Raw genomic sequence first — 54,170 nt, 5'->3', positions numbered from 1 at the left:
GCTTAATGAAAGCATCTGGTGAGAACAGCAAAAAGAAAAGCACTCTGTATTATCTGATAGAACCTGGAGCTTCTGATATGTCCTTTATTATCTCCTTTATTAAGTCAGTGTCGTCTTTGAAAGGGTTTTTGGTCTGTGGTTAACACAAGCTTAAGAGATTTTCACATTTTGTTCTACGACATAAAATACGTCAGTAAATTTAAGCTTTTTTGTGTCTTAAAAAAGTTGCTAACAAGTGGTTAAAAGGCCAAAAAGCTGCTCATATGCCTAAAGGAAGTGCAGTCTGGTTTCATTCAACTGAGACATATTTATTATCTATCTCATTTGCAAAGAAGAAGGTCAATCATCCATGCTTTCATCTCCTCCAGGCTTTACTGTTAAACGCTCTTTATTTTGTTCTCAACAGGCAAAACATCCACAAAATCAGTTTCCATCCAATTACAGTTGTATTTGTTTTAAGTGTCATCTTCTTTATCTCTTACAGTTTAGATTTCATTGAGTTGTGGCCACGACAGCGGCATCTCTCTCGGGTCGGTCTTTCAGTCCGACACTTTGGTTTTATACTGAATACATATACATAAAGTGAACATTGAAATTAGTTTTTAATCATGTTTTATCAACCACTAACTTCCCACAATCTTACGCCTCATGTATCAGTGTCACATTTGAGAGATTTGTGTGTGTTTCTGCAACGTTACCTCACTCTCATGTCTGAACTGGCCATTTCAACCCTCAAGAAACCTGCGAAGCCACTCTTTGACTCATTGTATGCAGGTAAAATGTCTTGCAAGGACACTTTAACAAGACATATGACTCATGAATGCGCTGGCTCTAACCAGGACAGCTTGTTTGCGTCATATTTTATAAGAGTTCTTTCTGATTTCCTGTGTGTTAAATGAGCTGTAAAGATCAACATGATTCAAGATTTGTTCAAATCCACTAAAAACAAGACGTCATGCACATGAATCAATTGGCCATGCTGTTGTAAACTACACTTTGTGTCAAGATTTCCCCACAAAGGAAAGAGAAAGAAAGACTACAAGGGATTTAGTTGAAATAAGAGTCGAAAGTCTCATTCTGACTTTGTGGTTCATTCTGGAAAAGCCAACCTGCCAGTTTTTGGGATGCTTCTCTTAGCAAACCTAACAAACACGTTGGGTATTTGTTTATTGTCTTGCCTCACACAGAACTTGTGAGTGGCATTAAAATTACCAAGATACTCATGACAACAAATGCACTCGTTGTTCTTAGTGGCTGCTGGCAAAGTGGAGGCAAATGGTGTCAGTACAGTATGATCCAGCTTCCAGTCAGCTCACAATAGGAAAGATGAATTTGACCTTTACGTAATCCTGCGTTGAGCGCACAAAACCACTGTGGACATCATCAAAGCAACCCATGTTACTACATACTGAGCATCTACCTTTTAACTTGTACCGACATCATAACCAAAAATGGATCTACAACCACATACACGCAGAGCACACCAGACTTCATGCAAGTTTTTTCTCATTTTCAGGAAAAAGTATAATTGACTTTAGCATGCTCATATGCTCAAAATGACAATGTTAACATGCTGATGTTTAGCAGGTACAATGCTTACTCGTTAACCATCATAGTTTAGAGTGTTAGCATGCTAACACTTCACTAAACAAAGTACAGCTGAGGCTGATGGGAATGTTGTTAGTTTTAGGATCGCCAAAGTCATTGTAATTCATCCTGATGGGAACATGAATGTCTGCACCAATTTCTATGGCAATCCATCCAATAGTTGTTGAGATATTTCAGTTTGGACCAAAATGGTGGACCAACCAATAGACATCCCTAGAGCATGGCTAGAAATCAACTTTGGATGTCAAGCAAGCACACCAGGGTTTGTGCATCTTGTAGCTAATTTTACAAATGCTGCTGTAATAAGTTTGAATTGTTATTCCAACATTCAAGGCTGTGGCTGGCATTAGAAAAGCAGACATGACCTTCACTTTGATTAATTATCTAACTCAAATTTCAAGTTTCTGATAAACCTTCAGTGAGTTAAATGCTCCTTTAGTGGGAAATTCCTCCTACAATTTAGACTAAAAAACCCTCTAAACATTCATGATCTGCACATTCACACAGAAAAATCCAACAAGGGTTAAGAAAGTCACACAGGAAACTGGGGTGTATATGTATTTGTGTGGGAAAACACGCAGACAATATTGTTTTACTTTCATTCACACTCATGATGTTTCACTAAAATGTGAAGTGATGCAGCACAAAACAGTATTTTGTCTGTTGATGTGCAAGTTGGCAAACGCACAAGAAGAATTAGTGAAGCCAGTCAGAGCGTGAGATGCCTGGGTGCTACATGATTTTATGGGAAATAAAAACATAGAAATTGTTTCTTCAGAACAATTATTTTCATTGATTTCTTAGAAAATGATGCTCCAGGAAATTAAATTTAAGAGTACAAACAGATAACCCTGTCGAGACAAGTCGGCCTCCTGACTGTGATTATATCACTGTCCCAAAAACACATATTCTCAATTGCAGCACTAGAAAGCCAAAATGTTTTTGGCATTTAAAATAAAGTTTTGCTTTAAAATCAACTGGAAAATTCACAATCTACACTTCAAACAGAGTGATGTCCTCCTCTGTGAACTGCATTGTAACACAAAAGTGATTTCGTACCAAATTATATGAACATTCCTGCCCAAAACTTATGTGTGTATAGTTTTTAAACACAATATCTCCTTGTATGTTGATACTAAAGTGATAAGAACGATACATAACTCGCATACCCTCCACAACTGTTTGTGCTCCGAACAGGATGTGGCTGCGATGAATTGTGCGTTTTATAACATATAATTCGTAAGAAATAAAAACGGTTTCTTGTTTTAAAAGTTATGACATCTCACTTAAAAGATTCACTGTTTTCCAAGAAGTAATAATGTTCTTGGAAGTGACTCCTTATGTAACCGCAGCCGTCCCCAGTCTTATCCTCGCTGACCATTTTCCATTTTATATCAAAATCTAACCCACTCAAAGCAAAACAATCCTCTTCTCATGTCAGTGATCAAGTGACACCAGTAACTAGTTATCCAGGAGAAGTCAGTTTAATGGCGTGAAGCTTGATGGGACTCACACATTGCACCTTTTTGAGAAGAACCTGTGACTGTCAGTATCAAGTGAGCCAAACACTCTCATCTCTTACATTTCACACCAGAAACTGTAGCAACACCAAATTGTAATTGGTCCCATATTATGCTCATTTCAGCTCTATATTTTCACTCTGGGACTCCACAAGAGTAGCTTTGCATGATTCATAAAAAAAGCTAAATTAAATGTGGCTAGTATGGACTCCTCTGCTATATATGTTGTATTGGATTGTATTCTCTGGATAAGCCTGGCATTATTAGAAATAACCCTCGGCCAGTCTGGTGGTGCAGTCGTGGGCCAAAGCTGGGTGTTCTGGCAAAAACCCGGCGAAACTATGGCTGCAGTGCGACGTCACTTTCCTTATAGATTACTTTGTAACGTGAACGTTGTATTTCTACTGTTAAACCTCACAATTGTTGTGTAATCCGTCAGTGAGGATCACAACAAGGATAAGCCTTTAAAGGGGACCTATTATGCTCATTTCCAGCTCTATATTTTCATTTTGAGATTCCACTCGAGGAGCTTTGCATGATTCACAGTTCAGAAAACTCCTTGTTCGTCTTATTCTGGCCCTTCATGCAGACCCTCTGTCTGAAACAAGCCGTTTGAGTTACTGTCTCTTTAAAACCCCACTTTCTTCTGAGCTTTTGTCTCGCAGGGATTACATTTACATACGTTTACCTCATTATCTGGCAACTTTGGCAACGTTTAGTGTGAATATCCGACATTGTAACATTATTATATATATATGACAGAAAATAAGGAAAAGCACAATAGGTCCTCTTGAAATGCATCACTCAGACACCCAAAAATGTATTTATCTATTTATGTTTTTTTACAGTTTTTCTTCGTGTTCTTGTTTGTCACTATAAAGTTATATTTCTATTCATTTTGATCATATTTTGCAATCTTTGTCCATCCACTATCCACCATATCGTGTTTATATCCAGATGTGTGTGTAAGCACATTATGTATGTAGGTATATACACAGTATGTTCACATGTATGTGCGTTATTTTGAGAGGGAAAAGGTAGCTCATAGTGTAATGTAAGTGCAATAATGATAATAATGCTAATGAATAAAATCTTCCTTGTATTCCAACAGAGAGAAGTGCACAATGAACTCATGAAACACAGTTTTACTTTATTCTCAATCGTCATATACTTTTTATACCTGAAACACGAAGATCAAAAGTGATTTACAAAGGGGAATTCAGAAAAAGCTAAACATCTGACAGTTTTCCAGGTCAGTTTCTTTCTCATTAAGCGTAAAGCATTTCTTTTCTTTTAGCGTACATGGAGCTGAGAGAAAACACAGCGTCGGTGAGGACGGTGGGGAGAAAGGGGAAGAGCTGGAAGAAAAACATATCCATCGTCGAGGCCAGCAGGTATCTGTATTTAGGCTGAGGCGACATGATGGCGTGCAGCATCGCGTCGATGACCAGGTCGGCGCTCTTGAATCCCGACTTGCATGTTGACATGAAGTACTGGTTGGCCAGCTCAATGTACTGTCGGTTGAAAGTTTGCTTTTGTCCGTTGTCTAGTTTCTCCCAAATGTCCAGACCGGTTTTCATCTTCACGATGTTGGTGGCTTGGCCGAAATTACCCGGCTGGATGATGCTGACCTGAAAGAGGAAGTTACAGAAAAAATAAACCTGCTTTTAATGCTGCGATACAAACTTGTAGTTTGTAGGAATAGTTGAAAGTCATATCTGTACGCTAAAAATGCCGGTTAGCTTAGCATCACAAAATTATGAGCTATAGTCGATTAATCTTCTCTTCTTACTCTCTCGGCGAGAAAGCGAGTAAGTGTTCAAATGTTGAACTATTACTTTAATGTGGTCTAACAGAGGTCAAAATCAACCGTTTCCTAGCTAACAAGCATACTGTGGGTGTCAACTCAGTGGTATGAGAAAGCTATTGCTTCATGGTTTTATGCTGATTGAATGCCATCAAATAAAAAAAATAAGCCTGCAAATTCATAAGACCTGCCCTCAGGCATCATGTTAACCACAGACTCACAATGCCACGCCTCGTGTTTCAGCGTCACGGGATTTGTGTGTGTTTTTGCAGCGTTAGCGTACCTTCACACCAAAGCTGGCCATTTCGACCCTCAAGCAATCTGCAAACGCCTCCAGTCCCCTCTTCGACACACTGTACGCCCCCATGTTCAGGCAGTTGAAGAAGGAAAAGACGCTCGACATGTAAACCATCCGACCTGCGGCAGACAGGAAACAGAAAACATTTGTTTTTACCCTTAATGTCACTTCAATAAAGAATGTGAGGCTACAGGGAAATGTGGCTAAGTTTCAAGCTAACCTTTGGCGGCGCGAACCAAAGGCAGAAATGCGATAGTGGTCCTGATGCAGCCGAACAGGTTGACGTCGACCATGTTCTGGAAGTCTCCGACAGCGCTCCATTCGATCTCGGCCCAGTCTGTGATGCCGGCGTTGTTCACGACCGCCCACAGGCCTGACAACGTGAGAAAGTCATGAGTTGGTGAGTTATTCAACAGAAAGAGACGATAGACTTCAAATTACAGTCAACAGGATGTGATACGTTCTGATTTTGAACTATAAAGACAAAATTTAGACTCCTTAAGTCATAGATTTGAGACACAAAGTTAGGAGTTAGTATATTAGAACTTTTACATTTTATTTATTATTTACGGAAGCCCATTTACACCAGGAGAAGAAAAAGATGAAACCCTTATCTCATATATTCAATATTTCATCATGTCGACCTAAAGGAAAAGAAAGGCTTTTTAAGTCAGAATTATGAGATATTAAGTCACAGAGGAGTCACACAACTACGTTCAGATACACAAAGCTAAATCAAGACTTAGTATCTCAAAGTCAATACAACAAGTCATAATTTGAACTTGGTAACATTTTGGATTTGTATCTCATACGTTGTTTTATATTTTATTTCAAACATTTCACCCCCCCCCTTTTTTTGTTGTTGGCAGAAATGAACTTCCACACACATTAAAGCTAAACAAGAGAAACTGGGTCATTTTTTTCCCAGCATGCTGAACTCTCACCTTTCTCTGGCAGGTTCTCCTCCACTGTCTTCTTCGCCTGCTGCACGTCTTCATCGTTGGTGACGTCCAGCTTGAGGATTTTCAGATTACTGGAGCTGTGTCTGTTCAGGTTCTGGGCACCGGCTCCTTCTGGAGACAAGCACCCAGCAAAGACCACAAACCCTTTGTGGTCCAAACACTGAGCCAGCTGGTGTCCGAAGCCGCTGTCGCAGCCTGTTATCAGCACAGCGTAGCCGTGACCGTCCTCCACGTGGCTGCGGCGGTGGCGGGAAACCAGCTTAGCAATGGCTAAGAGCAGGGCCACAGAGATGGGGACGACGCCGATGATTTGGCCGATGAAGAAGATGGCGTTCATGTTGGTGAAGCGTCTGTGAACCGCTGAGTCTGAGGACTGTCTGCTGGTGCTGCACATTATATGCCTGTTCAGGACGCAGTTCATTGTGAGCGCTGTTTGTTTTTCCTTCAGACATTTTGGGCTGAATTTCACACAATTTGTTCAGGTTTTCATGTGACTTTAAAGAAACTTCTGTTGTTGTCTGAATGAACAGTGAACTGTGTCTTTTCTTACTGGAAAAATTGGGTCACACTGTTTGCAGGATATGTTTATATAATTTTGTTGGTAAAGTGAATAAAACTTTTAGCAATTTTCTTTCTAGGAAAGATTTATACAGAACCGGATGATAAGAATGATTACTTAATAGGATAAAAGTTAAATAATCTACCCGAGAGCACACGTCGTCAAGTGACAACAGTTTGACTCATGTGGATTACCAAGGCCCACTAATTATCCAGTACCAGTAAATGAGAAAATGTGAGGAACTAGAGTTTCATTGCATCATGAAACGGCAACATTTTCAAAACTCTCGTATCCGTTTGGACGAAACATGAAACACACGACAAACAGTAAAGATTGCTTTGGGAAGTTCAGGCGTCCACGTACTTTTGTCATTTAGTGTATCTTGAAAATAATAAGTCTGAAGTTCTTTTTCTATCTTTCAGATGTTATCGTGCACTTTTTGTTGAATTAATGTGGCGCCCTCCAGTGATTACAAAGTGTTACTGCATCCTCTCTTGAATCTTTCTAGTTGCTTATTCGATGCTAATCAATTTTTATTTGAATGATTCAAAACATGAAAGTGGAGCAGCTAAGTAACATATTTGTTATCTTTTTCTGCCAATATAAATAGATTTTTTCCCTTTATTTTCATGTTACAGATTTATCTATGAATCAAAGATGATTTTCTATTAATTAATTTCAAAACAACAAACACAAACCCGTTTTGTATTGTTTTTCAGCATCGTTATAATATACAGCAACATTAAAACCTTCACAGATGTTCTCAGATTGACAAAGTACTGCAATCTCAAATAAAATGCCAAATATACTACACAGCATGTTGTCAGAACACAAAGTACTTCTTTGATTGATGAATAAAACATGTAAATAACGCAGTAAATTTATTTCTAAGTCGTCTGCAGTGAGTCGGACAGTGTGGTTCATGTTACAGTAAGATGCATTTCACTTCAACACAAGTCACATGGTGCTGAAGAGCAGCGGCGCCCCCCTGTGGTACAGATATGTCATTGCAGACAGACGTGGCAGTTTTATACACAGTCAAGTGTCAGAATAACAAATCAGTGATAAAACGCAAACAAATCTTTCTAAATTAGCTGCTTCAGATTTGATTTATGCTGTAGACCTTTTAAACTGTATGTGTACAACTCGTCGCCTCTTTCAAATTAAAAATGTGGTGAAAACAAATTGCATAGAAACAAAACGTGAGGTGCTTTAGTTTATTTTATCCTTTATTTTCAAATTTGGCATCTTGCCTACTTTTAAAGATTTTGACATACTTCTGAACTGAAGTCTTCACTTCATACTCGTCTGAGTTACAGTTTACAGCCATCTGTAAACAAGCTGTAAGGTTTCATTGATCCCCATCGACAGAGTGACTTCACTACAAGGAGGTCAGTGGTTGGCGGTCCTGCTCTTTTCTGATGGTAAAGCTGCGACATGTTTCTGGTCCGTGTGTTTTCAAGCTACATAAAAAGGGAAATGTCAGGATGAGTAACGAGCAGAAATCTTTCTATCTCCATGGACAGAAAGGACAAGGCCCTCAATATTTCATATTTTTGTTGAAAAACTAAAACAAACGAGTTGCGTGTGTGTCAAAGCCTGATATATCTTCTTCCTCTGGGCCACAGAGCTCCATCGACGTCCAAAAACGATTTAAAACAATAATGAGCCACACAGTCCCTTTGAATTTCACCCACGATATAAATATCACAGCCTAAATATTGAAGGGAAGGCTTCTGTAGAAGACACCCCACCTATTAAATTAAATTTTAATTGAATTTAAACGTGATTTTAATGGTTTCGCCTCTAAAAACACAAATATAAATGTTTGCGTGGTTGATATTGATTATATCAGTGCTTGATCAGGGGTGATCAATGTACATTTTTATAATAAAGAATGAAAACACTTCTTCGTGTTCAGCGCGTTCTGCCTAATATGACATAAGCAACTAAAACAGAACCTAAAAACAGTTGTTAGACTACTGTGGCAGAAATCTGCGAGTTGTTTATTAGTGTGACACTGAATCACCTCCCAAACAATCTGATCTGAAACCTCTGAAGCAGGTGACATGACGGTCAAATTAAACTGAACACAGTGTCTTGATTGTCCCCAGTCCCTTCCCAAAACACAGCAGCCAAACTGTCCAATGATATTCCAGACGCAGAGCTGTCTGCGGGCCAATCAGGTTTCCACTTTCCCGTAGGTGCCGTCAGGTGGTCGGTAGTGTTTGGGGAAGGCTTTGAGCTGCAGAGAGTTAAACGCGTACTTTCGGCATCCGACGTTCTTCACGGTGTTTTCACGTCTGCAGCCCTCGCTGAGGAGACAGGAGGGAGGAGGAGGGGGGAGGAGGGGGGGTGTTCACAGACAGAATGAGAGCAAAAAAAAATTAAATAATGGTGTGAATGACGTTAAAATTGTGGTCAGGACCCAAGAAGTAATAAACTGTTCACTGCTGTGCCTTAAAAACGGTTATGTTAGTTGTTAGTGAACAGTCCTGTGTGATAAAACAAAATATGTCTGACAGAGAGGCGACAAATAAATGTTTTTCACCATCCATGTGTCAATTAATTGCTTAGTCTAGATCCTGAAAGGATGTTTTCAAATTCTTTGATTTGTCTGACAAACAGTCCAAAACTTTAAGATATTCAAATAATAAATAAAACTGAGAAAAGCTCAAATTGTGACTTATTTAATTATACACTGAGTATTTCCCTGTGAACAAATTAATGATCATATTTGACTAATTTAGCAAGTGCGACTGATGTTGTTGCAGTTCCCACTTGTTGCCACTAGAGGTCAGTAAAGTCTAGAGACATTGCAAAGAAATAAAAAAACATGCAACACCATTCACACAAACACACACAAACACACACACACACACACACACACACACACACACAGACAAACATGGAAGAAAAGCTGAGAGCTGAAAAACAAAGCAAATCGACCTTAAAGACCACAAAATGTCACCGGAGTCTGGTTATATTCTGCAGGTGGAGGCAGAAAACATTTATTACAGCAGGAGTGTGGCTTTCAGGGACACGCCGACTGGAGGTTTTCTTGGGTTTGTGGTACATTTAGAGCAGCAAGGCTAAAGCTTTTGGTCGTTAAACTGCGCATATTGGCAAATGTGGAAAAGAAACACAAATACAGACAATTCAACATCACAGGTTTCCTGTTGTGTGCTGACCTGGGATCTGTCTGAGGAGTATAACTTTTAACACCAATCTTAGAATCGAAATACCTTTAAAAAAAACAACCTTTCCTCTACACTTTCTGTACAAATCAACATCGACAGACTAAAAACATGAAGTTACAATTAATTTGATTTAAATTAAAATGAATTTGGACTATCAATGCAACTTCATTTTAACATAATAACACTTCACAGTAGGTAATTATGATCCTAATAACAGAAATATAACGACCTGTTCACGTTATATAATTTATATTGTTAACAGGAGGGCCCAGAGGTTTAAAAGTACCTGCAAATTGTTATTATGTCAACAATTTAGTATGAGAAATAAATAAATTAAGACTTAACATTTGTGATAAACAAAAACATATAAGTCTGCATTTTACAACGAGATCACACGGACGTATTGAGCTGTGATATAAAGTGACGACAGCGTGACAGTTATGGCACAAGCATAATAATAACATTGTATAGATTAGTAATATATATATATATTTATATTATATATATATACTCTGCTTTGGAATAACTTAAGACAATATATAGCAAACGTTTAGGCAATACAAGCATTTAAATACAATTTATGTACAGCCATACAAATATATTCTCTGATACATCTGGATTCCTAATAATAAAAACAACAAAGAAAATAAATAAATTGGCAAAATTGAGAGGTGTCTCTTTAAGGTCAATGATATATTGATTTTTAATTAATATTTTTAGGAAGCACTTTAGTGTTATTACACGTGATAGTATGGGGTATTCATGATAAGTGTATCAGAAAATTAAAATAGTACTTCACTGGAACAAATTTTCATCATTTTACATAAAATAATTCTCACTTCCTCACATCCCTGCTGCTCAGTGATTACGTAATTATATTTATTTGTATATATTAGATGTATTTATATATTACCTCCTTTTAAATAAACTCTGAATTCAACGTATAACTTCTGTCTCACAGAGGTAGTTCTACACTGGAGCGTCAACAAATGATGAGACAATATTCCTAAAAGAAATAGTAAAAAAAAACATAATAAGTAATGAATAATCACTTAAAGGAGAAGTTATTTTGGGGGGGGGGGATTAACTTTTTTGCTGAGATTTAGATGAGAGTATTGATACAGCTCTCGTGTCTGTGTGTTAGCCGGTTAGCTAACATAAGCTAATGTTAAGATTGTAAAACCACAAACCGTCTTTTCTACACTTTGGTTTTTCACACAGTTTAAACAGCTAATTATTGAGCTTTAGAGATATTAGTAGGTGGATTTTGGACAGAGTCATGCTAGCTGTTTCCCCTCCGTTTCAAGTGTTATGGAAACATTTGAAGCTACAACTAGCTAGCAGCTGATTAGCTTGTTAGCTTAACTTAAAGACCTAAATAAACAGCTAACTTTTCTCTATCCGAAGACAATAAAATCAGCCTACCAGCACATCTAAAGCTCTCTAATTAACACACTATATCTCGTTTGTTTAATCTGTAGGGTTAAAACAACAATTCAGTGTTTTTGTGGCGGACTACTTCTTGGCTAAGCTAACTGGCTGCTAGCTCCAGCTACACAATTACATTTCTTTTCATCCAACTCTCGACAAGAAAACGAGTAATTCCCAAAATGTCAAACTATTCCTTTAAATAGAAAGCACAACACAGTTAGATGCATTTCTAACCAAGTTATTATTATAATTATTATTACGCCTCCTCCTCCTTTCCATTTGAAGACATTACTGTATGTGGGACGATATGGATCATTATACTGTTGAATGTGTGTTTGAGTGTTTAGGGGTCATGAGAGCACGTTTAACTCCCAAAGGAGGCTATTTTGGTCTGATCCATTTCCTTACTGGGTCGGTCTAAATGAGACGGAGCCTGGAAACTCCGGGGAGGTTAAAATATTGATTTTTTACAATGCAGGTTGCCAGTAAAGCAAAACCTGAAGACTCTTGGGGTCTTTTCTTAAGGTGTGTTGAGGCGTGCTTAACACATTTTTATTTCTCCAGACCATTAGGACCAGCCTCCAGAGGATTAATTAAACTCTAAATAAGATAAAGTGACTTGAAAATTCTCGAAACAAGACAAACAACACATTTTCTGTGAGTGGACTGGACTCAGACAAAGACGTTGCATCTTTTCTGGCTTAATCTCTTTACAAACACAGATCCCACAAACCTGAATTCACCTGATAAAAACCTGACTAAAGCATTTGGCACGTGCATGGATACATTCCTCATTCATTCATCTCAATTACAAACAAATTAAATAAAATCACAACTCGACTCTGTAAAGCTAATATTAAGTGTTATAGCTGCAGTCTGTACCAGTTTGTTACGACGACAAAGTTGACATCTGAATAAATGTAACTTGGTGCACATAAATGCTCTAAAGGGTGTAGGACCCGCAGTACTACACTGCATAATCAAAACACCTTTCCCCTGAATATCCTACAATCATACATTCCAACATCAGCCAATTAGAAACTGCATCCTTAAAAACACAAAGATTCAACTTTGTCAATTGGCGAGACAGAGTGAATCTTCACTGCATCGGCATGAACGAGCAGATGTGGGTTGAATCTCTGACCTACTGTATCTGCTGCGGCACACTGGGACCAATTTAAGAGTCCATGGCTGGCCGTTCCTGCCCGCAAGGCAGGTGAAAACAAAACACTCGAAAAGTATAAAAGCATCAAACATATCGCTGCTTTTGCAAATGAACTGAACCCATAAACACCAACAGCTCAAGGGCATCAGAGCTAAAAAAATAATGTGTTCTCAGGACTAAAACTTGAGAAGGTCACGTGAACTTCTTCTCCTCTAACACAGAACTGGCACTGAAAAAGTACAAATTAACAGGAATCATAGACTTTCATTTAATATCTTCTTCTTTTGGATGTAATGAACACACTGACGCTAAAAGCTGAATAAAAGCACGATAATTAAAAGTCGGAGCTATGATAGGCCGGCCACTTGGCCACTTAAATGCTCATAACTCAATGTAAACATACATGTCTCCAGGCTGTCTGTCTACGAGAGCTGAATATCTGCTTTCATAGTTTTTATTGTTCCTTTGACACTTTGGTGTTTTCACTTCTGGTTGATTAGACCTGTTCACGCTCACACAGTCCTGAGTTAAAGGTGTAATCAGCCAAAATAAGTGAAGTGACGAGATCAAATATTCGGATTTCTTACAAAATATCCTTCTGCATACAAGATCTATGGATAATGTCAAGAGATCCCGTCTTGGCTGACGCACAGAAAGGGTGTGTTTTTTCTGCACAGTGCTGTTTTCAACTTCCCGTTTCTGCTACAACTTGCTACACAGGAAAATGCACACACTGCCCTTCGGTCACACAGCTCCTTATGTTTAGGAAATGGGTCATGCATGTTGTCACGGGGCCTGATCCCTGGTCAGTCGAGGTATGCAAGGTATTTAAGATGAGTGGGGGGTGTACAGGGCAAAGGGATTACTTTCAATATGTTTATGCACACAAAAGCTCATTAAATTGGAACCAGTATAAACAATAGTAGTCTGGTTGATGTGTTATATGAGTTCAGTTCATTTGCTTGTGGGTAATCAGGGCTATAAATACAGTTTAGTCGTCAATTTATCTGAGCTATGGGTAAACAGGCAATTAATTTAATCGAGTGGTTCATTTTTAAATTATTCTGCCATTCTTAAACCCAATACTGTTGGTTAAAATATCCAAATAAAAAGGTTAAAGTTTGGATAATTTAATTCAAATGGATATATTCGAGTCAGTGACAAGTCATGACTAACCCAGATCTGCTGGAAAGTGCACAAACTGAAGTAGAAGCAAACGACCTTCTACTGTCTGGAGAAGCAGGAAGACCTAAAGAAATAAAACAAGCAAAGGCTGCCTGAAGAAAAAAAAAAAAATATATATATCTATATATAAGCCAAAGTTAGCTTACTGAATTTTGGCATCAAATAAAAGCTTTTGTTCCCTCCACTTTAGCTTGTGAGTGCAAAAGCACATGGAAGACAATGATAAATGAAACAAGCTAGCTGTTTATGCAGCGCTTAAATCATAACTCAATTTCCTTTATCATGGCTACTATCAACAATAACTCTTTCCTGAAAGCAATATTTATATATAATCTGCTTATTTTTATACATATTCACAACTCGGTTGTAGCTTCTGGCCTGTGTTTCACAAATACACAAACTGTCACTAGGTGTCGTGTTATAACTCATGAAGACATCTGTCCATTAGAGGGCGCTATGCACTAAAAATGTGAATATTCCTTCAAGGTCTGATATGATTAATCATATTCATCACCATAAAGCACATGTGCAGAGAGGGATCCTATAATCATCCAGACCTCTTTCAGTGTCTTGGTCTGTGTTCAACAGATGTATGCTAATAGCAGATGTGCTGCTAATAGCTAATGTTTTATATCTGAGGATCACGGACATGAAATGTTCACACTAAGCCGGCTTCATTAAAAAAAACACATCTTCTTCTCCCTGTTTTGGTCTTTCTTCCACACAAACCCTGTGTTTAGGGGTTGTGTGGAAGTAATGACGCCTTTAACTCTCCCTGTGATCGGTCATTTTAAACATCAATACAGAAAATTACAGCACAGCAGTTGTCATGTGAGTTATAATTAAGATTTTCATGAAACCAAACCCCATTTGTGATGAAAGATTCATGTTAATCACCTCTCTATATAGTAGTTTTCAATGTTGGTAGCGAAATGGGGTGGCTTTTATTGTGAAGCAGCAGCAGGATGTATTGTATATGTTAAAAGATAGCATTTATGACCTGAAAACATGGCACACACATGTAAACTGTGTTTTTAGATGTAGCCAGCTTAGTGTGGACGTCAAATCTGGGGGGGGGGCAATGGACAAAAGAAAAATGTTTTTCAAAGCTGGAAACCAAAACTGCCCATAAACAAAAAAACAAAAATAAAGGGGGGCGGGGCTTGGCCTTTGATAAACGGGGCATCGGATGTGTAAAGCCCTTAGTCCGGGTGGGACAGTGTGTACATGCTGTACAGTATCTCTGTGCATGAATTTCATACACACTCACAGGACAGTGGCACAGTTTCAGAAACACTCTCGGGAGTCAGAGTGGAGTTTTTTCCCACCCCTCCTCATAAACGTCGGAGGTGCGTTATGTTTTCAGTCTCGCGGCCGCTCAGCTGCAGCGGAGTTTGGCCAGGAAATAGGCCACGCTGAGGAAGATCCACACCACCAGGAGGTTCGGGCTGAGGGCCAGCAGGGGCAGCGAGTACAGGAGGCTGGGGTCCAGCCGGAAGTCACGCACCGGCAGCAAGCCGCTCAGGTTCTTCTGGATCACCCCCTCCCTCGTCCCAATGCTGCCGAGTCACGAGGAGGTGGGAGGAAGAGGAGGAGGAGGAGGTGTGGAGCAGCAAAAAAAAAGGTTGGAGCAAGGGAAAGGTGGTGGAGAAGAGAGGAGGGAAGTTGAAAAGACAAATGGGAAGAGGAGAAACAGATGAAGAAAAAGTATAAAGGCAATTAGGGGAAAAGGAGATGGAGGAAAGAAAGAAAATAAAAGATTGAGGACGGGAAGGAGAGGAAGGACGCGGGCAGCGTGTCGCAACAAAGCCAAAATAAACAGATGGCAGGTCCATTTACATGCACACAGGTGAGATGGGAAATGAACACCGGCCACAGTGATGGACAGCAGTTTCCATGGAGCGACGTAAAAACAATAATATTCCAAATACGATGAGAATAATAAAAAAAAAATCAATGGAGGTCACAACAAATGGAAATGAATCACGAACCAACCAGAATAAAAACAATCCCGCAAAAATGAGCCAATTGTACAAAACAAAACAAAAATCATGACAAAGTCAGACACGCAGGAAACAGAGGAGGAGGAAAAAGAGAAAGAGAACAAAGAGAAAATTAAGAAAGATGTTCTGCGTCTTTCAAGAAAAGGAAAGAAGATACAGCAATGGCTCTCCATGTTTATATACTCTAAGACATGGAGTGAAGGAGGAGGAAGGAACGGAGGGAAAACCAACATGAGACACCCTTAAATTTAAGGAACTGACATTTTGAAGTCATTTGCACTCAGCAAGCTAAAGCTAGCACGCTGTTGAAAGCCTTTTTTATTGAGAAATGCTAACAAACGCTAACATGCAGGAATTGCCTGGTGCAGAAACGTTACTTAACTTCAAAATGTATTTTAAGGGTACTTCATTCATTTCTAACTACTTAGTATGGCTAACAGGGACGATGGGTAATGAAATGGAGATTTGAAGGGAGGGGGTACAATATCTCTGAGCCAACATGCATCGCAGCTCAAAGTCAATCCAACCAATCAAAAAGCTATTTTCATGCTCGTCGGCTGAAGAGGCAGAGAGGAGGAAAAAGGGGGAGATGTGAGGAGAAGAAGAAAAGGGGGGGAGGGAAAGGATGAAGAGATGTCGTATCATGCGAGTGAGGGTGCAACTTTATTGAGCACAAGTACAACGAGACAGGTGTGATTACATCTTTTTACAACAAAGTATTTACAACATAAAGTCACAGGAAACTCCACTTTGAAGACACAAAAAGGTACAAACACTTGAGTACAAACTTGTATTCTTTCATGTTGTTTCAGACTTTTAAAGAGAAGCCGGATGGTTTCTGTCACATTTGCAGGAGGCTGAAACACTGCGGATCGATATAAATAAAGATGTTTGGGGATATAAATTCCCTGTTTGCTTCCTTACCTTAGTTTATTTAAAACTTTTATATATTTGAACATTAAGTAGTTACCAAAAAGTGTTTTTACCTGTTTTAATTCCTACTTTATTCTGTTTATTCTTGCTATTGGGCGTTACTCTTTTTAATCTGTGATATTTCTTTTAAAAATGAAGTCTGTTTTACTGATTGATGAGTCTGTTTTGGTATGGATGTCTTTGCCATGCTGCAAGCCAAGTCTCCCATGCGTAAAAACAAAGACTGAATTGAAAAAAATGATACTGAAAGAGGTGAGAATGTGAGAGAATACGACCTTTTAAAATACACAAGCACTGTAACTTTTCTTTATAAGAGCGGCATTTCATGTAAAGGAAAACTAAATCTTTCTTTATACCCTGTTAACAGACGGGGTCAGACGTCATTTGAAAATGAATGAAGGAAAAACAAAGGAGGGATGAAGAGAAAGAAAAGGTGACGACGACGGCAGGCCAAGTGCTCCGAATAAATACTCTGCCAGCCTGTTAGCAACTCAGACTCTGAAACAGCGTTCAGCTTTACAGACAGGAAACACAAGACAAGACAGATGTACGGACAGAACAGACGCACAGACAACAAGCACCCGACACACTGTCGAAGGAGGATCCTCTCACTTGAATATCAGTTCGGTACTTCTCTTCTACAGACCCGGTCTCCAAAACTTGACCTTTTTTGACAAGAGTCTGGCGAAGCAAGTAACCAACTGAATTTCAAAATATTCAAGTATCCCCTTTGAGACGAACCAGCAACTCTAGATCACTTTGTTTTTAAAGAGGAAGCAGGCAATGGTGTCAGTTTTCAAATCCCACATGGGCAAAACATGCTACACATATCTGAATTAAATTTTCTATACATTTGTGCATTGCTGCATTTTGCAAGATGTAAAGAATCAGTGGGTTTTTATAGTAGCCAAAGTTGGCATTTGTTTTTGTTTTTTTTGCCCAGGTTTGATTTTCAGCCGTGTTTTGTTTCCATTCAGGCACTGTGAGGGCATCCTACCTGCGCATGCAGTCGAGGGCCTGCGTGAAGACCTGCGGCGCCATGCCGTGCTCGTGCTGCAGGATCAGGCACTGCTCCAGGGTGACCGACATGGCCGTGCGGTCTTTGGCGCTTTTGCAGCTGGTGAAACGAACCCCGTTCAGCCGGCGACAGATCTGAGACAGAGAGGGAAGAAAGGAAAAAGTCAGGAGAGCTTTAACAAATAAGATTCTTAGATTCAACGTTGGATTAAATGCCATCTTGTAACACAGAAGCTTCACCTCGGCCGCCTGCCACAGGATGTCCACGTTCTTGTTCTTCCTGGCGTGGACGTTCTGCCCCAGAAACCTCAGCAGCTCGGGAAGACAAGTCTGAGAGCGAGACCTCGGGAGGCCTGAACAAAGGGCACAGAAACCAATGAGACTTTGGACTGAATAAAGCAGCATGAAATGGAAATACATATTTTATTATAAAGCTACAGCATGAACTGGAAGAAGAAGGTAGTTCCCAGCCCTGTTGTTGTTACTGCTGAATAACTACTTACAGTCCTCAGGCAGGACTTCTTTGAACTGTTCGTAGTATGAATTTAGCCTCGAAAGACTCTCCAAGTTAATGACCTCCTGCAGGGAAGTGTCTCCAAACCTGAACATCAGAGAAAGTTTTTCTTACATTAAATTGTAGAACACAAAAACTTCTGTGAAATTGTAACTCAGACATCACGAACTTCTTCTCCTACTCGCTCACTTCTCAGCCAGCGTCTGCTGCTCATTGATGCCGACATTGAAGTGGACCGGCTGGACCCGCAGCAGCATGCCGCTCTGGATCTCCCGCGGCAACGCGTCAAACATGGTTCCCGGCAGCGGGATGCGGACGTTGAAGCCGTCCCGGTTCCCCGTGATGATCGGCAACATGTCGGGGGCGGAGCTGCCGGTGGCCTGGGTCACCTTAAAGTGATGTAAAGTGTATGAACATGCAGGCATAGAAATTTAGAGACTTCATTCTTAATAATTCTGCTACACAAACAGCAGCTGGCTCTGTATCTTTTTTTCCTTTATCATTTCACATATTAGCTGTTCGTCTGTTATTTAGTGGGCAAGCAGGAATAATTGGACTATACTGAAAACCAGACACTTAAATATGAACAGATGTGTTTGACCATAGGACACAAGCACCGAAAGGTTTCTTCTTCTTGAATACAGAGTACATAACTCCTTCACCACTAACATATAATAAAAAATAGGGCTGCAATGGTTATTTTTATTCTTTAAAATGTCAAACAATCATGAAAAGATCCAAAGAGATGTATTCAAATGGCTTCCTTCATTAAACTAACAGTCCAAAACTCAAATATATTCAGTTTTCCATCATATGTGGCAAAGAAAAGCATCAAATATTCACATCTGATGAGCTGGAACCAGCGATTGTTTGCCATTTTTGCTTAAAAAAAAAAAGAATTGATTATCAAAGTAGTTGCAAAACCGAAAAGGGGTAACAAAGTTTATAAATGTTAGTGATTTTTAAAGCTTTGTTTTCTTCCTACCTTAAAGGTGACGTTGCGAAGATCCATGATGCCGACACTCATGTCCTCCAACATGGCCAGCTCCTCTCCTGGGAACACACACACACACACACACACACACAGGTAACAGTGATAATCTGTAGCTGTTCGGGGGTGTAATACGTGTGTCCATGTGTGTGTGTTTATACCGTAGGTGCTGAGCAGGGACTCAAACTGAGCCAGCAGGCCGATGGTGTAGAGCTGTCGGAGGAATCCGTTGTCACGGAGACAGTTCCTCAGTTTGATAATGAAGCCGCAGATGAGAGCGGTGAGCTGCAACACACACACCAACATCAGTTCATAACTGGGGGGGGGTTTATCAAGTTAAATCAGATGTTGCTTTTAACTATTTAATCCTCCTTTCATGTCCAAGATTAAAATTATCTGAAACTCAACAACTTTGTCATCTAAACTGCATCCACTTTCTTTTATCTGCACCGTGTTCTGTTAATCAAATCAACATATGGTTTTATATTTAGACGCCGTAAAGCTTCGCTGCTCATGAGATAATGTCAGTGAGGGCATGTTGATGGTTTCTGTGCATCCGTGTGTGAAGGAAATCCTGTGCAGCTCAGTGTGTGTGACGTTATATAACTGTCTGTGGGTATACATGACAATACTTCTGTTGATTTAGTGACTGAATACAGATCAGAGGGAGTGTGAGATGATCATGTTGTTCTCTGAGCCAAATACTTCAATTTACCAATACCTTATAACGGGAATTTCAAAAAAAGAAATGTTTGCCAGACTATATCTCTCTGAATTGTCTAAAAGAATTGTGTAAAATGTTCAGTTTATTATCACATTAGACAAAGAAAATCAGGAAAACCTCACACTTGATGAGCTGGAACTGTTAAATGCCAATATTAGGCATTTATGCTTGAAAAATAACTACTTTGATTACATTTAAATGTTTAAATGTTTGTACTACCTGCACTTTGCTCTCTTGTCCTTTTGGTGGAGTGCAATGTTTTAATCACTGCACGCCTTACATGTAAAAACATGGATTAAACGCCAAAGTTTTACCTCGATTTGATTAAACTTGTCTGATCCTCCTTGACCACACTCACTGCTGTTATACAACTGAGGCTGCAGACAATATCTACAGGGAACCTGCTGAGTAAATATAACTGTTATTGTAACTGAGCCAAAACTACAAAAATAACAAGTTGTAAAACAGAAACCTCGACTCTGAGCACACATCCTCTTTTTAACTGAAACGTCTCAGGTTTGTGTCGACAACACGGGAGAGTAGGAGTGAAGGAATCCCTTTCTTTGCTCTCTCTTTATACCAGTGTTTAATGGTCATATAAATATTGTAAAGCCACGAAGCGCTGAACCTCTGCACCCTCCAGTTTTATAATATTTACAGCTTTATGAACTGTGAGTCACTCTAGGAGGAGCACATGAGCTAAACGCCTGCATGTATGTGGGCGAGTAAATGTCAGGTCACTTTGTGCTGACCGTCTGGCAGAAGACGACGTCGCGGCGGTACTGCAGCGACAGGTCCATGGCTATCGTCGGGGCGCTGTCCTGCATCAGCAGGAAGACCATGGACTTCTTGGCCGTGTCGCTCATCATGGCGACGCACTCTGTGAGCGTGGTGAGGAGAGGATACAGCGCCTCGCTCCACTCGCCTGGGAAACACATATACAGACATATCAAGTGTAAGACATATATAGTCTGCATCACTCATCCCCACACAGTCTAACGCTAGCTCAGTTAAAGTGATATTTAGTACGGATAATTACAAATAAAGTGAATTTATCGGTTAAATTAGATCTTTTCAGACAGGAACAGAAAACAGATGGAACAGAGAGACAACGGGGAAAGCAAAAGCGCTGAGAGAGATCACCCGGTTGTTTCATATTTAGTTTGTATTTTGGTTGAGCTTATCTTATATTTCCAACGAATACAACAACACTTCTAGCAAACCAAATTTAAAAGAAGAAATGAAACCTTACACACTCCCTTTTCTGGAAATCACAGCAGAATCAAAACCAAAAATCTGTAGACCCCTCCCAACAAAATCTATGACACTTCATGGGACCGCAGCTACACATGTAAATCTCAAGGGTGTTATTTGAATATGCGGTGGGGGTGTGTTCAAGCTAAAAGCTCTTTAATAAAGAAAAATAGCATAACAATAATACAAAGCATAGTAGTATCTACAAAGACCAATTCAGGGGGCAAGTTGAAGTTATGCTCTGCCCAAACCTCACATGATAATCATATATTTCCTGATGAACCAGAGTCCTGGAGAGTTGGGGACAGAGGCAGAGAAGCATGGGTGGGACAGCAGCTCTTACCTGGGTACGCCTCCTCAGCACTCGGGCTTCCATCTGGAAGAGGGGATGGAGGTGCAACATGCATGATTAGCGGGCGCTGTAAGCCACAGAAGGCAGCAGAGACACACATAGAAAACACTCCAGACCAGGGTCAAAGATCCATCCAAAAACCATTCAACTTGATAGAAATAAAGGCGGTGGCCTCTTTTTACATTTGCCTCAGCTGCACCAGCACCATTTTTAAAGTAAAAGCTTGGATAGACATGAGACCCTGGTCCAGTACAACATGTAGAGTAAGCACAAAATCTCAGATACAACCGCTGGTTGAAGGGCTGGCTGTTATTAGCCACGAAGCAGCAACAGCAGCTCTTACACCGGCAAAGCTGTGAATAGTAAATAAAAGTAATTTCTGCGACATTGTGGACATAAAGGCAACAACAAAGACTGCACACAAAACAAAATGCTTCACGTTTCTCACATTACGGAAGTTTATAAAGTAAAGATGTCGGTAACGATGGCTTCCTCCATCGGTCACTTAACATTTGTCGTGACTCGAGTATCCAAACTTAATAAAATGATGCAATGCAAAGAAGAAGAAGAAGCAAGAACAAAAAGAAGACATGAAATAAACCTACGGGACTCTTGTTCAGGGCTGGGAGGACGTGCAGAGGAGAGGGCGGGCGGAGAGGAAGAGGATGGTGGAGGTGATGATGATGATGATGATGATGGTAATAATGGAGATTCCTGTGATATACTTCCTGGGTTGATCCAGAAAGCTCTTTTTCCATCACCTTTTCACAGCCATACACAGTGGTGTTAATTTATACTTCTAAATGTCATCAATGTCAATTATTAATAAAGAATTAATTACATTTAATTCACTATTTTATTGGTATATTTTATTAATCACATACCTGTGAAAAACGATTGTAAAAGTTGAATTTTTAGTTTAGGGGGTCGACAAAACGGACAAAATAATTAAAACAAATTCAAACTACAAAAGGAGCAAGCAAAATGAAAAAGAAAAGATTCATGTTTGTTTGCATGTATGTTGTAAACTGCCAATAATACCCACTTCAGAAGAATATCTTTGTCAACATAAAACCTATTTTTTCCAGCCAATAACAACATACTGCCATCCAGAAAAAATAAATAAATGTGTTTTGTCACATTAATGACCAAAGAAAAAGAGATTTCATCTCTGAACAAAAGAAGCATGAAATCCATACCTAAATATTAATTATTTATCCCATTTCTACCCTAAAAAGTAGTAAAATCCACATTACACAACAAAGAAGAGAAACAAAAAGGTATATTTTGTGTGTGTTTTTACCTTTCTTACTGGCGCCGCCCTGCAGGTCAGTCAGGGTACTGTCCTGACTGCTGACGCTGGGTCTCCTCTCCTTCTGAAGCAGCTTGTCAACACGCTGGATGATGCACTCCAGAGACTTATCCACATTCAGCCAAACCTTCTCCTGAAACGACAAAGACACATGGCACATTTATCACAGCTATGTGAGAAAGGCTAAAGGGCTAATAGAGAAATTACAGCAGGGAAAAGAATCAAGCTGAAGGGGAGAGAAGATGCAGAAGAGGTGACTCACATCAGTATGCAAATAAGGCAGCACGCCACAATTTTGCTTAACAAAGATTCATGTGAATGCAAATGTAGAGCTTCATTACATAACTACAAACTCTGCCTGAGGACAGAGAGGAAAAACACTGACAGTTCGGTCTAATTCTGTCATATTTACAGCCATGTCAACACCTCAGGACAGGAAGAGATATACATGAAACCTATTGCAGCATTGTGATATTCATGATGTTCATTCATTCGTGTATTAAGATAATATTCGTTAACGTTTTCTTCAGGTGCATTTGTTTATAATAAACCTTTTAGTGGGGAATCTGGGGAATTAATCATGTTCAGTATTATACTACAGAGCAGAGTCTCAATATGAAACGTTCAAAATGGACGCCATAAAACTAAGCAGTTCACGTCTAAATGGGATCCAACGTGAGCGTTTATATAAAACCATTTATAAGTAAGTAACTATAAGTAACTATTGAACATACCCACTCCTCTTCATGCCAGTCTACATGCAGCGAGGATCGGCTGTTTCGACCGCTCCACTTGGCGAGCAGCGTGTCCTGGTCGTTACGGAGGACTACTTGTTCTGAATCGGCGGAGGGAGACGCTTTGGAGGCGATGTACTCGGGCCGTGCTGCGTTCAGGGCCTGAATGGCTGAAGCCAGCAGCTTACAGTCGCATACTGTCACCAACTGACGAGTCTGAGAGGGAGAGAAGGTATCCTTTGTTAGTCATAAATATGAAATAATTTCCAAATAATGAATAATAAATGGTGTTAAAGCAAAACCTTATCAGCCAGAATAGCGAGAGTCCTCTCCAGTCCGCTGGCAGATCGGTCCTTGGCGGCTCGGGAAAGCCTCTCAGCGTAGTAGCTGACCTGAGTCTTCAGCGTGTTGATGTGGGCGATGATCTCTTTGGCTCGGACGATGTCCTGGGGTATGTAGACGATGGACTGCGAGCTGGACAGGGCGCTGCTGCAGAAAGCAAAGACATGGTTTTAGCAGCATGTCAGTATCCGACTGTATGCTGATGACATACTCTTATATCCTCAAGTGACTCCATCTCGGGTCTAATCCAATATTTTTTATATCCACTGAGGGGTTTTTATATCTTACAAATACTATTGATGTTGCAGACACGAACAGACATAGACATAGCATCTGCATGCACATGCCTGTTCTTAACGATAGTCCTAATCGTCACAAAAACAACATGAAACCGATTTCAATAAACAGGGCTGGAGGTGATACCGTTCACTTTACAAACCCAGAAAGATCTTTATGACAATGTAAGACGTTCTTGTAAATTCTTCAATGTCAGCATTATGTGTTTTCCAAGGGTTGATATGTTTTTTTAGGAGACAACAGCAATGACTGAATTTACAAAATGAGCGGTATTTCAACAGACGTGGTGTACTGTGTTACTAAATAAGTGTGCTTTGTTTAGGACAACATACATTTTAGTTACTTTCAAACAAAACACTGTTAATACCAAATGCATCATGTGTCATTATGTTTCAAGTGTTTGCAAATCACATTGATTCACCATAAACCTACTCACCAGCTCATCCACAATGCCGGAAAATGACTAAACTTTGTTGTAAGTTGACAACTCAAAGAAACAGTGAAAGTGTTTTTTTTGTTGTGGTACAAGGCAGAAACAGTGTACGAACAAATGAAAACAAGCAAAGCAGTGCAGCAACTCACCATCCCTCCTCATATTCGCTGATCAAGAAAGTAACAAAAACAAAATTAAGAGGAAGCCAAAGAACTAAACTGCAGAATTAATGCAATAGTTGAAGAAACATGACTACAGGGCAGCCAAATCATAGTTAAATATTTCATATGGATCAAATCTGTTTTAACTATTTGAAACAACATATGTAAAATAATGAATAAAACAACCAAAAAATCCAAAACAAAAGAAAGGAAAAAAAACATGCAAATGCAGTTTTCATTTACATTTCTGGTCAGTTTTCCAAGCTTGTCCCCTCTGAACTTACTGTTTCTTTGCCTCCTCAAACTTCTGGATGAGTTTCCTCAAACCGTTGTTTTTAAAGCCTTGGCAGTGAGCCGCCGGAGCTCCGATTGTTATCACATCATACGTGTGTTCTGGAGAGAGAGAGTTCAGACAGAAAGCAGAAGAGTTTTGAATGAGCAAAATCATGTGTGTGAATAGAAATTTCCGGAGGCATGAGCGTTGTTATGTCTCACCGAAGCCCAGCTCATCCTGCACCCTCATCCTCTGAACGTGTAGGTTGGTTGGCATGAACTCAAGCTTCCTCTCTGCCTTCAGGTTACTGGCTTTGAACGATGGACCTGACGTGGAGTGGGTAGAAAGCGAGAGAAGAAGAAAACGTTACGTGACAAACAGAGCAGGTAACTTTGTTGTAGCTTGTTTTAAAACTTATATGATGTTTTTGCTATTTTATCTGACAACAAGAGGCCTCTGATGAACCTCTAACCTCTGTAGTCGTTGAGGTCCGACAGCGTTTCCTGGTATGCGAGTATTATGGTCTGGTACTGAGAGACAATCTGTCGCCGCAGATTCTCCCAGCAGGGAGATAACTCTCCCAGCTCCTCCAGCTCACACACCCTGGAGACAAAGAGTTGTTATGGAAAAATTGGATTATTTTATTATTGCAACCTTGTCTGTCGGTGCTTTTGAAATTACTTAGGGTTAGGGCTGCAACAATTAGTCAAAGAACTAAAATTCATTATCAAAAATGAATCAGATGTTTTCATTTTTCAAGCAAAAATGCCAAAAACATTCTCTTGTTCCAGCTGTTGCTTTTTTTTAATCTTATGTGATTGTAAAGTTTTAGGAAAATGTGATTTGTTATTGAAAAGAATTGTTCGTTAGTTTCTGAATCTACAGAACAAACTGCTGAGATGGTTGAATATTAGTAAATTTGTCAACCATTTTTCAGATGAAGTCTGGTGTAACTCACTATAAAAAAATAATAACATTTAGTACGTTTATGAGTGAGTAATATACATCCATGCTAATATTGCTGCAACAAGAGCCGAAGTTAAATGTTATGAGTGTGTTTGTACCTGGCTGCGTCCTCCTCCAGCAGCAGTTTGACAAACTGTCTGGGAATGTTTAATGAGAGGACGCTCTCGGCCATTTGCTCCAGCACCCGAAGGTGGTTCCCATCAGTCGTGGGGAAGCGGTACATCCGGGACATCGTACCCCCAAACACTGAAGACACAGAAAATTCAATTAGCCTGGATTAGAACCTAAAATAAACAATAATAAACATTTTAGCCCACTAAGATGCCTATAATGCACATTATTAATGTTATTGTACCCTCTCAAATATTACATTTGTGTTATTTCTGGATCAGCAATGCATCCCTGAGGTAAACAGATCCGTCCCACTCACTGGTGACAATCGATATGATTCAACTTGATAATAAAATTCACATCTGATGGATTAGTAAATATGGAGCCATGCAGGAGTGGAGCAGAGGAGCACAGGTGGAGCGCTGAAGTATAACGATCTGAAGCGTTCAAGAGTTGAAATAATGTTTTCTATTTATGACGAATATCTTCGTACAGATTCTTTAAACAAACACGCCATTTTGACCACATTACCTGGTTCCTTCGAGGTGTTTCATCGACCAGTTGACCTTATTTTTGTGAGCATATGACAGAATCATCCATTTAGCATCCACATATTTAACGAAAGGAACTGTTGTGATGCTTCTTACAGGATGAACGTTGCTTAAACTTTCATTTTAGTGAATCTAACAATAAAAACTCTGCAACTTGCTGAGCAGCAGCCTCCGTAATGAATTCATTTAGTTTATCACTAGTTGTGGTTGTCGGATTTTCATAATAAATTGAATTGATCCTCTTTTTTGCAGTCAAATGGATGTTCAAGAGGTCAGAAATGCAGAATAAAAGCTGTGGATCCAAATCTTTACTGAGACCTAATTAACTCTGTCCACAAAATGTACTGTTTTTGTCCTGTTTCTGGTAGTTTGCAAACAGACAAAAGGTAACAAAAGGACAATGCACATGCATGAAGGTGGGATGTATTGGACCGGTCATACCTGAGCGCAGCAGGGTGTCTTTGCATAGCGAGGCGTACTTGATTCGGACTCCCATCGACTCTGCGAGGCTCTCGTCGACGGGCAGCATCGTCTGCAGGACACACACATGTACCGATGTTAACAACCACCTCCACCTGCCCGTCCACTCTCCAACCTCCGCTCACCTACACCGCACTCTAACCACGCTGCTCCTACACAACCCAGATCCACTGAGATAATCCAGTTTACTGCCACGTGAGGCTGTGCGACATGTTTATTACGACATAAAACACAGAAATTAAATCTTAAACCACGAGCTCCCAGAGGGCCGCGTCCCTCCCTCTTACCCGGCCGTTGATGCTGTCTGGCAGGCGGCCGACCGACATCCTCTGATCTGCTCTCTCCTCCATCTGCCAGGCTGCTATGGTGACGTTCCCCACCCGCTCGTTCTCTGCTGATCTGTCCATTGAAAAACATTTACTGGATTAATTTCATATGAATGCATTAGTGCTGCGACTAACAATTATTTATACTATCCATTCATCTGTAAATTATCTGTTGGATTCATTGTTTAGTCTCTATCATATCAAAAGAAACTGTGAAACACGGCTCAATATGATGTCTTCAAATTGCTTGTTTTGTCCTTTAAACAGTCAACAAAACAAATACATTCAATTTTCAGTGAGATTTACATTCACATGTGCTGTCACTAGAACCAAAAATCTTACATTACATCCTATTATTCACGGCGTTTCTCTTTACAGGAAATATATTTACAGAAAAGGAAGGAAGGCAGAACTGTATTCATGAATATATTTCTTTACATATATGCTGTACAGTCTTTGGGTCTTTAGCACCTGTGCTTGACAGTTTAATGGACTTGGGTTTAACGTGGAGGATCACAAATGTAAACTACCTTTTCTTATAGACACGTTATGAAGATGCAGAAGTGTCAAGACGGATAGAGAACAGAATGATCCACCAAGCAAAACATTACCACCCCGATAAATAAATGCATCTCAGAGCAACTAAAACACATGTAACGATATCTAACAATAATAAAAAGGACTTCACTTTATTTAAAAACAGCAGGAAGAAGCTAGAAGAGTGTGTGTGTTACCTCAGTTCGAGCTGTAGTCTGTGGCTCCTCTCTTGCAGCAACTCCTTGACAGGAAATAGTGCTGAGCCCAACATGTACATCTGGAGAGACAATATGAACGACTGTTTACACTCATGTTCACATTCAGCTACTTCTTCATCTCTCCTTAACTGGAATGGACTCCGGAGGACAGAGAGAGAAAGACGCTCTGCGCTCTAAAAGAGTCTAAAAGCTTAATGGAACAACACACAAAGAGCTCCTGGAGGTCAGCGCTCTGCATCGTACCGTGCCTTGCGAGCGGTCCTTCACGTCGTAGACGGCCAGTTTCACCTGCGTCTGCTGGTTGATGTTGGACTCCTGGAAGAAGGCGATGCTGCTGAGGAAGATGGGGTTACTGGTGCCCTGTGGACGGAGGCAGTGACGCGGTGAATGAGCTTTACTTCATACAGAATAGTAAAGATAGATAAACTAGATAGATCAATAATAACAATAACAATTCTGTCAAATAAAACCTTCGGCTGCCTTCTTTGAATGATACAATGATACAGACACAGTAAAATAAAGAATATCCTTCGTCTCTGTCACATCACAATCCATCTCTTCTCTCCCTGTGAAATGTTTTTGATGACTCATTCTGCCCTTGTATACAAAAATGTTTTCAATTAAATGTGATTTGAAGCGACCAGCTAATCCCCAAATTACCCTCTACCTCATCAGGTTGTGGATAATGGAAGTTAGTTTCCAAAAGTGTGTGGTGGCAGTTCACTTTATTAATTTCTCCCCCGTCCTCTGCCTCCTGATCTGACAACGTAGATGAGGGAGGTGTAGGTGGAGGCACACAGTCCTCTACAGGTCCACCAGAGACTCCCACGTTTGAGCAATAATAATCTCACCCAGAAATATGTCACATTATGGAGGCTGAGGATTCTCAGGTTTCACTGTGACTTTAAGACAGAAGACGGAGTCTAAAGAGTCTAAAGAGTCTTAAGAGTCTGACCTCTATGACTTCAGTCTGGGCGTGTTTGGTCCAGAAGGCCTGCGGCGGTGTCGTGCAGCTCACTGCTACAAAGCTGTTGGGTTTCCGATCCAGAGCGGGAGTCAGTAGGTCGTTGCAGGCTGGGCGACAAACACACAGGTCGACACTAAATGAGCCGAGAGGCATCCAAACTATCTGAAACCATCTTCACAGTAACGTTAACGCACCTCGTTTCACCTTCTCTACAGCGACAAACTGTATAATATATAACATAATGTTGATGAGTCCACGTTGCTCTGGATGGACTGTGTTACTCACCCACGCTGAACTCAAGCACAGGCTCATCGGGGTCCTGACTATTTCCTGGAAACAACCAACAAGGAACAAAAACATTAGACGTCATAAGAAAACAACTGCAGCACAAAGTGGAGATATTCGTTCATATGAAGCCAGCTGCTCAGAAGTCTTCACCTCTACGCCTCTAACACCAAGAACATAAACAGAAACAACTCCCATTTCCAAATTGCATGAGGCAGTTTTATCAGAACTGTATTCAAAAAACTAGTAATTACATTAAAACTGAGAAGAGCCGGCATGTTTATTCAGGGTAGAGACATGTTATTCTGGTGTTTCTGCAGAGTTAAATTTGAGACTTTTTAAGACCTTTTAAATACAACAAAGAATACAATTTAATGTACGTTTCATTTTTCAGTACTTCCCAGCAGTACATAACAATAATTCCCAACTATACATTTAATTAAATTAACGCTACCTGGATACACTAAACCATTAATCGACTAAAAACGGTTAATTTAATTCAAGTTTTTGCAAAAATGTCCCATTGTAAGACAATGCTGTTGGAGCTGCTGTAGCTGCAGAGGTGACAGTGTTTGACTGAAACTTTTTTGGAGTTTTCCTCTGAGGTACAAACACTTACACCAACTGTAATCTTTAATGTTAGTCAGAGTGATATGCTGACAGATGACGAGCAGCCCTCAGGCCTCATTATGGTCTGCTTCAGGGTGACTGTGGTTGAAGAGGCTGTTGGCGCCCACACGAGTTTAACGTGGTGCCAGCAGAGTGTGTGTGAGTGTGTAATTTTAGCTTTAGTGGTGCTGCAAGTGGCTAACATTAATGGCAGGCTGTGTTTATACTGGGCATCTCTTCTATGTGTTATGTGCCATTTTTCTTTAGTTTTTACCCAATTTATTTAATTATTTTGTATCACAGCTGATTATATAACACGCAGATTAAAAACCCATCACAAGATCTCCAAATAATTAAGTCAACGCTGTCACAGTGACACAATAAACAGATTAGTTCAGGTCAGTAATCACTTCTGACATGCAGACGCACAAAAACATGTTAGAAATGATGCAAAATGTGATTAAAACACCGTCAACAATATATTGAAAATAATGAGACAGAAGGAGGGAGGGAAACGAACAAGCAATGACGGAAAAGGGAAGAGAAATCTAGAAATGAATCTTTTGATATTTGATTTAGTTTCATCTCAGTTTCATGATAAAGTTAGACAGATGAAACCTCCGTGAAGAATAAACGTTCCCGTCACCTGCGAGAGCCAAGCCGATCATCTCGTTGGACAGCTCGAAGGTGTTGGCCCGGTACACCGACCACGGCCTCTGCGCCCGGGAGCCGCGCTCTCTGCCCCCCGCCATGCCGGTCCGGGAAGAGCGGGCGACGGCAGGAGGCCTGAACACACACCCTCGCACACACGGTCACACACTCCCATGTGATGTGCTCCTCTTCCTGCGTAGATCCACGGCTGCTCCAGAAAGCGGTTCACCTCTCTGAAGAAGAAGAAGAAGAAGAAGAAGAAGAAGAAGAAGAAGAAGAGAGGGAGGTTTGATGAAAGAATTAAGTAAAACCTTCTTAAACGAGCCTCAACAAGAGAGTCAATACACTGGCAGGGAAACATTATTGTCCAATATCAGATATTACTTAATTTCAGTTTAACATATTTCTATGTTTTTATATTTAAAGTTATTTACTGGTGAAGTTCATATGTTTACTCTTTGTTTGATTTGATATTTGTACATGGACAAAGAAAGCCTGAGAGGTTTCTGACATTTAATCTGAAAGGACAAAACATATACATAAGTTTAATATGGTATTATTGTTATTTTTAATTAGGTATTCACATGCCAGTGAGAGCCAAAGAAGTGAAAGGCCTTCTGGATCATGTTTATCAAGTGGTTTAGTGGCTTGAACATGTTGCAGAGAATCACTATTACAAGTCCTCACGATTACAGTTCTGCTGGGAAATATTCCTGTTTAAAAGGAGACAACAAAACAAAGACAAAACTAAATGCATATATGAATTCCAATGAATTCACGTGGTCGACGATGCTTATGTTCCACAACAGAAGCAGCAGGGAACAAGTGAGGAGAACAGAAATAAGGAACAAGGTACAGAAAGTAAGACCGAGTACGAAACTGGCAATGAGACGAAAACGACACCAAGCAGACGAGAGAGAGAGAAGAGACTTGTAATATCATTAAGTATCAGCGGCAACTTCCGAGGTCACGTAATGCAATCTTTATTCACACCTACACAGTCAGCAGCATATGCTCTGCTTCTGATTTTACATCTTATTCTGATTCTGAGATCCTTTTCCACTCAAACCTTACTGTCGGACTCTCAGTAACTTTCTACTGAAAGACGTCAGATTAGTGTAAAAGGTAAAACCTGCACGAGTCCACCTTCTAACATCACTGTGATGCATTTAATATCTCAAACTTCAACTTTTACACACAAAAAAATGAGTAAAACCAGTTTAAGAAACTATGAGACACTGTGAGAGAGCGGTGTGATCAGAGGGAATGAGGTTAAAAAGCCTCGTACAACCACAATATCTTCTGTATGGATGAATAAATAAATATCCAGCAAATGTATATATTTGCACAAACAGTGAATATGGAAAAGACTACAGTCGCTTGCTTCAGCAGTGTGTTTACTTGCATCTGTGTGTGTCAACCCACTTAAAAACTTTGCATTTTATGTGCCTGTTTATGCTCGCGAGTATCACCATATGTTGATGTTGCTAAGAGACTGCAGGTCTTTCCTTTTTCTTCTTCTCTTCCCCCTCATTTCCTTTGCCCTTCTCTTCCTTTCCATCTGTTTCCTCTCAAATGTCTCTTCTACATCCTCCTCTCTTTCTAGTTTTGGGAGTCCCCCCCCCCCAAAAAAAAATTGGGGTTTTTTGTCCATTTCCTCCTAATTTTCTCTCTCCATCACCTAAATCTTTAGGGATTTATTTCCCTGAAGGCTTTAGCCTGTGGATGAGCAACTGTCCCACTCTCTGTCTCCGTCTCCCCTGCTTTCGTTCTCTCTGTCCCATTTTGTTAAAGAGCAATTAGCCTATTTGCAGCACAGCAGCCAACGCAAGGGACAGTAGCTGGCTAAAATGGAGAGGCAGCGTGGTCTACTTAAGACAATACACAGATGGAGACCTCTGAGGTCTATTTTGGTTGAATTGTGCTCCATTTATTGTAGAAAAATGTGTTTCAATAATTCAGATTTAGGTCAAAGTTACAGTAAACACTTAATGTCAGAGCTGTTGTGGAAAAATGTAACGTAATTAAAACTCTCAACGATGCATCTTTTACAAACAGGCCCACAGAGTGATCTCATTGTAATTGTGGTTCTGGGTTAATAGTTGGTGGCCTACTTCCTGATATGTGGTCCATCGCAGATCTCCTGGCAGCGCCTGATACGCCCCACTTCGGTCAGATACATGTGCCCTACATCTGTCTGGAGCTCTACCTGAAGTCCTTTACGGAGGGAGGAGAATCTACCAGAGTTACATGACAATTCTGATGTTTTAAAGGCAAGGTTTGCTTCTTGCCTTTATGTCGAACTTGGAGTTGTTCTTCTATTGAAAGTATTTTGGGGGCTTTTCTTGTCTTTGGATGGTAGAGAGCAAAGAAACACCCAAACATCTCATTCCTGTCACAACTGCAAACAAACAAGAAAGATTCACACTGGAGTCTCGATCTCTGCAAGTGTTGGGATATCAAAAGACACAGCAACAGTAGAGATACAGAAGCTCCACTGGCAGAACAACTGAAATGTAAATATGCAGCAGGGGACAGAAAAGTAGAGGGAACAGCATCAATGAATAAGATGAAAAACATGGAGACTGCGAGACGGGATGAGCAAGACCGCTAAATAACTAGGCGACATATCTGCCGTATCTCTGGAGCTCAGAGCATCGAGTTGTTTGTGAAGATTTTCAATATTCATGTAACAACATGAGCAAAGACAAACAGACGCGTACTCAACAGAGATCTCCACAAACACCAGCAAGTAAATAGAAACAAGTTGAGTGTAAAGACATCTTTTCCCTGTTTGTGTGGACTGATCTGATCCGGTTTCATAGTTTACAAAAGTTAATTTTCTTTGTGCATAACAGAGGAAAAGACTGAGATAAATAAGTACGTCACAGTGATCTTAGAAGGTGGGATGGTGTCTTTGTGCTGCTGCTTTACGCCTTCACGTTAATCTGACGGCATTCAGTTCAGTGTTTAAGATCGACATCTTGAGTTTTGTGGCTACAGCTCTCAGTCATCGTGGCTCTGGTTCCTCTGATGTTGGTACGTCAGCAGTAAGTTCCTGCTAAAATATGACTCCTCATGCCAAATCATGCAGACAGCAGAGAAGATGGTCTAAAGCGCCATGTTGTTGACCTTCAGCATAAAAAGGGGGGGACGGTTGGAAAGTTTCAGAGGCCTGGCACACCGCAGGTGTTCATTATATTTAGTTTTCTTCTAGTGCCACCATGAGGTTCACACTTGTGGTTCTGAGTGAAATATCTCACTAACTGCCATGAAGCCTCAGGATTTTTGACCTAAAACATGCAAAACTCTTGACATTCCCATCAGCCCTCAGATCTTAGCATGCTAACACGCTAAACTAAGACGGTTTCTGCTCAACATCAGCATCAGGACTCTGTAAGCTGTTCTGACTAATCAAGCAAACTATAAATAACTAGACCGGTCTGTCTTATCTTTGTGAAACCGTCCCATCAAGCTGATACGGAAAAACTGAATCACCAACCAACCACACGACACACACAGTGCTGCTACGTTTCTACCTAGTTCATGTTTGCTTGTGGGGTCATTTGAAACCAGAACTAACTCAAGAAAACGAGCAGACTTGATGCATCCCTGGTCTTTGTTCCCAAACCTTGAAGGAAATTTCCAGTCTCTCAGCCAACCGGAGTCACATTTTCCACTCGCAAAGCCAAAAAAACACCACGGTTTGAGAGGGTTTAAGACGAGTACTGGCTTCCAAGTTTCCTTATCAAAGATGGGTTTCTACACGTCGTCCGACTTCCAAATCCAATGCATCAACTTCCGGACTTTATTTTAAGTTATTAGTCTGAGTTTTGTCCGTCAACACCTTCTTTGTGCATTATGTACTATACTCTATTGAGCTGAAATCTATAAACCTATATATTATTTCCTGCTAACCCTGAGGAATCCCAATAAATCCATCACTTTTCGTTCCAATTCACCATGACGCCTCACATTCAGTGCAAATCCCTCCGTGTGTGACCTGCAACAGATGACAGATTTAACACCTCAAGTCAATTAAGTAATTTGGCAGGCCTGGGAATTCACTAATCGTGCCAAAACAGCCCAGTGATGCCAAAAAGAAATAATTATGGAGCAGCAAACTCTGAATCCACAGCAGCACAGAAACTTCACTGAGGGGGAAAAGCCGCCATATAAGGGAGCTCCATATTTAGCCCGGTGTGTTAGTGAATATGTGTGTGTAGGTTTGTGAGTCACATGAATTGGGGCACACACACACACTGTATAGGCCATGGTAAATCCGGGCCAGAGCTCCTGACACATAAAACCCCAAATCCAGGGATTCACAAAGTGGATTTTGGCTTTGTCGGGGTATAAACAGGCCTAAAGATCCATTCAAAGTAGCAATTATGGGGAGCTTTTAAGTATATTTAAATCACTCTCAAGTTTCTGATCTGTTTTATCATGCTGTCTCCAAAGGACCTGAATTAGTCGCTACCCTAACACGCATGATTGCATTAAAAATAGGGGTCACTTCCTTCTTATTTTGCGTATTTAGTTCAGAGCTTGCTTCAGCAGGTGGCTTTCTGTTGAATCATTCTGTCTCCTTCCAACAGTCGACATTGGTTTCTTTTAATCATGACCACAATCTTTTCTCTAACCAAGACGCCATTTCTTATTTTTCTTTTTCTTCTCATCCGGAGTGACTGTCAGCCTTTCTAATCTAATCACAACAGCAGCCATTTCTCAACTCTTACGCCAACATGGACAAGAGGTGCTACACATGCTTTTTCAAGCTCTGGAATAAACGTTTATAATCTCATTTCATACTGTACGAGCCGTTTTGGAAGTCCCTGATGAATGACTTGTTTAGGTTGGAGGACTTGCTGGCAATTTATCAGTCTAGAGATTTTCAAACAAGATTTATTTTGGCCGCTCAAATCTGCAGCATGTTGTGAAATCAGATATTTAAAAGACAAGCTTAAAGAAGAGTCGCCCTTTAATAGCACGCAAGAAGGAAGTCTTGGTGAGACAAGATCCTGCACGACCGGTCATTAACTATAAATTGTACCTGACGCAACAACTCAAGGAGGAAGTTACAACCTGGTTTAAGCCTTTAAACTCCTTCCAGACTGCACCTGTCTTCTTCTGCTCGTGTATATTTTATGTGTAAATGTATGCGGGTGTGTTTGAAGCTTCGGTCTTAGTTTTGAGACCGAGAGAAAGAGAGACAGAGTGCATGAGAGTGAGAGTCCAGGTTTGACCATACATGGTGAAACCCCATTTTACAGCGTCCCCTTTGCCAAGAGGCCTCTCGCACACACAGAAGACAAGCCGTGTGTGAAAGTGTCCGATCACATCTAGCCTCGAACGCTACGACATGCTCTTTGGTTCTTCCTTGACGCGTTTCACACAATATCCAACAGCAGAACAAACAAACAAATCATCCCCAGTCAATTTCACTGTTTTTGCGACAGAGAGAAGGGAAACTCGTCACTTAAACGAACTGATATCTGGTCAAAACATCATAAATGTCCATCCCAGAGAGTTCAGAGCGCTTGTTTTGTTACACCAACAGTCCAAGACACAAAGATATTCAGTATACAATCATATAAAAACACACAAAAAGCAGCAAAACCTCACGTTAGAGGAGCCAGTCCCAGTTAATGCAGATTCATTTTCTGTTGATCTACAAAATCAATTAAACGTCAGTTGTTTCAGCTGTAGTCTGGTTACAAAGAAAATCTGCCAAACACAAATAATTAATTGACTGTGATGGTGCATGGTTTCCCCATCAGTGTCTTTTGGAGACGTTTGTGTGGCTCTTTGTGTCTTTCTTGGACTTCTCTTCGTCTTTTCTTGTGATCAATACAACAGGCTTTCTTCTTTTTCAGCTTCAGCAGAGGGCTGGCGCTTTCCCCTTTAATGTTTAAGAAAGTCTCAGGAGGGTCCTGCTTTTTTGCAATGAAAACCAATTCATGTACGCTCTAAAAGAAGTTTCCATCGTCGTCTGACTGAGATCCAGCAGTGCTTCTTTTGTTAGAGTATAATGTATATTTTCGGACTAATTAGAGGAAAGAATTAGTAGCCTCTCTATTATAATGTTATTGGACAAGTTAAGCTCACAGTTCTTCAATATTTCTCTCTCACAGGTGCAAAGCATGGCAGAGTACACACCGGAAACTGGATATTAAAGGAAGTGACATCTCTTCAGGGTAACGGTCCATCCCTTAATGTCGTTAAGTACAGACGACTATAAGCACAGACATCAGTATTTGAGACAAAGCGCTTGTCTGTTCATGTACAACGTGACGAGACCTCTCTGTCCTTTATCTTTCACTTCCAGTTCAGAGGAACCTTCGATGAACTCCTGCACCTAAATGAATGAAACCAATCTGACCCATGATAATCCCAATCACTGTATGTACTTTGATGCATTGTTCCAGATGAGAATTAATGATAACTGATAAAAGGGATTACGCGGCATTGTTTCTGGTGCTATCATCTGTTTGCAGAAATAAGGATCTGTATCAAGTAACAAACCAGATCAACAGGTTGTTTATATTAAAGCACAACTGACATTTTCACTTTAGGACTCATGCTAACATATTTCAATCATTGTAAACTGCGTATTTATTCTGAGAAGTTAACACAGATCTGCCAGTTTAACATCTTCTCCAACGTGAGTACGTGCTGCTTTTGTTTCATTGTGAAGTGACACTTTCAATAGCAGATTAATCCATAATGAAATCATCGTTTTATACCTACTCACAGTCTATTGGTGGGATGAAGGAGAAGAGGAAGTGAGCTGATCCAGGTTCAGTGAGGAAGTTCACAATCTGAAAAGACGTGAAGCAGCAGGTTTTTACATTTGAACGTAATTCAAACGTTAAATCTGTCTTCTATAATTCATTACAAGCCTGTTTTTGTTTGTTTTGTACACATAATCTTATCTTTGTAAGACTAAAACGGGACATGAGGCGTATCTTTTCACAATCCTAGACACTTTCTGTGTCGGTTATAATCGACACAACAAGTCCAGTCAGCATTTGTCGAGAGGCCAGTATTGCTCATTTTTCTACCACAGCTACCAAAACACATAAAACCACAGTGCGGGTCTGTCAAACACAGATTTGCCCCCATGTTGCTCGATTGAGCCAATAATAGAGGTGTTCCCTGTGTGTGTGTGTGTGTGTGTGTGTGTGTGTGTGTGTGTGTGTGTGTGTGTGTGTCTGTGTGGACCCTTTGGGACCGACATTAGAATAAAGCATGAATAATTTCTTTAGAGGGACGGAGCAGCTGTAGCCCTTTCACATGAAAATGAGCATCACCCACACCCTTAAACACACATATACACACACACACACACACACACACACACACACACAGAGCTATATTGAGTTTCTCCCCCTCACTCTCTGCCATGTCACTCATGAAATCAGAGAATATTCTGAAAGTATCTATAATCCAGCTAAAATGAAAACACTCAAATAAAACAGGTCTAAATATCAATTTACACGTGATTTGTTTCTTGATATTTGCTGTGAATTGAGCAACTGCCGTAGATCTGGGCGATAAATCAATACAATATCGATATTGTGATTGATTTCAGTTATTATAATACATTTTCCAGGTTTTTAAGGCTCTTACATTCAAGTGATACAAATGTCATGATCTTATTTGCGTGTTATAGCTCATGTTATAGGTACTAAGTAGTTACTAACATTTGAGTTTCTTGGTATGGTTACTGGTTAATGATAATGATATACTGCAGTTATATTGCAATATCAACCAATTGAGATATTGTTAGTCTAGCTAACGTTAATAGCATGTTTTGTAATTTGAGGTCTATCTAGTTGTTTATGTGAAATGTTTACATTGTTCTCTGATCAAGAACCATATTCCATTCAAATAACAATTAATTTAATTGTGGGTCATGTATTAGCAAGCTAACGCTAGCTTTGACAGTTACCTTCGGCAGTTTCCAGAGCTCAACCGCAAACCGACGGTGACGGATAGTACAAAAGTGTGTGTGTGTGTGTGTGAAACTGCTTCTTGCTCAAGTTAGCATCACTTCCTTCTGTTGTTTTAGGAAGTATTTTAAACGAGTCAATGTGGCTGACAACAGTAACCTTCAGTCTGCTTTTGTATGTGTTGCACAAACACCTGGCTGCACATCATAGCCGGCTGCTTCACTGCCACAATCACTGCAAAGAACTAACAATACCCTCTGTGTACTTTGAGCTACATATATGTTATGTCTCTCTACAGTAAGTGCATTCTTTAGCATAATTATCTATTTTTGGATGTAAAAAAACACTTGAAATAGGAAAAAAGTCAAATTAATCAACCAGCTGGTGGATTTCCAACAATGCCACGAAACAATTTAACACAGCAAACAGTTGGGGGATGTCCTGACGCTGACAACGACTGACCAAAATTAAATGTTGAATCAAACATGATGCAAGAGACTGAAGCGTTTGAAGAGACACGCTGAAAGCAGAAGCGAGTCGGGTTACGAGTCTCTCTTTGACTGGCTCTGAGGAAAAAACTGCAAGCACCAGTTCCCACAATATGAAGGAAGTAATCAATGAAGACTTGCTGACATGAGACAGACGGTGTATGCCACTGGTTCACCAAGACAAACACAAGTCACCAAGGCTGGAACGATAGAGTCAAAGATGTCTCTACTCTGTTCTTTTCCCCTACTGATGCAATAAATGTGTAAATCAATATGTCAAACAGGATTAATTCTATCGAGAACAGATGATGAGCAATTACGCTGAATCAGTAGTGACAGGACATAATCCAATTTTGTTCTTCTTTCAGAGGACGTCTGCAGGGATTATTTAATATTTAACTGTTCAGCATCCCAATGAATATTTAATTTAGTCATTTAGTCTAGTAATGACACTAAGAGTCCGCAGCCATGCTAGCAGCTCTGTGTGGCTACGCTTAAGCAGCTATTTGCTAACTTTTGCATGCTAACATGCTGGTGTTTAGCAGGTATAATGTTTACCACATTCACCTTTCTCGTTTAGCATGCTAACCATAGCTATTACACAGAGCACAGATGAAACTGATGGCATTAGTTTTGCAGATATTTGGTAAATTAATATTTTGATCTGATGGCAGCGCAAGATGAAAAGTCAGGCGATCACCAAAGTCGGTAGGATTCATCCTCTGGGGACCATGAAGGTCTGTACAACAGTTCATGGCAAACCGAAAGACCCACCTTGCCATCCGTAGAGCTACGTCGCTAATGTGGCTGAAAATATCCACTAGCCCTGATTGTTTACCTTCGTAAAAAGATGATTTTATGGCCACATGAGTTGCCATATTTTGTTTGTTCTTGTACCATGTGACCATGACCTCATCTGGTCTGAGGAGATGTAGGCATCAGCCAATGAATCATCATCATGTGGAAACAAAAACACAAAAAAGTGCAATGTGACTCTGACCAGTGAGTCACCTCGATGAAGTCACACAGGCTCATTAGAAAGAACAGGACAGCTTTCTCCCTAATTGCTTAAAAAGGTTATTTTACTGAAGCAATCTGGTGTTTTGAGATGAAGTTTGCGGTGGCAGATGGTAGAAAAGGAGAGAGGACAATAACAGAATATCATTCCGGCTGTTTGTCCTCCTCAGTTTGAAATGCAACTCGTAACACGTCACAAAAGACCACTTTTGATCCACTGAGAAACGCTATTATATTAAATAATTCTCTCGTTCTTGACTGCAAATATTTATAGAAATGAAAGCAGTCCAACAGGTCTCTCTCATGTGTCTGTTCCTGGTTTGCATGAGAGGCCAGTGATTGAGTCTCAGGCCATCTGTGCCACAGTGAGGCCGTTTGCCAGGTCGGACATTTGTCTGCCTCGTTTGTCAGAGGCATCGTGTTTAAACATCACAGAGCTGCACGCCGTTCTCGCTGCGAAACACAAACACGCACATGCTCATTTAATTATGAAAGATGTTACTGCTCCGACATCTGGCCGAGCGTCTCAGCTTTTACGAGGAAAAGGAAATATTTTATCATCCCAATATATAACTTTGGCAAACTGACCAGTCGGTGTGACACAGCTTTTTGGTCTTTGGTTTACATTTGCATTTCACACTGTAAACATTTATCTGATCTGAATGTGTGCAGAAGAAGAAGAAGAAGAAGTGCAAACAAAAAATAAGGAGGTTAGAGGTCATCTTCATCATTACCTCCACTAACATTATTAAAAATTCATACACTTTTATGACCTCAAGAGGGGCTAAGAGGGTGGCTAAACAGAAGGAATAAAAGCCTTGAGCCTTTTTTTACAACTTGGTTTAAGCCCCCCGGGACCACCACGACTATAAGTGTCAAAGGGTTAGGATCAATAACGACTCATCTTCATACTGAAATCGAGAACATAATAAGCACGAGATGCTTCGGGACCTTGGTGGCTCACCACTTCTGCCAAACTATATAAATATATCATGGTAGCCCTGTCTGATACACAAGTAATCCCGTTACCAGATGTGCTCATTTCAAGTCGCTCTGTCTGCACAACAGCAGATTCTCCAGGATAATGTTCAAAAACAAGGCAGCATGTTTTTGAAAAGTGAAAACCACAGTACACCCGCCTGAACGCTGTAGACTGTAGTGAAACATGGTACAAAACTACCCTTCATCTTCACTGTCTCACCACAGCATCGTCTTGCAGTTATTCGCAGCGAGGAATCCTACAATTGGCTAAAAGACAACCAATTAGCATACAGCATGATTGTGCATTTTCTCCCCAATGGCCAAAACGCATCATCCTCAAGACACAAACACCAGCGTCACGGTCCAAATGTGGGTGCTGATGGTGAAAAGCTCCGGCTGAACAGACGGCAGCCTCAGTTTACACACATACCCGAGGACGCCTGCTGCCGATGGATGTAAACAAACTCACGCTGCAGACGGCGTCACGAGGCCGAGAGACTGCAGCTGCCGCCAGCGCTCGCTCGCCCTCTCCTCTTCCTCCTCCTCCTCCTCCTCCTCCTCTCTCTTCCTCACCCTTTACTCTCTCTCCAGCAGCTCGCTGCTTCCCAAACATTCAAGCCAATTAACTCTTTCTCGGCCTGGCCTGCAGCAAAAACAGCATCGTCTCTTCCACCAGGGAGGCATCGATTATTAAGAGATTATGATTCTGTCGTTAAGCCTACCCTCATGGGGTGGACAAAATAACAGAAACACCTGTCAGCATAGCGCAGTTTAGGACAGGACTGTAGGTTATGTTCTGGTCCCAGCTTCTCCAAAGTGAGGATACCAATACCAATAAAACACCTGAGTTTTGGTGGTTTTTATACGTTATAACGTTTTATACGTAATAAAAGAAGCTCTCAAGTGTTAAACTAAAGCTGTAAATCAGGAACTATCGGATCAAAGAATCAGTAAACAAGATTACAAAGCTGACTTGACTGACACTTGATGCCAGCTTTTGGTATTTAACAGTTTGACACTTGGGGCTACGGATGAGCTTTAGTCAATACTAAATGAGTATCAACGTTTGGCTAACCTGGTTTAAAAATAATTGACAACATCCACAATATTTTAATCAAAAGAACTTTCCAGGTAACAGCTTTAAAGCTCATACAACAGATATTCTTTGCAGTGGAGAAGGCTCGTACAGCAACACACACACACACACACACACACAGCTTTCACTCTTGTTTTTGAAGCCTCTCCATTTTCCCCAGTGCTCATCAATAATTAACTTGACTATTGCAATGAGAGGATGCAGCATCAGCAGACCAGAGTGTCTATCTATGTACTGTTAGTCAGACCATCTCAACTGACTTCAACGAGGTGTGTGTGTGTGTTTGTTTGTTTACTCAGAATTTAGGAGAGAGGGACAAATGAAGACATCTAGAGATGTTTTGCAACTTAAAGCAAAGAGGTTCTGATAAAGGGAGTGTCCTCTGTTAATAATTAAGCAATTTAGATGCATTTGGACTCCAAGGAGAAACTACGAAGAATTATTTATGAGTGTAATCTTCCTAATTTGAGTCTTGCACCTTCTGAACTTTCTGAACAAATAAATGAGAAAAGCGTCTTTGTTTCGCTGTTTCTACTGTGATCCCGAATAATCCGACAGTTTTGGTATGAAAGTGAGAGTGAAATGAATGCTGAAATAAAAGATTAAAACATATTAAATAGTAAAACTTTGCCCTTTGTGTTAAAAGTCATTTCCTATTTTATTTTCAAGGATTAGAAAATCTTATCATTTAAAGCTTTTATTTACAACGATCTGAAATTAATCTGCAACACTTCTGATAAGTGTTTTAAGTAATTTCTTAAGAAAACTGTGAATAGTTTCTGGTTTACTTATGATACTGACAGAATATCTTCGTGTCTTTGACTAGTAACACATATGAAGGTGTCACCATGGGCTCAAATACAACTATTTGCTGAAAATAAAATAATGAAAAGTATCATTAGTTGCAGCCTTACATGTATTTAATAGTCATAGTTTTACTTATTTGTTCTTATATTTGAGGTTAGGGGACAATCTGTTGTCTTTATTATGTACATACTGTAATTATTACCTTTATATGTATATTTTACGTGGCCCCTAAACGACCTGATGAGGCTGATGGACGATGCAGCTCATAACCAACCCACCTGAATCTCCTCATTATGTCGGCTACATGCTTCTTCTGTTCCTCCATCTTTTAAAAGCAGACGGTCGATAAGCGAACGTCTGTCGTCACTGTGTTTGTGTCGTATGACGAGAGCGAGGAAGGCAGATAGAGAGGAAGACACAGATGAGGATGAATCAACAGGCTTCTGCTCGACCCTCTTGAGCTGAGTGGGAGAGTTTGATGAGTCACCACACACACACACACACACACACACACACACACACACACACACACACACACACACACAGATATGACGGAGACAGAGGATGTGAGTTCCAATCAAATCTCACTCCATCAATACAGCTGCGACGGTGTCAAATTATACGACGAAGAAAATATGCTTCACCTCTCATCTGAAACCTGTTCTATCGACGAGAGATGAAACCATTAGCTGATCAATCGATTAGACGATTGACAGAAGATCAATCTGTAACTATTTTGACAAAATGCCAAACATTTTCTGAGTTCCAGCTTCTCAAATGTGAAGATTCGCTGCCTTTCGGTATCATAAATGTAAATAAACTGAATATCTTTAGGTTTTAGATTGTTGGTAGGACAAAAAACGTTTTATAGAACAGCCGATTAATCAATTAATCTAGACACTGATCAGCAGATGAATCAATAATGAAAGTAATTGTCCATAACTGCCTTCTTTGCATTGATGCTGATGCTCCTAAAGCCCAACTGATGCTAGATTTTCAAACCGACACATAAGAGCTGCAGCTAACGACTATTTTGTAATTATCAATGAATCTGTTGACTTTCATAAAATGTAAGAGCTCAAGCTAGCTGACATCTTCACGTTGCCTGTTGTGTCCAAACAACAGTCAAACCCCCCTAAATATTCAATTTACAAATAAAATTAAATAAAAGAGAAACGAGTTGGATTGGAGAAGCTGGAACCAGCTAATGTTTGGTGTTTTTGCTTAATAAAGGGACTTAAATGACTAATTGAAATCAAAACTAATTAGTTAATGTTGTCATGTGGACAATGGCTGTGGAAATGAGTAATTACATCCTGACACCTTGATAATATCAGAAAAAGCCTCTTAAACATTCACTGCATGTCTCAAAGTGTCAGATCCTACATCCAGTCTGTTTTGAGACCTGGTTGCGAACATCCTTCTGTGCCTTTAGACGGCAAAACCAGCTGGTCTGAGCCAAGGAAAAGACGGAGAGAGTGACAAGCAGCTTAGGACAATTCATATGGATGTATGCAAGAGGAAATGGAAATAGTGGGGTTTTCCAGGATTACAAGGAAGCAAGAAACACACACAGAAAAGAGAGAATGACTTTTGAATTATTGGACTTGGGGCAAAAACAAAGGAATTCGGTGGCATCAAAAGAAGTGACTGCGACGTCTGAGGCGAGATGCTGATACAACGTTTTTGAATTGAGACTAAGGACAGAGGGGGGCCTTTACACATAGCTGCCATAAGAATGTATAATCCCTTAACATATGACTATAAATCAAGCTTAAGTCACGTGATGACAACTGAAGCAGCTCCACTCTCTGAACAAGGCGGTGGAAATGGGGTTGAAAGCTCCCAGAGCAAATTATACTATAAAAACTTCACGGGACACAACTTACAACTCTCAAATCCTGGTTTCCTGGCACAAGAATGGAGGAAAAACCTCACAAAACTCCCACCTGAAGCCACACACAGTGTCAAACTGTGACTTTTGGTTATGTTTCAAGCAGGTCACTCTCCTCCTCATGATAAGAGCATCATCAGCTCTTTCAAACAGACGTCCACGCTGACCTTGACTCCTGCACAGCGAAACTCAAAACCCCTCGTGATGGCCAGCAGAGAGACTGCAGTGAAATGTGTGGATGTGAGCATGCAAACTCACACACACACACACACACACACACACACACACACACACACACACACACACACAGGACTCAGCACATGTGCACATCCACAATGCTGACACATCCAGCATGTACACACACATGTACACACTGTGAAATGACAGAAATGCAGGTGTGTGTGTGTGTGTGTGTGTAACAGGATGATTTTTAGGGTCACAAAATAAGCATGTCCAGCCATGACATGGCAATAAATGCTGCATGTTTACACACACACACACACACACACACACAGGCTTGGAGGAAAATGCACCCTTTCCTAAGTAAGTTACGTAATACTAGCGGTTTCTCAGGCTGTGACCTGCCTGCCACACTCAAGGAGCCACCGACTCACTGTAATGTGTCCTGTCAGGGCAGATTCTTCATATTATAAAGACACTTAACTCCATTTAAAACCAATATTCAATCCCATTTTGTGTGTTTTCTGTCCTTATTGCCGACTCTCTACATCCTGTCCTGCTCTGGCGTCACTGTGCAGTACTCAACTGCTTTCTGTCCCCTGCTGTTTATAAGTTATGTGCCAAAAATATGAGTCTTGTTTACTAACATACGTGCTAACAAACTAAAGCTTCCGTCCCCGAACTTACCGCAACAAAAGCGGCAGTCGTTGGCGCTTTAGCCGTGAAAAGAAGTCACTATGCGACGTATTTTGAATTAAAATGAACCGTAATTAGCCGTCACTTACCGGTTAGACTGCGTGTTGTGTTAAAATATCCCCCAGTTGGATAAAGGACAACTGTTGTGAGGAGTGTCTCCTCAAACTGCCGCACTGTTTGTGTGTGAGTGTGTCTTTCTGTCTGTAGCTGTAGCAGCGACAGCCGCTGGCCACGCCCCCTGCGCGGCACGTTGATGGCGTCATCACGCAGGCTCATACGCAGCACGTAGCGTTTCCTTTCAAAACAATGAAAAATGCTGTAAATCAAAAATAAGTGCATTAACTCAAGTACGTGACTTAAATATGATTTTGAAGTACTTTATGTCATTTTGAGCTAGTTTATACTACTACTCTGCTAGATTTCAGAGGTAAATACTGTACATTTTATGCCTCTACGTTTAGTTAGTCACTATATAGTCACTCTGCAAATTGAGAATTTACACACAAAACATATGATCAGTTTGTAAAATTAGTGGTAGTGCTACTCAACAGCACATATAATGTAATGCAATAAAAACAACAGCTAAACAAATAAATTGAAACAACAGGCAGATTAATAATCTTAATAATGAAACATTAAATTTGTTCATACTTGGCTGTTCCAAACTACAGCTGCCTGATATCGCCATCATGTGGAATTTATATGGTATTGCAGGTTTTGACACAAGTGTTAAAAAAAACCCAACTTCCAAGCTTTTCACAAACCCTGCAGAGTCCATGTTTGTTACGGATCACTTAAACACTGATTTACTCTAAATTAGAGTTGGATTTGTTTAATAGCCACATACCAACATTTTAGTGGAAATGTTTTCTTTTCATGTCGTCCCTTTCATGTACACCCAGTAGGCAGGGCCCATGTGACAGGTGATGTGACAAGCAGGTTCAATAACAGGTGAAACCAGAATTGAGTTGCACCTCAAGCCGGATCTCGTGGTGAGGCTGTTCAGACGGAGGAATTTTAGTTGAAATGTTGATGTTTAACTACTCTGGGCATGGACTGGAGTGAAGGCGTTCATGACAACTGTTTTTGTAGTTTTGAAGCTACACAAAAGACTTTTCTTCAATGTCTTGGGACTTATATTTCCAGTGTTTGATGACTCACATTGGAAATACTTGAGATCTGTGTTGACCTGCGGAAATGGGGACCTCTGTTTTGTTGGAGGTCAGGACTGAGAGAGGAGTACTTTGCTTGCTTCTGCTCCTCTTGCTCTGCTGCGTTGGAGGGAAATGTGAGCTTCAGGAATCAAAACCTGCAGCGTCGACCGACTTCCCGGGTGTCAAACCTTTCCACAATGAACCCCAGGCCTTCCCAGAGGAGGAGAGGGCCAGCCTTCCTGTGTTTACAATGGACTACCCTCGAATCCAGGTCCCCTTTGAGTTTACACTGTGGGTACTGCTGGCCTCTTTTGCCAAAATTGGTACGTTTTTATGTTTGTGCATAAAGCAGCCTTACTTTTGGGGTTTCTGTAGGCCAGAACAGGAGCCCAGAGACCAGTCTTTTTTTTTCATTGTCTTGTCATCTCTCCAGGTTTCCACATTTACCATAAAATCACCATCTGGATCCCAGAGTCCTGCCTCCTGATTGCCATCGGCCTCATCGTCGGCGCCATCATGCACTCAGTCAAAGAGGAGCCCCCTGCTGTCCTCAGCTCCAACGTCTTCTTCCTCTACATGCTCCCACCCATCGTCCTTGACAGCGGCTACTTCATGCCCACGAGGCCGTTCTTCGAAAACGCCGGCACGGTGCTGTGGTACTCCGTGGTGGGAACTCTGTGGAACAGCGTCGGCATCGGGCTTTCCCTCTTTGCCATCTGCCAGTTTGAGGTGTTTGGAGTTCAAGATATCAACCTGCAGGTTAGTTAAAGTGACAGGAAGCACAGGAGTCGGGCCAAAATCCTGGGTTTTCAGGGAAGTGCTCTGCTCTGATTAAAAGGTTGAAGGTGATGTGTGAGTTTGTATGTTTTTCATGGAATATGTGATATTTAATTATGTGATTTAGCTTTTATTTTTCTATGTGGTTAAGTGAAACAAAAAGTTTAAGCACCAGAAATCGAAATCTGCAATAATGCACACTTTCAAAGGCAAGATACCACCCCTCCACTACTATCCTCAGTGGACAGAGAGTGGCACAAACTCTGCAAGTATTAAGGTTTATTTTATCAGTATTTCAAAAGTATTACGGTATTATTTTTGCCTAATGACCCTTTACAACAAAGGAATGTCTACTTTGCAAGTCATTATCAAACGTTGCTTAATAACAAACAACAATAATGGGGAAAATGTCATTCTTGACCTTTCAAACTGCAGCAGAGAAAACAATCTCACCACGAATAAACCTTCTTTGTTTTCACTTCCCTGCAGGAGAACCTGCTGTTTGCCTCCATCATCTCGGCTGTGGACCCCGTGGCTGCGCTGAATGTGTTTGAGGACATCGGAGTCAATGAGCAGATATATATAGTCATATTTGGAGAGGGACTCTTCAACGATGCTGTCACTGTGGTGAGTACAGGACATGTTTGTTTGTGTGGACTGTATCTATAAAAACAGCTGGGTGATACGGATAGTAAGAAAGTATTATTCTTGTTTTATGAGCCTAGAAATCCACTGGTATTTTGGATACTGTAATATCATGACAAAATAATTATAGTCTCTTCCTGTTCTTAAAGTTTCCCTTACAGTGACTTGAGTGTATATAATGAATGCCTCCAGGCAATCCTATTCACATTAACTACTACAAAGTAAAGTGTTGGAGGTGCAGATCCTACCTTATAATACACAAGACTGATATTGATTTATTGGGTTACAATTTCTAGCCTATATTTGTTTACAATGTGATAAATTAGCACCACTAAAAGCATGCCGAATTAGCTATTTGCACTTCCTGTCTGCAGTGTATTCATGGATGTACAGACAACTATCACTGGATTACTTAGATACTGAAGAAAACTTAAAAAGGTATTGATTCTCAGGCAAGTTCTGGAAGTTATAAGGAGCGTCTTGTTTTCTGTCAATTCTAAGCAGATTTATGACGATAATGTCATCCTGGGGAAGTGTAAGTCACACTGAATGTACAAAAGAGTGTATCATGTCTGTGTGTTCAGATTTGTATGAGTTATATTACTCAGAGAAGCCTCACATATCTCCCTGTGCGACACCCCTTCAACTCTCTCACAGTTTACACATTTCCCTAACCATGACTTTAGCAAATAGCAGAAGCCTGCACATTTGTGAAAGCGACTGCCTTGCCTGGGGGGATGACACAGACTGGATCTGTGTGGCCCTGCAGTTTTCCCTCTAGTCTAGTTTGGCCAGTTCCCCATAGTTGAATGGAAATGTCAACCATAATAAGCCCGCCTTAGCGTTGGCTGGGTTTCACTTGAAAGGCAAGTTTCACTCAACTCTTCCTGGCACTGATTGTCACTCAGTATTGCAAGTCGAGAGACACAAGTCATGTTGCCACATAATATTCAGCCAAAAGTTTAATTGGAGCAGATTCTTGAGAGTATTTGAGTGGTTGAACCTGCTTGACAGCTTTGCAGTAAGCATATCCTATATGCAACCTTCCACTGTACTCTATGTAATCTTATTTTCCTGCTCTTTTTCTGTCTCTGTCTCTCTTCTCAGGCACTTTACAGCATGTTTTCCTTCTTGGCAGACATGCCCGTCGTTGAGTCCAGCGATGTGTTCCTGGGAGTTGCCAGGTTCTTCGTGGTGGCGGCCGGAGGCGTCCTCTTTGGCCTTCTGTTTGGATTCGTGGCTGCGTTCACCACACGTTTCACCCACAATGTCCGTCAGATCGAGCCCCTATTCGTCTTCATGTACAGCTACCTAGCGTATCTGGTGGCCGAGTGTTTTGCCATCTCCAGCATCTTGGCGTAGGTGTAGGCCAAACACGGTCGTCTCTGGTGGAAGAAGTATTTAGATCCTTTAAAGAAGTATCAATGCCATAGTGTGAAAATACTCCATTGCATTCTTGCAAAACTAAATTAGCAGCACTAAAAGCATGCCGAATTAGCCATTAGCTCTCCCTGTCTGCAACATAGCCATGGATATACAGACAACTATTACTGGATTCCTTTGATACTCTTAAAAATTAAAAAACCTGGTGATTCTCGGGCAAGTTCTGCAGTTATAAGGAGCATTTTTTGTCTAATGTGATTTGTAAGCACTTAAACATTTTCATCTATCTTTTCTTTATACAAAGAAAGTTTACCTTTTAGTTTTAACGTTATGTTTTTTCCATATATTGCCCTATAATTACTCTCCATTTAGAAATTTGTGGACATATTTAGTCAAAATTGTGAGGAATGTGTAGGGCTATTATTTGGGTTTAACAGCAGGCTTACAACCACATTACAAAAGCCCAATCACGCACTTGTTTTTGTTTTTTTCCTCCCTGCAGCATTGTAACATGTGCCATAACCATGAAGTACTACGTGGAGGAAAATGTATCCCAGAGATCCTGCACCACCATCCGCCATGTTGTCAAGATGCTGGCCACCATCTCCGAAACCCTAATCTTCTTCTTCCTGGGTGTTGTTACCATAACAACTGACCACGAGTGGAACTGGGCCTACATCCTGTTTACGCTGCTCTTCGCCTTCATCTGGAGAGCACTCGGTGAGAATTTATCGCCATCGCATACCTGGTCCCGTTAATTAAACATGTTTACCAGTCTAAAGTCTTCCCAACACTTTGTCTTGCAGGCATCCTGGTGCTGACCCAGATCATCAACCCGTTCCGTACCATCCAGTTCACTTTCAAGGACCAGTTTGGCCTCGCCTACGGAGGCCTGCGAGGGGCAATCTGCTTCGCCCTGGTCTTCACCTTGCCCGATAACATCAACAGAAAGAACCTGTTTGTCACTGCTTCAATAGCCATTATCATATTTACCGTTTTCATACAGGTGAGACCTTCGGTGGGAAACTCAAACTCACATTGTGCTTCATGATATTAGAGTTACAGTTTGTAGTTGTAGTTTGTGTTGCTTTGCCTCTGTAACAGTGGAAAGCAAACACTTTTACCCCTTTTAAATATTGTTTTTTCTTTCCAGGGCATCAGCATCCGTCCCATAGTAGAATATATAAACATCAGGAGAACCAACAAAGACCTGAACACCATCAACGTGGAGGTTCACACCAGGGCAAGTATCAGCTGTCGCTGTAATGCAGCTGTTTGTTTCTTCATCTGTATCTTTAATTCTTATCTTTACTGGTTTCTGTCTGTAGCTGGTGAATTTCATGAACTGTTTCCTGATGTGTTTGTTTGCTTGTGTTTTGTCCAGGTGATGGAGCACCTTATTTCTGGTCTTGAGGACTTGTGTGGACAATGGAGCCATTATTACTGGAAAGACAAGTAGGATCTCCCAGTCTATATATTCAATAAGATCGATTTTAGAAAAACAACACACATTTAAAAAGAGATTTGGCTGATTGATTTGGGAAATATGGGTCCCTTCTTGCATATTTACTCATTCATTTAGATCAGCACCACGAGTGTTTATTCCTTTGTCTTTGTGGCAGGTTTAAGAAGTTCAACGATCGGGTTTTGAGGCGTATCCTGGTCCGAGACAACAAGGCTGAGTCCAGCATTGTGTCTCTGTATAAGAAACTGGAGCTGCAGAATGCCATCGAGATACTGGACACACCTATGGGAGACCTCAGCGCAGCGCCATCTATTGTTTCTCTGCAGTAAGTCCTGCAGACCGACCTGTATTGTCTTTTATTACTGAAAAAAGACATGATGGTTTTTCCTTATAGAAGGACTATATTTTTACTAGATACATAAATAAATGTTTTTAACTCAGATACTCAACCTGGAAACCCAAACGTTTTACTTATTATAGTATTTTAACAGCTTATTAGTGATGAACTAGTCAATATATTACTTAAAGTCTATACACAAGATTTTGAAACTGCATCTGTTCACTGTCAGCATGAGTGCATCAGCTAAATGCTTGGAACTAAATCTAATTTGACTCCAGCAGCTGATGATGCTGTTTTCCCATCAGATGGAAATCTGTATCCTCTCCTAATTGCCAGCCATCTCAATGTCGATAGCAATAACAAAACATTACATTTCAGCGGTATCTCCCATTCACTGTTCACCGCTCTCACCTCCTATCAGTGACGAGAGGAAGGAAGCGTCTCGACCGAGGAAGAAGTTCCTGGCTGCTGACGTGAGCAAAATGCACGACATCCTGTCAAAGAACATGTACAAGATCAGACAGAAGGTAACTACAACATCACACCTGCAGAGAAACCTTTCTTAAGAAGGGATGTGATCAAATATATGAACTCTTGTGCTGTTTTAAAGACAATTTAATACCATATATTCGTCAATGCTTTCTGACTTCTCTACTGTCTGTGCCTATTTGTAGCTAGTGAAGATGAAAATCTTTAAAAACTGATCACAAACAATCAGTTTTATCTTTAAAACAAGCGTATTAAATTCCTAAAACAGCTGGGCACTGTACATTTAGCAAAAGTCTCTCCAACGGACGTAAATAGTGCATTTGTTGGGGACTATTTTCAGCAGCGGATTGATCCACATTTAGTGCTCTAGTGAGTATTTGGGGCAGCAGGACGGTGTATGTGGGATTGAGTCAACATAAAAATATGGAATATATGTCTCCATGTTTTCCAGACGATGGCTTACACCAACAAATACAGTCTGCCCGACGACAGCCGAACCAGGGAGATTCTGATTCGCCGCCACGCGAGCATCAGACGCAGCGTCCGTCCTGGAAGTTTCCGTGAGCTGGTGGGTTTCTGTTTTAGAGGACATTAAAAATACGTTGCCATCTTTTTTCCACCACCTGCCTGACCTTCACTCATCCTCCTCTTCCAGCCTGAACAAAACATCCCCAGGTCCCAGAAGTACTTCTCCCTCCAACCTGGAGGGGATCTGGAGACTGCCTTTGCCCTCAGAAGACGAAGTCATGGTGAGTTTATACAAATTTAATTTGTTTGGTCAGATAAATAAATCACAGAGAGATAAGTAGTTCAAAAGGGAACTGAACCTCAGATTGTTTCAAACTAAACTAAATGCTCAAATGTCTTGTTAGGTGGTAGTGGTGACGTGGACCACCTTTCAGCCCATCTCCAGTCCTCTGGTGTGTCGCCACGCTCCTCATCCCGCTCTCTGGTCCCCATGAGGAGGATGAGCACCATCAAGGAGTCTGGCAGTGCAAGGGAGCAACCAGCTGCTTCTACCCATCCTGGGGTGGATGTTTTGGACGAGAGGGGTCCTGGAAGTCTGGGAGGTTCTAGCCTCCGAGGCAGGAGTACAGGAGAAAGGGAGCAACCGGTGCGCCCTCCCCAGCTACCACCACCTCGTGGCTGGGTACCCGAGAACCAGGATGCCAGGGAAAACGGGGCAGGAAACCCCCTACTTAGACACTCGTCACAAGGGTCTCGAGGCTCAGGGAGATCATGACGGACCAAGAGGGAAGTACTTGAATCAAGTCAAGTGGATGAGGACAAAAAAATCTTTGTTGAGATAAAAAACTAAAACACAAAGGTGAAATTAGCTAATTGACATCTTTGAAAGTGAGCTTGAAGAATTCTCATAACTGCGTTGGTTATTTTTACTGCTCTTTTTTTTTTGTTGGTAAAATATAACTATGAGGTTTAACTCATAGGTATGTTATGTTTTTATAAATACATTAAACATTTGTGGTGTGAATTTAATGACTAAATGTTACTGAATGAAAATAAATGCAACAAACCTCGCATTTACTTTGATTTAAGTAAATGTAACTCAGTACATTCTCTCAAGTATTGAACTGTTTTACTGTACAATTTTGAGGTACTTTTATGCTACTTTATACTTCTACTCCATTACATCTTGGAATCCAATATTGTCCTTTTTTACTAATGTTTGCCAACATTATGCAAAATATAAATAAACAGTATGATAATATGTTTTCTTGCTTATCTGTATGTTACTCAAATGATAATCTAATCATTGTAGTGCCTTATTTGTTTAACCGTCTTACATTAAACAACTTATGATAGAGATTTCCTCCAACTGGATATAGATCGTGTTAGATTAGCTGATGCATATGGATGTGGAGTTATATTACATTATTGTATTCTACCATTTAACCAGGACCCACAGGTACTATTAAACTCAGGAGAGAGGAGATAGAGCACTAAACCGTCTCTCCCTTGTTTGCTTTAATATCCTCTTTTATTAGTCCATCTGACTCTCTGATTG

At 40.6% G+C, this 54,170-nt stretch overlaps 3 protein-coding genes across 3 annotated transcripts; 1 reads left to right on the top strand and 2 right to left on the bottom strand.

Moving 5' to 3' along the window:
• Nucleotides 1-4,348: 4,348 nt before the first annotated feature.
• Nucleotides 4,349-6,532, bottom strand: LOC139306792 (D-beta-hydroxybutyrate dehydrogenase, mitochondrial). Its single transcript, XM_070930746.1, has 4 exons — nt 6,178-6,532; nt 5,454-5,606; nt 5,219-5,352; nt 4,349-4,759 (listed from the first exon to the last, which is right to left on the bottom strand). The coding sequence occupies exons 1-4, from the start codon at nt 6,530-6,532 to the stop codon at nt 4,397-4,399; spliced, it is 1,005 nt and encodes a 334-aa protein (XP_070786847.1). The 3' UTR covers nt 4,349-4,396.
• Nucleotides 6,533-15,113: 8,581 nt separating this feature from the next.
• Nucleotides 15,114-46,060, bottom strand: LOC139306790 (inositol polyphosphate-4-phosphatase type I A-like). The gene is made up of 26 exons (XM_070930744.1): nt 45,981-46,060; nt 37,532-37,598; nt 30,773-31,010; nt 29,518-29,562; nt 29,221-29,339; nt 28,509-28,625; nt 28,245-28,324; nt 27,472-27,583; nt 27,146-27,236; nt 26,141-26,288; nt 25,549-25,679; nt 25,298-25,402; nt 25,087-25,195; nt 24,791-24,808; nt 23,872-24,055; nt 23,570-23,785; nt 22,827-22,968; nt 21,515-21,547; nt 20,670-20,842; nt 19,355-19,478; nt 19,188-19,255; nt 18,392-18,591; nt 18,192-18,289; nt 17,929-18,041; nt 17,669-17,823; nt 15,114-15,294 (listed from the first exon to the last, which is right to left on the bottom strand). The coding sequence occupies exons 3-26, from the start codon at nt 30,876-30,878 to the stop codon at nt 15,114-15,116; spliced, it is 2,868 nt and encodes a 955-aa protein (XP_070786845.1). The 5' UTR covers nt 30,879-31,010; nt 37,532-37,598; nt 45,981-46,060.
• A 1,028-nt stretch (nt 46,061-47,088) lies between these two features.
• LOC139306791 (sodium/hydrogen exchanger 2-like) lies at nt 47,089-53,949 on the top strand. Its single transcript, XM_070930745.1, has 13 exons — nt 47,089-47,368; nt 47,479-47,804; nt 48,312-48,449; nt 49,575-49,825; nt 50,353-50,570; nt 50,657-50,856; nt 51,004-51,093; nt 51,235-51,305; nt 51,473-51,640; nt 52,077-52,182; nt 52,596-52,712; nt 52,800-52,893; nt 53,017-53,949. Exons 1-13 carry the CDS (start codon nt 47,089-47,091, stop codon nt 53,385-53,387), a joined length of 2,430 nt encoding a protein of 809 aa, XP_070786846.1. The 3' UTR covers nt 53,388-53,949.
• Nucleotides 53,950-54,170: the final 221 nt, after the last annotated feature.

Source organism: Enoplosus armatus, chromosome 24, assembly GCF_043641665.1.
Source record: "Enoplosus armatus isolate fEnoArm2 chromosome 24, fEnoArm2.hap1, whole genome shotgun sequence".
NCBI lineage: Eukaryota > Metazoa > Chordata > Actinopteri > Centrarchiformes > Enoplosidae > Enoplosus > Enoplosus armatus.
The sequence above is the reverse complement of the archived record's forward strand: the minus strand, read 5'-3'. Positions and strand labels throughout refer to the sequence as shown.

Bases quoted from the DNA above. Each gene is read 5' to 3' on its own strand.
- LOC139306792 (XM_070930746.1), bottom strand. From the start codon at position 6,532: ATGAACGCCATCTTCTTCATCGGCCAAATCATCGGCGTCGTCCCCATC. The intron at 5,607-6,177 runs GTGAGAGTTCAG...TCACGTTGTCAG, and splicing joins GGAGAACCTGCCAGAGAAAG to GCCTGTGGGCGGTCGTGAAC. The intron at 4,760-5,218 runs GTACGCTAACGC...TTCCTCTTTCAG, and splicing joins TGGCCAGCTTTGGTGTGAAG to GTCAGCATCATCCAGCCGGG.
- LOC139306790 (XM_070930744.1), bottom strand. From the start codon at position 30,878: ATGGCGGGGGGCAGAGAGCGCGGCTCCCGGGCGCAGAGGCCGTGGTCG. The intron at 27,584-28,244 runs GTAACACACACA...TTCAATGGACAG, and splicing joins AGACTACAGCTCGAACTGAG to ATCAGCAGAGAACGAGCGGG. The intron at 25,403-25,548 runs GTTAGAGGTTCA...ACTCCACGTCAG, and splicing joins GGACCTCAACGACTACAGAG to GTCCATCGTTCAAAGCCAGT.
- LOC139306791 (XM_070930745.1), top strand. From the start codon at position 47,089: ATGGGGACCTCTGTTTTGTTGGAGGTCAGGACTGAGAGAGGAGTACTT. The intron at 50,857-51,003 runs GTGAGACCTTCG...TTTTCTTTCCAG, and splicing joins TATTTACCGTTTTCATACAG to GGCATCAGCATCCGTCCCAT. The intron at 52,183-52,595 runs GTAACTACAACA...CATGTTTTCCAG, and splicing joins TGTACAAGATCAGACAGAAG to ACGATGGCTTACACCAACAA.